This window comes from Notothenia coriiceps, unplaced genomic scaffold (assembly GCF_000735185.1).
Source record: "Notothenia coriiceps isolate Sejong01 unplaced genomic scaffold, NC01 NC01_scaffold00037246, whole genome shotgun sequence".
NCBI lineage: Eukaryota > Metazoa > Chordata > Actinopteri > Perciformes > Nototheniidae > Notothenia > Notothenia coriiceps.
This window is the reverse complement of record NW_011369947.1, coordinates 817316-888672: the sequence shown is the minus strand read 5'-3', so window position 1 is coordinate 888672 and position 71357 is coordinate 817316. Positions and strand designations below refer to the sequence as shown.

At 39.4% G+C, this 71357-nt stretch overlaps 4 protein-coding genes and 1 long non-coding RNA gene across 9 annotated transcripts; 3 read left to right on the top strand and 2 right to left on the bottom strand.

The window, feature by feature from the left end:
• The first annotated feature begins 10095 nt into the window (after positions 1 to 10095).
• LOC104965528 (cytochrome c) lies at positions 10096 to 11935 on the top strand. 2 transcript variants are annotated; one of them, XM_010794491.1, is made up of 3 exons: positions 10096 to 10367; positions 11089 to 11265; positions 11354 to 11935. In XM_010794491.1, the coding sequence occupies exons 2-3, from the start codon at positions 11094 to 11096 to the stop codon at positions 11497 to 11499; spliced, it is 318 nt and encodes a 105-aa protein (XP_010792793.1). In that variant the 5' UTR covers positions 10096 to 10367; positions 11089 to 11093; the 3' UTR covers positions 11500 to 11935. The 2 variants fall into 2 exon arrangements, with proteins under 2 accessions (XP_010792793.1, XP_010792794.1); XM_010794492.1 differs by having other exon boundaries at positions 10246 to 10382.
• A 1494-nt stretch (positions 11936 to 13429) lies between these two features.
• On the top strand, positions 13430 to 37023 carry LOC104965527 (dual 3',5'-cyclic-AMP and -GMP phosphodiesterase 11A). Its single transcript, XM_010794490.1, has 13 exons — positions 13430 to 14203; positions 15092 to 15250; positions 22917 to 23006; positions 23582 to 23722; positions 23881 to 23945; positions 25331 to 25466; positions 26765 to 26840; positions 30638 to 30705; positions 30806 to 30898; positions 32367 to 32417; positions 34660 to 34806; positions 34935 to 35042; positions 36910 to 37023. The coding sequence occupies exons 1-13, from the start codon at positions 13430 to 13432 to the stop codon at positions 37021 to 37023; spliced, it is 2022 nt and encodes a 673-aa protein (XP_010792792.1).
• Positions 17193 to 18830, bottom strand: LOC104965526 (uncharacterized). The gene is made up of 4 exons (XR_800535.1): positions 18784 to 18830; positions 18589 to 18685; positions 17444 to 17491; positions 17193 to 17229 (listed from the first exon to the last, which is right to left on the bottom strand). It is a non-coding gene; the product is annotated as an uncharacterized lncRNA (long non-coding RNA).
• A 6334-nt stretch (positions 37024 to 43357) lies between the features above and the next one.
• On the top strand, positions 43358 to 58685 carry osbpl6 (oxysterol binding protein-like 6). 4 transcript variants are annotated; one of them, XM_010794486.1, is made up of 21 exons: positions 43358 to 43476; positions 43885 to 43938; positions 44876 to 44989; positions 45073 to 45231; positions 46724 to 46862; positions 47262 to 47365; positions 47678 to 47770; positions 48957 to 49125; positions 49608 to 49738; positions 51790 to 51897; positions 52317 to 52448; positions 53326 to 53413; positions 54195 to 54448; positions 54798 to 54935; positions 55260 to 55323; positions 55502 to 55580; positions 56842 to 56986; positions 57064 to 57208; positions 57349 to 57475; positions 57762 to 57884; positions 58431 to 58685. In XM_010794486.1, the coding sequence occupies exons 1-21, from the start codon at positions 43435 to 43437 to the stop codon at positions 58540 to 58542; spliced, it is 2520 nt and encodes an 839-aa protein (XP_010792788.1). In that variant the 5' UTR covers positions 43358 to 43434; the 3' UTR covers positions 58543 to 58685. The 4 variants fall into 4 exon arrangements, with proteins under 4 accessions (XP_010792788.1, XP_010792787.1, XP_010792789.1 ...); XM_010794485.1 differs by having other exon boundaries at positions 45073 to 45246; XM_010794487.1 differs by lacking the exon at positions 47678 to 47770 and having other exon boundaries at positions 45073 to 45246.
• A 3666-nt stretch (positions 58686 to 62351) lies between these two features.
• prkra (protein kinase, interferon-inducible double stranded RNA dependent activator) lies at positions 62352 to 69102 on the bottom strand. Its single transcript, XM_010794484.1, has 8 exons — positions 68885 to 69102; positions 67624 to 67799; positions 66812 to 66893; positions 66398 to 66476; positions 65286 to 65403; positions 65114 to 65208; positions 64842 to 65004; positions 62352 to 63738 (listed from the first exon to the last, which is right to left on the bottom strand). Exons 1-8 carry the CDS (start codon positions 68935 to 68937, stop codon positions 63581 to 63583), a joined length of 924 nt encoding a protein of 307 aa, XP_010792786.1. The 5' UTR covers positions 68938 to 69102; the 3' UTR covers positions 62352 to 63580.
• Positions 69103 to 71357: the final 2255 nt, after the last annotated feature.

Here is a 71357-nt window from a genome sequence, read left to right as displayed (position 1 = left end):
TGTTTTTGTTTCACCCACTAACAATCCCACTTCCTGGCAGTTCCCTTCCACCCGTCTGTTTTTCTGTTCCATAAACGGCCTGTCAAGAGGACTCCACTGACATAACACTGCAACAGCCAAAATAACTTTCACTCCTCGGCTCAAGTTACATTCATTTAAAAGTGCTTCTATCTTGAGAAACTATATCCATATGGATTCCTGATGAAGCCTGGGAATTACCTGCCGGCTGTCGCGCTGGGAAGAAGAAGAGGAGGAGGCGCTCTTGTGGACCGGCGTGGCGGTTTTGTGGACCGGCGTGAAGCTCCGGTCCTCAGAGCTCATGGTGCGGCCCTGGTTGCCTCGATGGTAGTGCTGGAGGTGAGACATGATGGGCACCAGTTGGCTCTGCAGATCTCCCTCAGATCAAGAGCATCCTCTGACACTTCCTCACTGCTTGCTGTTCATCTGAAAAACAAAAAGGTCAGGAAGTCACAATCATTGCATCTACGCCTTCCTCATTCTCACACAGTGCTGTTGTTTACACCGGCAGACACGAGCCAGGCTGTCATTCATCAAACAACTCGTGGTCTAGTAGGTTTCTCCTTGTAGAGAACTATCCGCCATCAATTGTTATTACCCACAGAAGCTCAGTCGAGAGTGAGATGCCCTGAGCTATTCTTTGAAGCATGGGGTTAGAGATTCTCCTCATTACATTACTTTGTGTTTGCTATGAGATGGGTGCAGATCTTCCAAACTATGATAATACCTGAGATATTGTAGTTATAAGTTTAACAAATCAAGCAATACTTATTAGTGTCATCTCAAACCTATATTGACCAATGCCTTACTTAGAGTAGAGTTGTTGTTTAACAGCAAATACAATGGCCACTACTAAGAAATGTAAGTGCTTTTGTAAGTAGAATTAATGAAACTTTCTTTGATTCAACTTCTTAAATGGGAGAATTGGATGTTTTTTCTCAGTCTTACAGTACAGTACATCATAGTCAATGTAATATTTGTTGGATGTTGCTCAAACAAAAAAAGCTGTTTGATCTATCAAAATGTTCTGATGTTTTACAGACCAAAGTTATAACGTTTTAATTGGCAGATTAATGGATATTTTAAAAATAAATAGCGGTTCCTACATCAATCTTTGTACAGCTACAAAACTCTGTTTACATCGGGACATGTGAAAGGTCTGTCGGTCCATTTGACTGTAGTCACCCTGCCTCCACTGCAGAACGTTCCTGCAGGAATGTGTCTGCAACATAAATCCTCAAACATCTAATTACAACTATGATACTGATGGTAATTAGATGAGGAAACAAATCGATAACGCATCTCCAGCTTACTGTTTAGTCACAAACCAGTGATAACCAGCCTATTCTCACGACATGAGCCAATGCTTATTTATATTTGTGGTATATGTGGAGTAACTATGCCAGGTCCAAAATGTCTGACTAACCTTCTGTTCCGATAGCTACTGGGAGTGCTAGTTTTCTGTCATCAGTCATTGGTCGGTGTTTCTCCATGCTGACACACATAATACTGCCTGCAGTGGTGCGGTGTAATTGTCTAAGCTCTCAGGAGGTCTTGGCGCTGATAAAATATACATCGATTGCAATAGAGGAAAACAAACAGATAAACAAAACCTGTTTGATTTAGAAACTGAGGCATTTGGTGAGATACTTAGGATACTATTGGACCTGCACAAGGACAAATAGCCCAATGTTTTTGATGGAATGCCTCAATGTTTATATTGACGCTGCTGGGGATAACATTCAGAAGATGTAGTGCAACACACCAGAACTGGTTGGGAAGAACATAAATATAATGTGGGTAATATAAACAAACGTTTATTGTTTATTTTCACAATGAACCTCAGGTCCACAATAAATCCCGTATGGTGGAAAGCATGTTGCAATGGTTTGGTTTATTAAGTGTTTAACCTGAATGTAGAATGTGTAGCCTGTGTGTAGCTACTCTGCAATACAATATCATGCTATTATCTGGAACAATTTGTTGATTAAATTGAAACCATCATATATTCTAAAAAATATTATTTTATTTTAGGATAATAATGCAAAAAATATCCCCGTCTTTTTCTAAAGTGACATCAATATCTTTGGGTTTTGGAAGTCAAATAAAAAGTCCAATTGGATGACATTACCTGGCTTAGGTCATAGGAACTTATGATTTATATTTTTGATGTGTTTTATATTGTTTAAGATTAAGAAAATAATCATAAGCTATATTATGGCATAAATGTAAATTCAACATAACATTTGATTATATTTTGTATTACATTATTATTATTTCTGGTAATATTATGGCAACTATGCGACGGCAAAGATTAAATCTTAGACTGACACGGACTGGAGCAGTGCAGGTTAACATCAGGCAGCGATACACAGTGTGTGTTCCCAGGCGGTGCATACAGCTCTGGAGCTCCCTGTGGTTTCAACTACAGGATGCGTCGGTTCTTCTAGGCTCTCCCATTTGTCAGGGAAACTCCCTGAGTCCACTGAGCAGCTCTCTCTTCAGCACTATGCACTCTCACATGCAACTGTGCGGTAAACTCACACACTATAATCTATAATTCAGATCCTTTGAAAACATCATCATCGCTGCACTGTTTTAAGCCAACTGGGATCGAAGCTACAGTACTGCAAGTCAATCTGGATAGAGTAGTTAACTATTTAGTAGATCCACTCACCCTGAACTTATAAGGAAGCTGAAGGGAGGAGTACTTTAGGTGAAAGTTCACAATTTAATAAATTGTCTAGTTTTCAAGCTTGAATTTAGATGGAAATCTGTCGAGAAAATAAATAGCTGCAGAAAGTAAAAGAGAAATCTTGTAAGCAAGGCTGTTGGCTTATGCAGAATCCAGTACATAACTTGATCACCATAAACACAAGTTACATGTTTTTACACTAGACATGCATAAACACTAACAGAATCTAAACCATTACTTAGGGTAAGCATGTGATCTATAAAACAAAAAATATTTCAAGTGTTCACTCTTTTTGGTTGAAAAATTACAAATGATTAGGAAATCATCAAAAAAACTCTAATTTAGTCAAAACAAATTGCCCATAATTCCTCATGTTACGGCTAATTGATGTGAACAAAACCGATATTTGGTAGTATAAACCAGCAGTAGGGCTGCTCGATTATGGCAAAAATCATAATCTCGATTATTTGGGTCAATAATTGATATCACGATTATTAAAAACGATTATCCATTTACTTTGAAAACATCAATTTATTGAAAAGAACAAGTGTAGTATGTTTTTAACAGTTGATTACCCTGAACTTTAAGTATAATTCAATAGAAAAACCAATAGAAAAAATAATATATATATATTTTTTAAATAAAAAATAAATAAAAAAAGTTATCGTTTTATTTCGATTATGTTGTTTTCATAATCGTTGCAAGCCAAAATCGTAATTGAGATTAAAATACGATTAATTTAGCAGCCCTAACCAGCAGTGCCAAGCATAGCAAGCCATAGTAAACAGTGGCTAAACAATATACAGTAGGTGTTTGTTTGACTGCTATCCAGATGGACCGTGTCGCCCCTATTCAAATACAGGTACCGTGTTGGGGAACCTCTAATCAGTATCTGATTAGTCATGAGCTTAATCGTCTAAATCCAGTCACAATGATTACGGTCCCTTAAGCACAGCAGGTGATGCCATGTGGACGCAACATCAACACTTCTTAAGCGCCAGGTCAGGACCTCAAGAGTCCGAATAAACACTACTGACATCACAGATCTGGGATTGTGTAAGTGTGTGAGATTGTGTCCTTGTTACATACTGTACTGCCTTGGTTTTTTTAAACATGCAAAACAACCCGATGGACAATAGTTCTAAGATCTGGAATTAAAACCACTAGCAGGGACGGCATAATGGTTCTATTTCAAAAATGTTAATCGTTTTAAGAATGCAGCTGTGTGTATAATATATGTTGCAAAAAATCACAAACAATAGTTAGAACATAAATGTACTATTATTTATTGATAATAATGATACCTTTCTGTATTTAGTTTAGTGATGGAAGGAAGAGTCTGTGGTAATGTGTCTAAGTGACACAAGCAAAATAAGCCATGTGGTACAGGGAAGACAGAAGGACTCCATGGGGAACTTTTTTGAGTCATATTATATGTTTAAAAAAAATTATGTTTATGTAAAGAGGAGTAGAGTCATGCACATAACCATGGAATATTTTTCTATTGGTACACTTTATGCTTAAACTCCTATTCTGAAAGTCTGAGTCTGAGGTTAAGGTGAATAGGTGCAGATGTGGTTGGGATGTTTCTAGATCCTTCTGGACAAAAGGGAGCCTTCAGTCACATACAGTTACAATAGCACCAGTATGCAGCACTCTGGGGAAAAGACCCTTCTCCCCTCATTCTTTCAATGCCTCAAGTAAGAGTAAAATGTCACAAAACCTCAAAAACCTTCCCACATGCACTACCACAATGAGGCTTAAAATGTCATGCCATTACCCATCAGAACCAGAATATAATGTCCTCGATAAAGCACCATTTTTATTTTAAGTTACAATGACCCTTAAAGGAATGGGGATCCCAATTATAAAAGAAACAGAATTATGAACCTGATTTTTTTTAATTGCTAGAAACCATAATATGCCAACATGTTTATATGTACAAATATGATATGTAAGCAGCGCCAATTAACTCCTCCTAATACTGTGATGCCGGTATACTGTACCTATTACTAACACTATTCTGTCTATGGAACCAACCTGAGGGCAGGATTACAACAGAAGAAGTAGAAGGAAACCAATGACTGGTATTGCAACAAAAAATTGTGATTAGAAATGTCCAAGTCTCCCTGTTTCAGAACATCAACGGAGCAAATGAAAAACGTTGTAGCAGTACTGCATATTGTTATGTACTACTTTAGCAAGGAATGTGAAATAGACCATACAAATATAATTACTAGCTCATTATAAAGTTGTCTTTTAAAACACAACGTTCAGGGAACTACATGATAATGATGTTCTTTTTTGAGAAAACTAGTTTCTATATTCGGATTTGTGAGTACTTTCTATGGCCCAATGAGCAACTAGCAAACACAGTGCCTGTGATCATGGGAAAAACATAGGTGATTTTTTCTTACTTTAACAGATGAAAAGTTGTGAGGACCTTTATGAAGTTTGATCGGGGGGGGGGTTGAAACAACCACCGTCACCTGCAATAACAACAATCTGCTCTACTGTCTTTGATCATTGTCATCATGCTGCATTCCTGCAGGCTTCAGAGATGTCTTAACTGAAAATGTGCTGTGACCTTAGGGGTTGGCAGGCGGGAAGTCACATTTCTCCAGCAGGGATCAATAGAGAGCATCACAAATAAAACTGTAACTATTATCCATCCTGGCGTAGGTCAAGCCAGGGAGAGCAACGCAGAGCTTTCTAGAGTAGTTTAGACTAGGTCCGCAGTAATCCAGATATCTGTGTGCCCTGCTCTGTGATATCTGAGGGATGAGGAAAATACAATTGAGTTTTAGACACACATTATGTCAAGCAGAACTACAAGAACCCAAGCAAACCGATGAAAAATAACAACCAGACATTTCTTTTTCCAGTTTATCTGAAAGCGTGCTGCTGTTACTGCACATTCAGCTTAAAGCCACTCAAATAATAATGGCATCAGTCATCAGTAACATGCAAGAGGATGCAGATGGTGATGATAGTGCCCTAATTGGGTTGAAATACATTCATGTTTGGGTTGTCACCACATCCAAGCTGCCCACAATATCACATTATCGACCAGCACTCTACAGCGGACCAAGTTTGTTGGTCTCCCCTCTCTGTTGCATAATTAAAGTAGCCAACAAAACCAGACTCAGCCGTGTCCCAGGGTTATATTACAGGGTCTTTGAGGACAGCTCTTTGGCTGAATTTACAAACAGCTAATAATGCGTATCGATCAGCAGAGCAGTGTTTTTACCATTTACCTGGGTGTACGATAGCAGGGTGAAGGGATATAGATCATGTGTGGCATATGGAAGCACTGAGCAGCAATTCCCTTTAATAGAATAGCCGAAGCCTTTTTTTAAACAAATCTAACTGGACAGAGCCAGTTTATCCTGCTGCACACATTACATCATCTAGGTAGAGCTGGGTATCACACTGTAAGTTCCAAGTACTGACAGAGTTGTGCCCATATTGGGAACTGTTAGGAAGAACTGAGAGTTGGCCCTGAATTCCTGTTCAGATCCTGTCAGGTGCTGCCTTGTGTATACCATGCTTTGTTAACTTTGCTGTATCTTATTTTGTCATTGAACAGTTTTACAAATGAAACATTCAAATTTCATAACAGTGTTACATGCATTTTAGATGTTTGGCTTCGTTTATAAATGACTAAAAACCTGTTTATACTCATCATATAATTATATAACAGCAGAAAGTATCACTGTTCATTTAGTATTGATCTTCCAATGAAATATTTCCATAAAAGATGAATGGTGCTTACTCCCAAAAATAAAATATATTAGCCAAAAACATTACACGGAAATTAACAAGATAATCAAGAACCAATCATTAAAGCTAATCAAAGGAACAGCTATACACGAGCCATAGGCCTTAATGCTATGCTTCCATTTGCAATGAACTTTGTACTTGAAAGTGTCAGCTAATTAAAAGAGCAAGAAGAAGCAATTATCTGATTTACTCCCTACTGTCAGTATTAATGACAGGTGGCAAAAAGACTATCTGAATCCAATATGTTGGGCATCACAGTGAGGCTGGCACTCTGCTTCATCTTCTCTCGCTACATCAAGGGATAAGGCACATAAAGCTCTGCAAAGATTGCATTTAAATGGGACAGGGAGACCTTCAGGAGGATTCTTCAGGCCGAGCCAAGAAATATATCAGAAAATCAATCAGCACTGCTGATCAAAGCAACATCTATTCAAGAAAGCATGCCAGTGACAAACTACAAATTGCATCCAGCTTTCCAGCCCCCTCTGCTGTTCTTTAATTTATATGATTCGTGGCTATTTTAAACAACTGCAAAGTCACTGGCTGACCTTCATTGAAAAATGAGGCAGAGTGATATTGTGGAGAAATCCTGTAAGTGACAGAAGTTGGCTAACTTTCAATTAGTTGGCATCTCACCTTTGACAACATATATGAGTGAAATATAAAGGATTAAAAAGGGAGACCATGTTCATCAATTATACTGTAATATGTGATGGGCAGCTGTCTGATGGCACGTCAGGGGAAGCCATGAAGCTCGGTTAAAAAGGTGAACATGTCAGTGACGCATTACGTCTACATCATTTAAGTCAGTAACAGAGTTGGCTGCCTTGATGTTTTATAACTCCACCACAGCATCCATGTTTAAGGGGTGCTTAATCGTTATAATGCACCTGTTATGTTGGGACACGCATGTTACAAAACACGGTCGTTTCATCCTGTTAGCAGCAGCTAGTCAGCGGTAGCTAGGTAGTAATGTCTGACTGGTCCTCGGTGATTCACTCGGGATGCAAATACAAAAGGATGAGATGCTGAGGTAAATGCCTGAGCGCCTGGATAAGCACACATAAAGGACATTGCACCTTAATTCGACATAGCGTTGTTATGACTAGTAATTGCAGTAGTACTATTGCAAATGCATTAAAAAGGGGAAGAGAAAAGCCTTACCACAGATGCAGTGTAATGACCATGTCTTTACAGTTCTTGGCGCAGGAAACAATTGGGGGGGTCTCCCTTCACTGATTCCCAGCTCTTCAAAGACACACGGCCTCCATTAGGGTCCGATCCGAATATGTATTTATTCTTAATGGAGAGGTGGGCTGTACGCAGACTAGAACATTAGGAAAGTCAAAAAGTGCTGTGTTTGCCCGTTTCCTTGAATGCGGGATGTGATGCTCAGCCTCAGCTCGGCTGCACTCTCAGGTCGCTCCTCCCTGCAGCAAGATCGGCTTTGGGCGGGAAGAAATCACCGGCATGGATCAGACACTGGAGGACAGGGGCCGTGTGCAAAACATGGCGACGGATTCCAAAACACGGATCCGGAGTAGCTAGTTATGTGACCGAGGACACCCCATCTAGCTTGATGTAGTAATGCTTGTTATATAATTTTCCTGATTAGATAATATAAAGGAGTACAATAATGAACTCACTTAAGAAACGTAGCCAGAGGTCAGAGAATATAACGTTACTGGATTGCTCATGTTTGTACTACTAGTTTTTTTTTTTAAATGTTTTTAGATGTGGTGGTAGGGGGTACTTTTAGAGATGTGTCTGTTGTCTGTGTTTCATAATCGGTCTGTTTTAATTGCAAATCAAATCTACCTTTTGGTACAAATAAATAAACTGAAACCTGAAAGGCAAAGTGCCACATGAATATAGGGTGCAGTTTTCCATTTGAACAATACAAAAATATTAATTAAATATGAATGATTACTGAAACTAAAAGGAAAAGATCACCCAGCCGCTTTCATCTTTTCATTTTGCTCAACTCTATTCAATCTTATCAGTTACATACTTGCTTATGAAATATGCAATTAAACCAAATAACAGAGTATTGTATAATGTATTGTTGTAATATATTCTGGTTGTAACATCTATATCACTGTCAACATTAGCTTTTTTTTTATACTGAATATTCTGTAAAGTGAAATGTATATAGATTGTTCATACGTAATTCTTTGCAGCATATTTCAGCCTCTCCACATCAATATTGTTCACAATTAACCAAAAAAAATCTGATGTATAGATATTGTATGTAGTTGTCCTTAGCTGATTACTACTGGTGTGGTATGGTTATGAATATATCATTTATACCTCTTTTGTTATCTTCTTTCACGTTCTTCTGATGCTTATGGGCTGTGACCATGACCAGCCCACCTATAGCTAATGCAGTCAGGCGGCTGTATGTTGAACACATTGAGTTGCCGAACTTGCCGTGTGCCTGACAATTACTTACCACTTGAGCAGAAGTCTAGCTGAAAAATAATGAATCTACAGTTCAAATAGATAGCTAAATGAAAGTAATGGATGATTCAAGTAATCTTTTTATTATGATGCTATGTCTTTTGGCTCAAATGTGTCATCTGTCAGCCAATACAGAAACCGCCACGTATAGAAACACACCCTGCTGATGTCAGAATTCAGACAAGGTGACCCTAGTATCAGCATAATACACATACAGGGCCTGGAGCAGATTGTGATTGTTTGGTTCGCTTTAATGTGTGCACTTCTGCATGGTATCCTGGAAACCTCCACTCCTGGGCTTTTCCCACACAGTGGGGAATACTTTGTTTACAAATGTAACATGAGAGGGGGGCTTTATGGAGAATATTTTAGGTACAAAAGTAACTTGATAGGCAGTCCATGGGAAAGGGTAACCAACTCTTTCATCTGTCTTTGTCTGTCCCAAATATGGTTGGGTAACATATTTCCTGTCATGCTTATCCAACCTGAAAATGCTCCAGTTTAAGCTCTTCCTCATTCACATAACTTGCTCTGTATGGGCAGAAACTGGTGAAAATGTAAATTAATATCTGTTTCTTGATTTGAGAATATAGAGAAACATTCTTAATGTCTACTTGTTGTGCAAAAGGAAGAAATTATTTGGTTTTCACATGCAAAATGTTTTATTAAAAATAGTTTTAAAAAGTCACTTAATTTAGAAGAGAATCTACTGACTTTCTCCTCTGGTCTGTAACAACATAGTTTATATGGGCCAAATATGATTTAGCCTGACATGGTGATCATCTCTAACTTTTACTTTGGCAAAACAACTTCTAAGTATAACCTTATTTTCAAAAATGTGCTGCATTCATGATTCACATATCATCTTCAGAATCTTGTCTGACATATATAAAAAAATTAAACAATATTGCTGTAATTCACTTGAGCCAGAACTGTTGAAACAACCTAATTAAGCCTTGATGACATGATGATCCACACCCTGCGTTTAGCCCTATTATAAAAAAAGTATTCACTTCAGGGAGTCAAACGTCAATGTCAAGGCATATTCATTCCTAAGAAAAATAATGATTAAGCCAACTTTGTTAATAATTAAGCAAGAACTACAAAAGAAAATCGTACTGACAGTTAACTACCCTCAATGAAACACGTCACGTTGTGGTTTTACGTTGTGTAATTTGATAACAGAGGAATTTGAACAGCTGTCCTTCCTAAGGTCGTAACCTAACCAGCGCTGGTCGTAACGTAAGGACGTAAGGAGTATGATGAAACTGGTCACATGACTGATGACGTTTCAGCGGGAGTAACTCTGGTGATGCACGTTTGTGAATCACTTGTGACTGAGAGAGCCGGTAGAGGAGAACAAAAAGAGAGGAATTAAGTCTCACTTAGACGACTGAACACAACCAGAAAGGTACGAAGCATATTGGTAAACTCTTTAACTGTTCTGCCTTTTATTTAACATTAGTATATTCGTATAGGATGTACATTTGTCTTTGCCGGTAACTGTCTTGTGTAACGTGGTCTACTGCCGGTGTTAACGCTGTTTCCGGAGAGACGCCTACAGTTAGTTTTTATTCAGCAATCCTCTTTATATTTTTACTTTAATAGTGTTTATATGAACCTTTAGATAACATTTGTTTGTACATATTGCAGTCAGTGTTTAACCTAATGTTGGTATGTGAGACGATTTGACACTAGGCCTGTGAAAGTAGGATACCGTATTCAGGAGCCTCATTTCACAACCTATAATACTTTTTTGGGATGAAATTCATTACTGATATTTCAGTCGAATATAGTTAATGATGTATTTATTCAAACAAAGACTCTGGTGTTTCGGTAACCACCTAAGTCCGTTTTGTAACAATGACAAGGACACATCAGTTACGCAACTTTGAAGTGAGCGCCCCCTTGTGGCTAAATGAGGACACAGCGCTTTATTTCTTATGACACTGAATCAGAATACCTTTATTCGTCCTACAGAGGGGACATTTACAATCAAAATGAAAAGCAACCATGGATAATGTCAAAACAATTGCATTACAATGGAAATAATTCAGCATTAATTGGTTATTTCTGACAATAATGTTAAGAAATTGAGTCCTAATTGTGTGTATTTGTGTTACCTTTTGTAGAAACCATGCCTGCAGATATTGCCAAAGGAAAGAAGGCGTTTGTCCAGAAGTGTGCCCAGTGCCATAGTGTGGAGAATGGTGGAAAGCACAAGGTCGGGCCTAACCTTTGGGGTCTGTTTGGACGCAAAACAGGCCAGGCAGCTGGCTACTCCTATACTGATGCCAACAAAAGCAAAGGTAAATACAGTACATGTATTTTAAACTAACTGAATATTCTAAGGAATAATGCTGTATGCCTTACACATTATCTATTCTTTGATTTCAGGCATTGTCTGGGATGACGACACCCTGATGATCTATTTGGAAAATCCCAAGAAATACATTCCAGGAACAAAGATGATCTTTGCTGGCATCAAGAAGAAGGGAGAACGCACGGATGTTGTAGCATATCTCAAGTCTGCAACTTCATAAAGAACATTTCATATGTGCAGCTTTCTATTATTTTGTGCCCTGACAAATGGGTAAAGAGGAACTCACGCCGTTCTTTCAAAACCAGGCACAACGACAAACAAGTTCTTAATGGAATTGGCATGACAGTTCACCATCTTTGTCACAGCTGTACCTCTGTTTCTGACATGATCCACGTGTGGTGGAACAAGCAATGCGTAAATCCCCTGGTTTTAACAGGTTTCATTTTTCTATCATAAATTATTAAACCATATACTGTATGTTCAGAATGTAGGGACTGAAAGCTGAATTTTGTTTTGTCATTGTCATCCTGGTTTTCTTGATTTATTATGAAGTTGTCTTAATAATTGTTGCATGCCTTATCTGCTTCCAATTTTATGATGCCTTTTTAATGCCTTTTCTGAATTTGCAAGGTTAATAAAATTGACACTAAACGTTATTTTGTCATTTGTTTCACTTTTTGTAACTACTACTAAGTGGTCTGTATTGGGTTTCTGAAAAAGTGTGGATTATCATTTCAGGTCTCAATTATTCTTGTTTCAACAGAGTTGGCTCAGAAATTAGAGCAATATTCTCTGTATTTTGAAATGGGCCATGAGGAGAAGACTGTATTTGAAAGAAAGTTGAAGATCATGTTGGGTTACAGATGTTGACTGACAGTTGAGTGTGTCTGGGGCACTGCAGGTTGGCAAAATCTGCTATAGTAATAAAGTGATTTGGCTTGATGTCATTAACTAGCAAGTATTTATGCAATCCAATGTTTTCTTTTTTTTAATTAAGACTCATTGTCATGACTCTTACATGTTTTCGACATTTCTTGGGAAATCTTTAATTTAAATGTATTATTAAAAGGGATACATTGTTGTACATCCAGTCTATGCTGTGGAGTATAGCTCCCTCTAGCGTTCACATGTCACACCTGCACACAGATTAACCAACAATTCTGTATAAAGGAATTACATTTTCTGACATCCCTTCCTGTCAACAAAATGTTACATAATGAAATTGTATAGATCATCCATTGCTGATCCCACATCTCCAAAGTGTGTGGCGGCTTGTGAAATAGATGTATTAACGAGTTGCAGTATCTGTTATATAATGTATACATGCTATGATACACATTGTTCTTCGGGCGACAGTCATTCAACTTGATTACTTCTGGCAGCCAGCAGTGCCATCACCAACGCCTTGTCTTGACTGCATAGAAATCCATTATGTTGAAGCATAATTTCATTAAATTATAATCCACCCACAACTTGGGGCTCTTCTACCTCAAATAAGCCTTATAAATTTGGTGGAGTATTGAATTATTGCTGAAGCACATTTTAATCAATGAGCATACATCCAGCACTGTAATCTACAATTTTTACAACTTCATAAAGCCTTCACAATATGCTTCATACATTATGCATGATAGAAGAATGCATCCTAATTGTAATCATCATCACCATCAAACACTTTGAAGGAGGGCAGGCGGTTCAGATGGCCAGAGGACTGAGTGACTGCTGGAGCAACGCTCCTCTCTGTGACGAAGTTAGCGTCAGCGGCATCGAGCCAACCACAGCCAGCGTCATCTGCGCACAAGAAGACCCATACGACGGTGTTGCTCGCTCGTTGGTGGCTCTCTGTGAGATTTCCAATGCATGTGGTTATCTAAATTTCCCTTCCTTATCTTCTTTATTGTTTTTAAATTAAGTGAGCGGCGTGGAGATGCTGTGGAGGAATATGCTGGTGCGCAAAGGGAGTCTCCATCCACTATCAGTGGAAACTGGATTATGTGGCAGGGCTCCGGGGTTGTTCCCAGCACAATGCATCTTGGAAGTTATGGTATTGTAACGATTCTCTACTTTAACTCTCAGTAAAACTTCATAGATGATATTTTTCTGCGCGTCTTCATGGATTTGGTTCTCTGAGGACCCTCTGAAGAACAGACATGGCAGTGTCAACTATGGTGTTCTCTGACGTGGAAAGTTTTCTGGACTCGCATCCCGAGTTATTCGAAGACTATCTGAACAGAAAGGGGAAACATAGCATGGTGGAGAAATGGCTCAAGAATCACAAGGCGTCTAAAAGTGCTGCACCTGCCGCCGAGCCCAGAGAGGAGAAAAGTAAGGACAGCTGGGCGAGCAAATGTGATGGTCTGCAGAGGAGAACCTCGCAGAGGGAGCTGCGCAAAACTTTCGCCAGATCAAAAGCCATCAATGTGAACAGGACATACGACGAACATGTGAACACCAGGGCCCAGGAGCCCCTGACCAGCATGAGGAGGAGAGCTCTGCTGAGGAAGGCGAGCTCTCTGCCCCCCACCACTGCGCACATCCTGAGCGCGCTGCTGGAGTCCAGAGTCAACATCCCCCAGTACCCGTCCACAGCCGTGGATTTTAAATATTACCTCAAAGAACACAACGAGAGAGAGTTTTTCCTGGAGCTTGTAAAAGACATATCTAACGACTTGGATCTTACGAGTCTCAGCTACAAAATACTTGTGTTTGTTTGTATTATGGTGGATGCAGACCGCTGCTCCTTGTTTTTAGTGGAGGGCACAGGCAACAAGAAGACACTGGTGTCCAAATTCTTTGACGTGCACGCGGGTACAAAAGTGTTACCCTCAATTAATTCAGATGAAGTTCAAGTGCCGTGGGGGAAAGGAATCATTGGATATGTGGCTGAACACGGAGAGACAGTGAACATTTCTGACGCTTATCAGGTGCCTGCTCCTCTTTGTGCATGCATGCATGTGTGCATTTGCATGAGTCACAGAAAGAAAGAGAGACAGAGAGAGAGAGAGAGAGGAATAAACTCAGACAGGGAGACAGGTTATTTGCTTTCACCCTGTCATCTTATCAGACCCCATTAATTGATCATCAATCAAACTGGGTTACAGTGCTGAGAGCATGGAGACCAACAGCCTGATTGTTTGTCAAACAACTGATTCACAAGAACATATCGTAGGAAAATAAATAACTAAATAAAGGAGGGGAGAAATGATCTCTCTGTGGTTTTTAAAAACGTAGCTTTGTCTACTTAAGAAAGTGAGACATTACTAGATTACATTAAAGTAGGAGGCTTTTTTTTAAGACAATACCGTTACTTGGTACCAAATGTGTACCAGTAGAAATGAGTATACAAATGTGAACTAACATTGCTTTAATGTCCTTAAACAGTCAGGCTGCCCCCTCTCAGTTAACTAGTGGACAAATGTCTCATGCTGACGTTATTTTCAATAAAGTTAAAGGACACCTCTGGTAAACACAAGATTAAATGTGGTGGTTTTACATGGTTGTTTATTACACATCTGTTGAATAAGTCCAGTAATCGATTAGTCCACAAACTGGCATCAGTGTTAGTCAACTAATAATTTATTTAGTCCAGGAAGGCCCTAATAAACACATACACAACCTCTTCAAGCCAGACATGTTATAAATCATATTGCCTTTCTAGTATGTTTTTGGTGTGTGAGACATGGAGTCCTGATGAGTTGTACATTTTGCTGCACAGTCAGCTGAAGGTAAAAAGGGAAAAAGTGCTTTTTGGGGGGGGCAAAACATTGTGCTTACATTGTGTCTTAATTTTGCACTGTCCCTATGGATTGCAGGATCGTCGGTTCAGTGATGAAATTGACAAGCTGACAGGGTACAAAACCAGGTCACTCCTGTGCATGCCCATATGCAACAGTGATGGAGATATTATTGGAGTTGCTCAGGCCATCAACAAAACTTCAATTGGAGAACTCTTCAATGAAGATGATGAGAAGGTAATTACAGTAAAAATTATATAAATGCTGATGTTTGTGCGCTTATTTATTTGAATAAATGTATGAAATGATGGGGGAACAATTATGGAATGCTCATTTACCAGTGATTTATATGAGGTAACCAATAACTATATCTCCTCATGGTTCTGTGGCAAAGTTGTAGCTTCTTTACAATTAGTGTCACATTTGCTAACCTGCGCAAGGGATAACAATTGCAATAGTTGGTCCACAGAGCAAAGACATTTTTTACAGACATCCTACCCAGAAGATATATGATTCATGATGATGTGAATTGTCCTCTAGCGCCACCAGTAAAATGTTTTGACATCTGTTGGATGAATTGCAATGAAATCTGGAACAGACATTAAAGATGGGGTAGGTACGTTTGAGAAACCGGCTTGAGATACACTTTTTGTTATATTCCATGGAATGCTCTTAACATGCCGATAGCAATGAATATCTTAAGTGCTTTGACAACAAATCCATAAAAAAATGTAACCTGTGGAAGCCGTAGTAGGCTACTGTTAAAAGCACGACCAATAATTTTAGCCGGCCTGGCTAAAATAACTGGATGGCCTACCTGCCTGTCAGCCTGTGCACAAACTTATCTTGTGCCCTGATTGGTCATGTGCGCGTTCGTGTGTGTTGGAGGAGGGGCTCTGTCCTCTGTAACGAAGTGGCAGATTTTTTCCGGCTGTGTATTTTCCTATACAGTCTATGGTATTTTCAAATTCTAGCGCACTCGAGCTGGTTTCTCCAAAATGACCAACCCCACCTTTAAGTTTCCCCTCTGGAAAGCTTTTCTTTAGCACCATCAACAAGTTTAATTAATCCAATATTTTGGCTTATACTGTAAGTAAATATCTGATATATGTACAGGCTAACGTGCATGCTTTGCTTACACACTAAAGTAAGACTGTGAACGGTAAACATGACAATCTGCACGGTAACATTTTCATTGTGATGTTGTCATGTTGACGCGAGCAGAGCTGCTAGCATGGCCTTAGTTTTGTTTACTATTGCAGCACAGAGAAGTCTAGTGCAGAGGGAAAATGTTCAGACTTCATGATTCATGTGTTGTGTTTCAAGGATGTTTCTCAGGGTTATTTTTAGGCAAATACTGTTATGTAGGGTTTGTTGTGCAGAAGCAAAGCAGCGTTTTTATTTTGATGGATGGATTTTTCCGAAGTTAAAAGGGGGTTTTCTCACAATTTGTATGTTAGGATTTGCCGTTTGATCTGCGAGTGTTTCTTTGATTGGGGCATTGATCTATAGGACTTTTTTGTGACGGATGCTCAGACTGACCATTTCGTTTTTACTTAATTAGAATTGTGAAAATCTGAGATGAACATCACAATATCATCTTCAGAATTTGATCAGAGCTCACTCTTTGCGCTACATTTGTCTTTTCCTCTTGCATCCTGTCTTAAGAAACACTAACTACAGCCGCTGTCTGATAAACAGACATTAATGTTCACCCTTTATTTATTTGTTTCTGTGTCTTGGCTGAACATAACTCATATTTATTATTTCATTAATTCCTACAGCTCAGTCTGACTTGTAGCATATTGGCCCTGAGTCTCAGTGCTCAGTTTGTAGCTAGGTCATAGCTTGTCTCTCAGCATCATCACATTTTCCTCAGGCAGTTTCTTCCAAAGGGCCAGGGCGCTGTTGAAGTGTCACCCAGAATAACATCTTTATATAAGCTGTTCAGAATGTCCAATTGGTTGGGGCTTCACTTTAGTGCGACAGCCAAGGTGTCGGGCTTTCATTTAGTGTGACCATTTAGATTTCACAACCACTCATGCGATTTTGACGCATTAACACCAGCAAAAAGGACATACTGTTTGTATGGAGCAGCTTAATGCCGAATACACCACATGATTTGTCTTCAAGATGTGTGTACAGGATACAAATGTATATGAATTGTTAATGATTTATTGGTTGATTCAAGACGTCTGAAGCGTGCTCTTGGATAACTGAAAACAAGATGAGATAGGACTTTATTTATCCCGAATGAAATTGTTGTGCAAGAGTTACAAATATACAATAAACATAGCAGCATAATAATAAAATTGTACACTAACAGTGCAGTAAAAAGAGCAATGAAATAACATAGAAAGTCAAATAATGAATGAAAAACACTGTACAGTGACGAGCAGTATTGAGTAATGCAACAATTCACTGTTTTACCTTTTTGTGAATCAACTCAGTCTGAAAAGAGATCAGCCATGTTGGCAGCTGCAAAACAAAGACACAAATGTTAGTGAATGAATGCAGTGTATACAGTATATGTCAAAGCAGTAGGTGGGGGTGTTACATCTCTCGGGTTGGTCCTGATAGATCTTTTTCTGAATGAATGTTTATTTGACTTATTGCCATCATCAGAGAGGCACGCGGAGCCGAGTGTGTTTAGTCCATCAGCACACATGAATGGATGTTACAGAGAGGCGGAGACAAGCCAACACACTGGCTTCTCTTATTGCAGCTGTGAGGGGAGAAGAGATGAAACATAAAAGCAAAGAGCTAGCTGTGCCTTTTCTGTTTTAGGGCTATGTTTCACTGCAGAAGAGTTTTTTATTCTAATGTTTTTGTCGCCATTGGAGCTCTACTGTCAAAATGACATCCATTGTTCATAGTATATGCAGATTAGAAATGATTTTTTTCTTTTCTTTCTGATGTTTTGAGTTCATCTCACATTACATTAACGTCACACTAATGCTCGGGATGGCTACAGCTGAATTAGTAATGAAATGCAATGGTAGCGTCAGAGAACACAGTAAGCTCTCTGCTCAGCACAGCTGCAGCCCTGCTTTTATACAAGACCTAGTAATAAGAGAATGTATCACAATTTCCAAAGCAAGAGATGATATTGCAATAGCAGATGTCATTAGAAATCTTAGCGTCCCTTTATTACAATGGATGTCGTTGTCTGAAAGCTTATAGGATATTTAAACACATTATAGGGCTGCTTTTAAATCCCACGCTGCCTTAATTGTGTTGTGTTCATACGCTGCAGGATGGGAGTCCTTTGGGGAGCCTGGATAATGGTTCAACCCGTGTATAATTGCATTGTCTCATTATCTTCTGTACAGGAATATAGCAATTGGCTTAATGTAAGTGTTTAAGCTGATCTTGCTTTCTCTACATCTTGCGTTATAATCTTGATTTGGCTTTTCCTTCACTTTGCATGCCTTTTCATACATTTGAGCTAATACATTAGACATGAAATGAACTACCCAGGTCGACATTTTCATGAATTTTCTAGTTCTGCCACATACAGTAGTTCCCATTTGCCAATATGTCGCTGTGAGTGGATTGTCAAACAGAATTCTCACCTCAGCGCTGTGCTCCCTCTGGCTGCCAAACTCCCAATTGGCTCGAAGACACACTGTCATAACCACTTTTACAAAATGTCCCAATGTAGATCTTCAGCTAAAGAGGAGAGAACACAATTTCTGCTCTGAGACACATGTTTTTTTTTAAAATGATTCCTGCATGATGTAGGATCAAGTGTAGTAAGTTCATCATACCAAACTGGTTCCTGACATTCTTCTCTGTATTTCAGCAAAATGTCCCCCTAAAAAATGAAAAATGACAATGACATTCGCAACATGTAAATAATGCAAAAGGATGACATACTTTAGAGTGGGGACCCAAGCAGACCTGCTGTCTTGCATCTGAAATGGGAAACAGATAGAGGGATGAAGATGGGGATCAAGGGCTTCAATTAAACTCAGTGCTGGCTAAGTGAGCTAAATGAACTTCAATATTGACTCCTTGTCTATTATCCTGTTTCTGATATTGCATTCTTTTAATAAATGGAAGAGGTAGTTGTATGACTCTTTGGATTCTTTGATTTGGAGCAAGTGCACAACCAGTATGCATTGTAACGGTGTAGATTTACTAGGGCTGTTTGCAATCCGATGCAACTGTCGTTGTTGATTTCCATATAAGAGATAGAGGACATTTTGTTTCATGTGAAAAGAATAAGAGGAACAACCAATTTACGTTGGTTAAATGCCAAAAAATTATGTTTTAAACTACAATGCCATTTCTGACTGGACAACTATCAAAACAAGCAAACACTAACCGATACAGAGCAAAGCAGACACGCAGATATACTGTAGGTTACTGGATGCCTATCTATTTCTCACAGATGTTTGGTAATTTCATTTAACAAAATGGTGTCCAACAGATCAAATGTGTATCACAACTTCATAATAAAAGAGTGTGATTTGGCGCAGTGATTTGGAATTATAGCTCAACAGCAATGTCCTTATTTCCACACTGATGAAGGTCTGATATTTATACAGAGGTACAACCCATTTACATCTCATCAAATTAAAACAGCAACCTTTGACTCACTTAGATCTGATCACTACCGTGTTGTGTAAAGACATCTTTCAATTTAGCAAGAGCTGGGTGTGATTGTGGCAATGTTTGTGGAGAAATCACCAGGTTTAGTCCCTGCTGTAATCTCTGAAGTAAAGCCTGACAGATGGAGTATATTATAATTCTAAAGCCACATTTTACAGGCATTTCAATGTAGATACTGAATATTAAGACTTTGTTGTGAGTTGTTGAATAGAAGCATGTCAGGCTTTGTTTGTATGCTCTTGTCACGGTTTATCTTTTAAAATAAAGGGCAACATTTCTCTTTAGGTTTTGTGTGCACTTCTTTACAAGAACAAGAAATCATCTGAAAGCCACTGTAGTTTGAAAGGTTTCATATTTCTAGTTTTACTCATTTATTATGTCCCCATAATATTCGTCCGAGGAGCAATAAGTGTTTGCAGAGACTTGATCTATCTTGATGTAACGCGCTGATGCAACAGCCGCCGCTTCGTTGTTGTGACCTCGCTTTGCTCCTGGCGTTTTTCCATATGCCAGCTATGTGTAGAACAATTTAATTATTTATGGTTATTAATAATAATTGAGCGGCACTCTTAGCGTGGTACAGTGTTTATTAGCTTTGCTGTATTAGTGCCCTTAAATTACAGTCAGCCAGTACTGTATATTTGATGTAGTTTTAATTTGTACTTGTTAAAGTGGCATAAAGGCAGGACACATAATGCTCTTTTATTACATGGTATTCATTTTAATATTAATGTAGATAATAATGATTTATAACAGTGACTTGGTTTGTAAAATGTATTGGAGTATAGATTCCTGTTGCATAAATATTTGATACCTCTAAAAGAAGCAATCATTGCTAAGTGTGTTTGTAAAGCTGCTGTGCACTCTGCTGACACAAGCCAGGGAGTCCCATATGAGATCAGAGAAAATAAAGAGCTTCATTTTTATTCCCGAGAACAATTCTTGGCAAAACAACAATGGCTTCGCTTTACCGTACATGCAGTGCAACTAGTAGTTGTTATGGAGAAAGAAAGTGCTGTCTATGTCATTTCCCTCCGCTTGCCTCATATGAATTTCCAGTTGTGGAAGTAGAAGTCATTGAGGTTAGAGGAACTGACTGTCCCTGAGGCCTCGGCCAGTTAGCTTCGTTATTAAACCACTCTTTACTAGTCAGTCCACAGGTCTCTAGGCAAAAACGTCTTGTTTGTAATGCAACCTTGTATAATGGCCTGCCTGACAGAATGTAATTAGAGAGCGCGCTGCTTTTCTTGGGTTTGCCTGTAGATCCATAGCCAGATCCCCAAAGTCCTGCTCGCTAATGAATCTGCTCCTGCCGGGGCTATTGACGGCCACTGCCTTTCTGGGAAGATCATTATCAGAGAATTCCAGCTGAAATGGCATTATGTATGAGCTTTTTACTCGGCATCATCTGTTTTCCGTGTCTGACCACAATTGCATGAGGTGCTTGATTATGTATAATGACTAAATGAAGTGCATAAAGTTAATGCACTCATTAGCAATGACAGAGTGATATTTCATACCAAATTATGATTACAATTGGTTTTCATTTAGTGATTTAATTTGCACTTAGCATAAAAGGGTATCATAATATGAGCTTCGGCGTGACATTCCAGAGCAGGAGAATTCTTCTTTTTCATGCTTTTGATTTATCAAATTTAAAATAACCCTCACCTTAACCCCTATCATTAGTAATGCCAAAAGTGTGATCCCCCAAAATACAAACACACATTCATTCAACACAAGACTGACAAAGCTTGTATGTTTTAAGCGCTTACAGTATATAACACATGTTTGACAAGGATTTGAAGCGTGATTTATTAGTTTAAAGGTAATGTATGCTTTCCCAATCAACCATTGTATGTTCCCCATACAATGGTTGTCTCTCTTAACTTATAAAATGAGATATTTAAGATCCAGCTAACCCAGGAGACCTGTTTGATTGTAAAGAGAAATTGTAGCAATTAGAGCAGAGTTTCTCAACCTTTTCTCGACTTGCGACGCCATCTTTAAGTCTACAATTATCATGACCCCAGCAATTAGAGCTGACAAGTTGTCATGTGATCAAACCAAAGAGCACTGAAGAAGATCCAAGTGTAATGTAAGGATATATGTTTTAAATATTTTAAGTATATCAAAACATACAAACCGCCAATATCAATGCATTTATTTCTTGCACATCCATCTACATGTGACATCTCTCCACTAACTCCAGGTTGCTGACTACCTAAAAAAAGCTTTTTAAATAGGCACAAGCGCCCCAGTTATCAACACAGTGCTATACGCTCCTGTTCTTTACATGTTCATTTGTGGCTGACGAGTAACTGATGCTTTATTCTCTCTGAAAGGTGAGAGAGATATCCCTGTATCAGCGGCCACAGCTGAGTAACTTCCCATTCATGTATTGTTGTAGTGTCCCTACCCTCAGGTCACACTGAAGGATGGTAAATATTAGTGGGTTTGTTGTACCGATTGTGTTGTTGACACAGCATCCAGATGCTGAAGATAGATAGCTAAACACAGAGGTAGAGTAAGGAAGCACACAACCTAAATCCTATTGATTCCATGTTACGGGAGCTGAGTGTCTCTCAGATAAGGCTAATTGTAGTCGTATAGAAGTCAACCCGTGTATTCATATCCAAGAACAGCCACCTCTCTGCCTCATTCCTGCTCTTCTTTATGAATCAACAGCGGTGAGGAGGGAAATAATGTAGTTCAATTCCACACTGAATCAATCATTCGATTTCAGGATACTTATTAAATACAGTCATTAGGCCACATGAAGTGATTGCATTATTTATGTGAAGGAAATATGAGGGAAATAAGGAATTCATGTTATCAGCCCAGGGCATAGTAAGTCCGACTATTCAGTCAAATGGTAAAATGTCAGATGAATTTATGTATTTGTCCTGGCAACTAGCAAGTAATGTTGCCAATAAAAGGCAATTTTTTATGCGTTCGAATTTGAAAGCTACGTTTTTCTTGAATGGAAATATTATTTACTCGTTTTTGTTGTGTTTCCTTTCGATAAATAGCTTCAATTTTAGAGCCAGTTCTAAAAATGGCTACAGCATAAAACATACCCTGCAGAGTTTTCTAACAAAATGAAAGGCAGGCTACACTCAGTGTTTCTCTCATGTTGCTACCTTTTTATTTTACTTTAAAAACATCTTTGCCTTGTAGGTTTTTCGGCCTCTCAACCATTTATGTTGGCATATAATAGCAGTCATTTTGTGACATTAGGGATGCTGTTTGGTAAATAACAAAAGTCTGTTTATTATGTCAACAGGTGCTGCATATGTACCTTCCTTTCTGTGGAATTGCGATCACCAATGCCCAACTTTTCGCCGCCTCAAGGAAGGAGTATGACAGGAGTCGGGTAAGGTTAATAAACCCCCCCCATCCCTGGGATCAGCCAAACTTGCCCCCCTCCCCTAATGCTGACATTGAGGCTGAGTATTGATCAGCAGCAGCCCAGTTGCTGCCACTGCAGTGGGGATCACAGAGCAGCATGCAGCCCTGCATGGACACTTTCTCTGGATCTTGGGGGAGGGGCCTGTATGCAGACCGGGGCCTGATCCATGATCTAAATCTCCCAGGGAATGTTAAGAGATGCACTAATTCATGTCACACATTGATTTGTGATGGAAGAGAACATAATGAGAACACAGCGCTCAGTGAATGGAGGGGAGCTCCTTTCACACCATATGATTTGTATGAATTGGATTGACACTGCCTTCAATAAAAAGGGCCTAATTTACTTTTATTGGGAATACTGATCATGGTATTTCCTCCTATTGGTTCATGGTTTAAGGATTATCATAATAAATATAATAATAAGTAGTCTGAAAGCTGATTGAGGCAAAGCATCTTTATCTAAAATGGGTTTTAAAACAGCATGTTGTTTAAATTGTTGGGAATAATGGCAGTGTTTTTCCTGTTGATGGTTTTCAGGCCCTCTTGGAGGTCGTCAATGACCTGTTTGAGGAGCAGACTGACCTGGAGAAGATTGTCAGAAAGATCATGCATCGTGCCCAGACATTGCTAAAGTGTGAGCGCTGCTCTGTTCAGTTGCTGGAGGACATTGAGTCACCGGTACGGTTATTTTTTACTGCTGTTTTCTACTGTGTGTCTACCAGTCTGTACATTTGAACTAGTACATCTCTGCATCAATTTTTGTCAATGAATACTGTGTTCCTCCACACACTATTTCCAAGAGATTAAGTGATTTTATTTCCTTTTAAATCTTTCAGGTGGTCAAGTTCACCAAGTCTTTTGAGCTACTGTCCCCCAAGTGTAGTGCAGACACTGAAATCAGGTATGTTTGGTGCTTCAGTGGGAAAATCTACTCCACAGTAACATCCGGCTGAAAAAACAACATGGCGTATGCTTTCTTTTCCACATTTCTAATACAATAAACCTTTTTACCTCAACAGTCATATTTGCCTTAATTAAATTTGTAAAGCATCCATGTAGGAAAGAAATAAGAGAAATATAAACATAGAATATTTTTCAGTGCTGTGAGAGTAATATGCTGATGCTGAATAGAAGGTATACTGTAAATATACAGTAGGAGCCCCACTTAATTGGGTTTTGCTGCTTTTCTCCACTGCTAGGGATGGAGAAAGAGAGGCTTGAAATTGTGTGGGATATTGTGTGGGTTATTCCCCAAGTCTTGCACTTACCATTACTGATTGGTTACTTCAAGGAAGCAATGAACTGCAACAACAACAATAAAAAAAAAATGAACACCAGAAATTCCAATAGTTAGACATTATTAGTAATTTAATAAACATCAGTCTTCTTTCTGACTAATCACACTCCCTGTTTCTGGGGTCGTATATTAAATAAACAAACAGATTGTGATTCCTAGTAATGAAACGCCACATTACAAACTAAGCTGAAATGACAGGAATGCAGTGTCTCTGTGATGACACTACTCTTCCTAAAGGTTCACATCTGAATAACAAGGGCGTCTGTGCAAGATCCATGTGTGTAATTAAATGAACATATTTGGTGTCAGATGGTGAGAGTACTGTGGGATTTATAATGCCCTGCCATCCCCATGGTGAGGGTAACGCTGAGCGAATGCACCGTGCTGCTAGTGGGTCTGTGGCAGTTAAAAGACAAACACACATTGTCGCATACACAGCTGTATCACTAGATCAAAGGGATTCAAAAGATCTGACATCAGTGTCTTTATTCTAGGCTAGGAAGACAAAATGAGCAACACTAAACGTTTATTTTGTTGCGTTTGGAAGTTAAAAGTCAGCGACACAGCCCACTGCAGTAAATGTGAATGGGAAGTCTGTGCAGGGGTGCAGGTGTTTCTGTCTGTGGCAGAGTGTGGGGGTGTTAGGCAATCACACAATTAACTTTTCATTACTTCATAAGCTACAGGAGAAGCTCACTGATATCTACTGTATGAGAAAGTCATTAAATGCAAGTCAACGTTAAAGACGGTCCTTAAGGAGGAATAAGAATGGCCTTTTGCAAGCTTGCAGTTTAATCAGTACCATCTCTTTACGTTATACTGAAGGAGAACGGACTTTTATACTCTTTTAGTAATACTATGTTGTTTTTGTGTTAACAAATTAACACCATATAAATTATATTACAATTTTTTTTTATGTTTGCCTCAGCACAATTCTTTGGTTTTGTTGTGTCCATTTTTCATCGTCCTTTCTTATGTTCTGTCCCTAGCCCCTTCAAAGACAGTATGGAGAAATCGTCTTACTCAGACTGGCTCATTAACAACAGCATTGCAGAGCTGGTGGCGTCTACAGGACTCCCCGTGAACATCAGTGATGCCTATCAGGACCCTCGCTTTGATGCCGAGGTAAACACACAATAACAGTGTTCATCTCAACCAACATGACAAACAAACAAATATTGGATATCACTTAGGTCATAGTTTTTAAAAGAGCTCAATAAAAGACAGATGCAGATGTTTCAACACACATCCAAGAGGCACCTTCAGTTCCACTAACGAGTGTGCAGACCTGGCAATGTTATCCTCCATAGGATGTTCACACGCCAATGAGGTCACATGGGATTTAATCATTATGGGCAGTGAATCCCCTTGGTGAGCTAAATTGGGATGGCTATGTACGGACGCATTTTGACGAGAAGACAGATGGCTTGAAACAAAAAGGAAGGGTCAAAACCATGCATGTCAAACCGTACCATTCATCCAGTTTATCGGTTTACATCTTAATATTTCGTTCATGGTTCTGTGACGATTCACATGTTCATTAATTGGACTGTGATCTCTCATGTGACTGTCGTGTGACCTTAACAACTCACACATGACTTTAAGGATGTGTCCAGGTGTGAAGATAAAAATAGATGCAGGTAGAGCAGCTGGAGTCTGTTGGAAGTGCCTTCACAACCAGTTCAGCTCATTTGGCTTCACTTTTCTTTTCTTGTTTTACTGGCACCTCATGGTGAGACGTTACACCCTGCCTAGTTTTCCATTTTGTCAGCTGTAAATTGATCTCAGTAGGATAAAGGAGGAAGTGTCAACCGCAGAGGCTGGTGTTGATAGATTCCAACAGAATCCCACCGCAACCAGCAAAGCAGTCCGCTCTGCGTCCAGCTGCACGCAGCAAAAGTTTGATATGTTCTACCTTAAGCAGCAGTGACAGAAATATGTGTACTTGGTTGGTACTATACCTTCATGTTGCCTTGCTCTTCTACTAAAGGTACATGCATACGTTCAAATCGGCTGTTGAAAATATAATGCAAGACGAGATGCGTGATGGGTGAATATTTGAACACAAGTGCCAAAATTATATTTGAGTCCACACCCTACTTTTTAAGAATATAAACTTCTTTATTTGTATTATGTCTCAAATGCAGCAGTGTGTAATGCTGTAGTAGCAGTTGGAAGCAGTTTGCTGTAAAATAAATACTGGTTAAACTTAGTCACATTTTATTTAAATAAGAAATATCAGATTAAAGAGTATATAAATACATTGATTAATTTGCCTGTTTTTTTCATTGATTTTTTGGGGTAATCAGAGAGTTTTGAGGTATGAATAACAACTCTTAGTTATGCTTAAAACTAAATGCCTTGGAGAAAAGTGCAAAGATAAATACAGATGGATGATAATACATTTTTTCCCACTCTTTCAGGCGGACCAGTTCTCAGACTTCCACATTCGCTCCGTGCTTTGTGTTCCCATATGGAACAGCAACCACCAAATCATTGGTAAGTTCACAAATGGAGCTTCATTTTCTCTTATAGTTATTTGATATTTTTACACTACTTCAAAGTGTTTTATTTAATTCAAGCTTTTAAACACTTACCCTGCTTGGATGGTTTTCAATGAGAGCATTAGTGAGCTCAGGCTGTGGGACGGTGAGGCCTGGCTTTGTGTTGGCGTTTACGTTATCATAAAGAGTGATGGAAGTCGGTTAAGTGCGGGCGTGCAATGTTAAGTGGAGCATTGTCATGTCCAAACTTAGCAACAACCTCCAGGTCTGAAAAGTGAAGCCAAAACGGAGTTTCCTTAAACTTGCATTCTTTTAAATGACTACCATGTGACACAAATAAGTCCAATTGCATAGAATCCTATGAGAAAATGATGCTTCTTTTTCCTACTTGATTTATTACCCGAGTATAGATTTTCAAGACAACTTTCTGGTATCAAACTCTATTTATAAGTCTTTATCAAAACTGAATGATGTACATTTTTTGAAACTATGGTCAAATAAACAAAATAGACGACGAGAAATAGAATAAAGCAAAAATAGACTATAAAGCAAGGTATGCTTTAAGAAGTCGCTTCAACAGTGTTTCCCAGTTTGGGTGTTGTCTGAAAAGTGTGTGTTCATGAAAGTTAATTGCAACATTTGTTTGCCTAAAATTACATTTTTTAGCATGAAGATGTACTTTGTTCCACGCTCTCGGTCACATTATTGTTCCAAAACAGCAAGACTGCAACGGGCAAATGCAAAACTCTAGGCTTTAAGTCCAGGTCCACAAAACAATGGGTGATGTCACATTGAGTATGTCCACGTCTTTTATACAGTCTAAGATTCAAACAAGAAAGTGCCATAACCAAATTGTTTCCATAATGTCGTAAGCAAACAATGATCTAAAAATATCCTGAGGAAGCATTAGTATTTACCCTAATCTGAAAGAATTGGACTAGCTAAAAAAATAACAGCTCCAAAGCTAAAGAAAGAGGTGTCCACATACTTTAAGGTCATAAAGTGTATATATGATGCAGATACATTATCAGCACTAACATTGCAGGTCTCCCTTGAAAAAGAGATCATTGATCTCAATGGGATTTTACCTGGATAAATAAAGGTTGTGAATTTGAATTGTGTAGCACTCACAATGTAGGTTTCAAATGTGTTTTTGCTGTAGTAGACATAAAGGGAGAGGGGAGCTTGTGCTCAGCTCAGGCTGCATGCGTGTGATTAGATCCACGCTGCACCATCACTACACACTTGGAGTTCCCTTCTTCTCGCTGTGTGCTTTGTGTTTGTGAATCAGCCCCAGGCCAACACCACACTGACACGCTGATAAATCATTGATCTCTCGTCTGGTTTTGTTGCTGGATATTGCAGGTAGGAGCAATGATAGCAGCTCCTTTCGGTCCACTGAGATCTGATGCAGTAGGTCATTCGTTATATCTGAGTGCAAAGTGATCAGCAAATCTGCCGCGGATGGTTGGTTAAAACCTGTGTGTGTGTGTTTTTTTTCTCTTTTTGCGTAGTGCATGTGTCGGAGAGGGTAGAGGGAAGCGTAAGAAGGACGGAAAGAGAGTGAGGGGGAGAAAGAAATGCGGTTTGTGTGGGTGGCACCTGAGGATCTTGAGTGAAAAAAACGTTATACAAACAAAGCGGCAGGAGATGAAATTCTCAAGCCAAGGATACATTCAGTTAGAAAGTGAATGTCCTTGTGTAACCACCAGGAATACGCATAATAAATACTGTTACTATGACGTGTCATGTTACATTTCATATGTGCGTGTAGTGTACAAATGACAAATTCAAAAGCTTTTATTGTCATTGTACAGAATACAACGATATTTATAGTCACTGCTCCAGCGAGTGCTTTGAAAACAGATATATTAAAACACAGATTAAAAGGTCTGACAGTTTCGACCAGCAAGTAGTGCACACAGCTTCGATTAATAAATAAATGAATAAAATAGAATTATGATAAAATATATATGATAAATATTACAGCGTATACATAGAGACAGATCATGATTATTGCACAGTGGGGATATGGGGAGTTATTTTTGTGTGTTTAATGTCCTAATGGCCCATGGGAAGAAACTGTTTGTGAATCTGGAGCATTAGCATTATGCCACCCATGATGGCTACTTTTCTAAAAGGTAGTGATGATTCTTTTTAAATTTCAGTTACCTGAGAATATAAAACATATTGGTTCTGCTAACCCGAGATTATTGGGATAATTGGTCTTATAGGTGAGCTTGTACAGTAGTGTATAGAGTCAGGATCCAGGTTTCTCACCTTGACTGTGGACTGTGTAGTGGAATTTGGACTTAATGTTTGATCTATTAGTTTGAGCGTAATAATGAGAGCCCTGCGATCGACCAAGTCATACTACGGCTTACAGGGTTTTAAATGAATGGATGAAAGGTCAGTAGGAGAAACCGGGCTGCAGTTGTCTTTTTGTGATCATAATCCGTATAAATCAATCAAATATGTGACCCTGAGCCTCTTACAGTTGATTATAGTTTCGAACATACTCTTTTAAACAAACCAGGGTGTTTTAAACCTATACAAAGTATTTTACCCCCTTAATCCTCCAAGGTCTTACAACATTACTGACCATTACTGATCAATAGACAAAACGTCTATTTTTCTTTGCAAAACAGCTCAAGATCTGCCAGGTTGCAATGAGATTGTGAGTGAACTGCGTTTCTAAAGTCCAGCTACAAATTCTCAAACTCTATGAGACCTGGACAAATCCACTGCGGGACATTAACATTTCTGTTTGTAGGACACGAGGAGCTTGTAAAATGATGAGTGTCCCTTGAAGACAGAAACTGACACATCTTTAGTTCAACTTAAGGCACCATTTGAGTCCACTCATTAGACAATCTGCACGTCCCATTATGATTAACAGCTACTGTATTACTTTAGTAGATAAAGCCTGGTTGTTTGGTTTATTTCCTTGTGAGTTAACAAAGTCAAGTCAGTCCTTTTTCTCCATTCAACACCCCTAGTGATCAAACTGTGCATTGAACAGTCACAAAAACAAGAAAATGCAATTTATGTCAAAACTCAAAATGGAGCTCATTTAAATATGTCTGGTATTGTTTGTGATAATGAAACACATGTGGCACTAGGAATAGTTAAAGATAATGTGGTGGCCACAGGGCTCTAAGCAGTCATTTAGCTCAGTTATGCTTTGGACCTCCTATTCTGCAACTTATTACACATTACACGCTCATTACAGATTGAGCAATAATAGACCCGAGAACAAAACCAGCCCTGTCTTTTTAAAAATGTAATGACACCATTAAATAAATTGTTCTTAGCTACAGCACTAATCCCATTTCTCCTCTGTGGATTTCCAGCTATATATTGATATTAAAATGTCACTTTGGCAGGTTGGTTTGACCTCATAGAGATAAATAAAAATGGTAATGTATTGTGTAATTAGTTTTTAGCATAATTTCTCAGGGACAATAAAAGATGGTGCTTTATCAACAAAGCCTTGTAATTAGATGATGAGGGAAGCCATCTTAACAGGGAATTCTGCTGCAGAATAGTGCTCAATAACTGGACGTCTTGTCAAAGATAACATTAATTGAAAACCATTTTCACCAGAGCCACAGTGATGTCATTTTGTGTAACCGTGTATGTGTTGTGCCTCTCCTCAATATCCATTAATAATGCATGTTAGTCAATGAGTGTGTGGGTTTGATCCTCTTTTAATTAGAGGCAGGTTATATGCACTGGAGTCAGTCTTTCCAATATCACTGTGAAGTTCTGACTGTATGGTTTGTGTAACAGGTGTCGCCCAAGTGCTGAACCTGCTTGATGGGCAACCATTTGATGACGCAGACCAGCGTCTCTTTGAAGTATTACACTTGTTTCTACATCTTTTTAAACATACAGCAGCTTGTGGATATATCAGAAACTGTTGTTACTGAGTTTTTCTGCTCTCTGTGCTTTTCACAGGCGTTTGTGATCTTCTGTGGACTGGGCATCAACAACACCATCATGTACGACCAGGTGAAGAAGTCCTGGGCCAAGCAGTCCGTGGCTTTGGATGTAAGAACATCTCATTCGATTGCCTGCCTCACATCACAGTATTGAAACACAAATATGTAATTTAGTTGTGTTAGAAAGTAAATCTATTCGTCTACTTACATTTGCAAAGAATAATTATTAACAGAGACATTTTAGATAAGGAAACCCTGCAATAAGTACCTTTCTGGTATCTGTTTCACGTGGATTTCGCCACTGCCATGTTACTTCTAGAGACGAATGGCAGTTTGAGTCTAGTAACTTCAATGGGAGAAGAACATTTGAACACAAATTATGACCGTTTCTTCGCCACATATCTTCCAAATATTCTGGCATTAAAGTTATATTTTTTTACCGGTTAATCAGAAGCAAATGTACTTTGTTTGAGACCAATTTGTATGATTTGTCAGTCTTTCAGAGATCTGGCAGCAAAGCGCATTAACGTTAGTCAAACTGTGTCAAAGTTCAAATAAACTAAAATTCCCTTGGAAACTTCTTCCCATAATGCTAAACATGTTTGTTAGCTGTGTTAATGTATCTTAGCAAAAGTTAAATAAATTAGGATGTGTATACCATAATATAACATTGGCGCCAATCGGAATTATCTATCGTTACTTAGAACATCTTATGCTTAGCAAATTGTTCTGTGACTTGAGAGAAGTTATTCCTTGCTGCTGCTGATTGTGTTAATTTTAGCTTCATGCCCTCTCTCAGATGATATTTCTCTGTGCATCCTATCTGTTCTTGTTCTCCATTAGCCATAATGTTTTTTTTCATTTTCCTTTCCCGTCATTGTATGCTCTGTGCTAAAACCTTTACCCACAAGTCTTTGGAAACAACGTCTGCTGGCTAATATATAAACCTCTTCTTAGTAATTCTCTCTCAGGGGTCTTGGTGCTCGGCTCCTTTTTTTAAGTCTCATATTTCCGCAAGATTGTACGCATGAATAAAAGTGCTGATATCTCTTCGTAGATAACCTTCTCACAAAGGTTTTATTGAAAATTAATGAGCGGCAGTGAAAAGCAATCCCTCATCTGCCCTGCAGTATGCGGGCATCCAGCACTACTCAGCCTTTACGGTACGTCCTTACATTACAATAGGGAGCTTTCAGGTGCATTGTGGTCGTTTTCAGCACCCGCTTTCAAGACAGGAGAAGCACCGAATGAGAGATAGAGCATTTAAAAGGAGAGGCACACAGTGAACTAATATGTAGATGCATTGCTCCTGGCAGCACTGAATAAACATGAGCGTTTATGATCAAATAAGCAACTGGAGGTCTGTGCGAGGTATTTCTCACAGGATATGAAGGGAACATGGCGATGTGATCAGGGCTGACATCGCTGCTCTTGTAAACTGTTCCAGAGGCGAGCGTTAACTTCCTCATCTGGAAGATCCACTGAAATTATGTAACGCCAGTGTGCCCTTATGGTTATCTTAATTATAAAACAAATAACACATTGAGTGAAACCGTGTCATTATTTTTTTTTTACAGGTTCTGTCTTACCATGCCACTTGCTCCAAGACTGAAGTTGACAAATTCAAGGTAACTGATATTCATCATTACATTTGTCTGAGTGAACCCATCTCTTTCCCCTAATACTGACTGCTGTACTCAGTTATTTATAAATCTGAGCTCAAGACAGATATTAAAAGGGACAGGTTACCCCTAACATATTTATTGTATCACCTATAGAGCTATTTATCAATGTAGATTGTTTTGGTCTGATATGCCGATTGTTAAAGATATTGGTCGTAGAGATAGTAAGCTTTCTAAGAAATATAGTCAAACCAAATATCACTTTGATTGTGATGTTCAAAGAAAATACAAAAAGAGTAAGGTTTCTATCCAGAAATCATGACCCGGTTACTCGGGATAATCCACAGACTTGTAGAGAGCAGTTTCATGTAGGAACACTTTTCTTTGTACAGCATCACTGTGCAGAAGGAACCGTACATCATCTCATGGACGAGAGGCTCATGCTCGTGACAGCGTGAGATGTAAACATTAATAGCGTCCTCCTCGGCTCAGCTGAGCTCAGGAGAGCCTCTGTCCTTGAGTAGATGCATGCATACGTTCAACGAGCATATTGCTGTATAGTTTGCAAAGCTATTCATAAACAGAATGGGATTATTCATAAATGTTCTCAACATTGGAGGCAACTGAGGCCATTACAAACAAAACACTTGTTATGTTGAACTACCTGGTATCATATATTGCTCTTATTGTGGACACAAAGTAGAGGACGAGGGATGATGTGGAATCATTTCTTAACCCCCTGTTACCACCAATAATTAAGTCCTAATAACTCAATGACCAAATAAGTTGTTTGTCATTTATTTCCAAAGGGACCCATGTGAATGTTATGTGATCTGATGTTTTCTGGTGAGGACAGTCTGCCTGTATATATATAAATATTGCAGTGTATACACACTCTTGGTGTCGATTACAATGTTTGATCATCAGGTTTGCTCTGGTGGTGCAGGTAATTGCCTTTATATAATTTCATTGTTTTCCTACTTATGTAGTCATGATCCTTAATGTCTCTGCTTTTTATTGAGTTCAATTAAGACAAATGAAAAAGAACAATATTAAAGGGTCTATTGTGGTTCTGCAAAAACCTGTTAACAAAAATATGATTCAAGAAATCAGCAGTAAAACACATTTGGATTTCTCTGATGGCTTTAAACTGTTGTTTACAAGAAGGTGAAGGCTTGGAAATGTAGCTCATGATGCATTTATTTTTGTTATGGGCTCTTTAATTAGGATATCTTGTTTCTAATTCAATAACAACCTGTCATTCATTTAATAGGAAAGAAAAATCTAATGCAACAGACGAATTATTGGCAGCCTGTCTTTTAGACTTCCTTTTCCATTTCCTCCAGAACTTCAGTAGCATGCGAGCAAAAATATGGGCCTGGAATTCCCCAATGAAAATAGGATAATTGTGGTATTTGAATGTATTACATCAATCAGTAGAAAATCATTGTCCATGCATTACTTATAAAGAGTAAAAGAAATGAAAATATCTGCATTTTTTATTGGCATGACACTTCTGAAATATAGATATGACCTATTTTCCAGCACTTTCTTGTGTAAGATGTTCCCCTGTGGCCATCACGGCAAAGTAGGAACCCCGCTTCTCCGTGAGCTCGTGTGATCTCTCAGCCCCCTCATCCACGCTCTGCTTCCTCCCTTTCCCCCCCCCCACTGTCTTTCATAACTGCTCTACATATTGAGCCTCACGGAGCACACTAGACTGGGCTTCCACCAAAGTGCAAATGGAAAACAAACCTGGCTGACATTTGGCAACCCAGGGTTGTGAATTGAGAGAAAAGGGAATACCTGCTGACCCGTCAGGCAAACATTTGATAAGGAAACATGGTGGCTGTTAGAGGGGAGACACAGGAAGAGAAAAATGGCGGATAAGAAATATCTGCTCATTAAACCACATCCAAGACAGCAGACATGGGTGCTTCAGTGTGAATATGGTTAATTGGAATCACGTATGTGTTGGGAGATTTTGTTTTTGTTTGAATAATAATGGAAGCTGTTGATGATTACTACTGCACCGCTACGTTCGTCAATGAGCTCTGAAAGTAAACAACGGTGAACACCTCCGCTAAAGCTCCCTCATTAATCTTAACCCTCACCAAATGAGTGTTCGGAGTCTTAATTAGCATTTCTTCATATTTCCATGTATCATCTGAAAGTGGCACAGCACCCTCTGACCTCTCCATGCTCTTGTGCTCTCTGAACTCTTTTCCTCTCTTTCTCAATGAAACAGGCGGCCAACATTCCCCTGGTTTTCGAGCTGGGCATCGATAAGCTGTACTTTGATGATTTCTCCCTGGACATGGATGCCATGATAACGGCCTCTCTGAGGATGTTTATGGAGTTGGGAATGGTGCAGAAATTTAAGATTGACTATGAGGTGAGACAACTTCATCTATTTCCTTTGAATTCTTGACAGATTTTGCCCAGAACACTTTTCCTTCACCAACGTGTCTTCTTGATAACTGCTGTCTCATGTGCTCATCCCTCTCTCTGTGTTTCTCTCAGACGCTGTGCAGGTGGCTGCTGACGGTCAGAAAAAACTACAGAATGGTTCTCTATCACAACTGGAGACATGCCTTCAACGTCTGCCAGTGCATGTTTGCCATGCTAACGGTAAAAGACACTTGTACTAGGGAATTTAAAGCAGATGTTTATAAAACTATTGTTTAAGGAAAAACATAACAATTTCCTTGCTGAACTGGTATCTTTAGAGCAGGGGTGTCAAACTCAATTTCATCCCGGGCCACATCAGCATTATGGTGGCACTCAAAGGGCCGGTTGTAATTTTAATTATATATAAATATATACATATGTAAATATATAATATATATTAAATAATGTATTATATTACATTGTTGGCCCTGCATTGGATTATTATCAGTTCTGGTAATATCTTCCTAAATAACTACGTCTGAAAGCAGAAGTCTAGGGCAAATAATTGAAAGTGAATATTCAACAATTACACCAATTGCATTGTATATTATATTCTTTGCAAGCTCTTGCGGGCCACATAAAATTAGGTCGCGGGCCGGATTTGGCCCCCGGGCCATGAGTTTGACGCCCCTGCTTTAGAGAAACTCATGAGCATCTTTATCTCAATTGGCATGAGTCCGTCCATTTGCTTTCATTTAGAGAGCTCCCAAAAGCTTGCAAATAGTAAAATAAGAAAAGGTACTGAAGTACCACGTTCAATTTAGTAAGCTTACAGGTTAGCTTCTTCACTTAAGAGAGATTTCGGCTCTGTACCTCTCTTTTATAAAAAACGTATGAGGGTCAAATAAGTAAAATCATTCAACATTTAAAAAGAAGACAATAAAACAAAATAAGGAAAACTTGGTGTTTTCTTTACTAACTTCTCAGATCAGTCAAAACAGAACATATAAATAGTACTTGGAAATTGTTGCATTGGTTCACACACACACACACACACACACACACACACACACACACACACACACACACACACACACACACACACACACACACACACACACACACACACACACACAAATTATGTAATCAAACACAGCATTAATGCATGGCGTCCCATCTGAATTGATTATTGGCAGAGGTAGATGAAGTAGTAGTGTGTAAGCTAAGCCTCTCTCTCCTGCCAAGTGTTTTAATGAGTGGGCTGAGGGCCGTGCGATCTGCGCCGCTATCCCCAAAATGACCCTGAGTGACTCACTCAGCCTCCAGGGATCATCCATCCCAGCCGTTAAACTCCCAGAGTGACTGTCTACTGCTGGCTATCTAGGGAGATACAGACTTATACAGATGCTGCTACTGTTGAAGGGTTTTTCCTTTTTATTTAATGAAGAACTCACAGTTTCGTATAATAAGACAATGAGGCTGGGTTCCATTAACGATTAATTTAATGTTGGAACATTTCTAGTTAGAGTATAGCAAATCTACATTTGAAATAAGTAAATCCAGAGTCAAAATGAACCACAGTAATCAATAAGGAGATGATTGCTCATCCAAATAATTAGAACAAAATAAGTAAATAATAAGAAGATGGGTTGGTGTCTCAGCCATAGAGGAAGGAATTGTTGTGTGCTCTTGAAAAATTAGGAAAAAAAGGATAAACAGGGAGGCTAAGTTAATATTTTATTGCTTTTCTGAAGTAATTGTTTTTAGGTGATTGTGCTCTGCCGTTATTTTTGCTCAAAACATCTTAAAACAGCAGACATTTTATAAGGTAAACCTCCTGAAATGTAAGTTTAAAGTTGATACTAATTTGTAGTTCATAAATGTTGGTGCAACAAAGTTACACTTAATGTACTGTAGGTTTATAGTAAAACATAAAGCGACATTTTATATTGGGTTTGAATGTTAACTTTCTCAATTTTTGTTACAACATGATTTCGAGTTTAACCATGATCTAATCGGGTTTCAATGTGATTCCTTGTTGCTGAAACCAGCCGACTGCAGCTCTTATTTGTGTGTTCTGTTTTCTCCTCTCCTCGGTAACATTCAGACGGCGGGCTTCCAGGAGACTCTGACCGAGGTGGAGACCTTAGCGCTTATTGTAGGTTGTGTGTGCCATGACTTGGACCACAGGGGCACCAACAACGCTTTTCAGGCCAAGTAATGTTCCCACTTTAACTCTCTGTCCCTTCCACACAAACACACTCCCTCCTACACACCGTTTATAGTGTTTTACCACCTGCAGCCGTCTGCAGCACTCAAGACCAGATCAGCAAGAGTCAAGTGGCAAGTTGTATAAAGCTTATGTAAGAGTCTGCTTAATGAAGAGACTGTAAACACTGCTGACTCTGATCTGCAGCTATTAAACTGATATTGAATTGCTCAGTGTTCTCTGCCTGCACAAAGGTTATCATAGTAAACGGCATCTGTAACCAAGATGGGGAAAGAGTTGGAGTGTCGACATTATCATGAGCTAAATGAAATCTTAACTTTTCTTGATAACCCATTTTTGTATAATCTAATCAGGGTCATCAGATCAAATGTCTTAAATTGTTTGTTTTATATACATTTGTTAGTTGTAGCTACGATAGTGCTAAAGTTTAGGGTGACAATCAAAAAACAGGTAAAGAAGCTTTTGTATCCAATGAGTCAGATTTGACAGTGGCATTTCACAATTGGAAACATTGTTCTTTCTCCATAATAAATGATGATCATTTACAATGTTTCAAGTAGGATTTTCAGCTGCTTTTATTATTGAGCCATAAGTTGGCGACAGAGTACAGAGAGAATTGCTGAGGGAATTACAAAAGACTCTGTATTATTTCTTATTTCTCAGTATGTGTTGAATGCTTATTGTGTTATCTCTCTTGTTGATCCCTGTGTGTGTGTGTGTGTGTGTGTGTGTGTGTGTGTGTGTGTGTGTGTGTGTGTGTGTGTGTGTGTGTGTGTGTGTGTGTGTGTGTGTGTGTGTGTGTGTGTGTGTGTGTGTGTGTGTGTGTGTGTGTGTGTGTGTGTGTGTGTGTGTGTGTGTCGTGTGTCGTCGTCGTCGTCGTCGTCGTCGTACGTACGTCGTCGTCGTACGTACGTCGTACGTACGTACGTACGTACGTACGTACGTACGTACGTACGTACGTACGTACGTACGTACGTACGTACGTACGTACGTACGTACGTACGTACGTACGTACGTACGTACGTACGTACGTACGTAGTAGTAGTACGTACGTACGTACGTACGTACGTACGTACTAGTAGTACGTATATACGTACTACGTACGTAGTAGTATANAGTTGCGGTTCCCAACCCTACAAACATGCCTCTGAAGTGTTTGGCTCCAAAGGGCTGAAACAGAGGGGTTTATGGGATGCTGCAATGATCCGTTTGGTATTTGGAGCCAAACACTTCAGAGGCATGTTTGTAGGGTTGGGAACCGCAACTCGGTTCCAGATGAGAACCGATAAGAAAATGCCGGGTACCGGGTACCCATACAAAATACACAATTTTTGTTCTGCTTAACGGTTCCTAAACGCGGTAGACCCTGTATTCCACCGGGTCCGTCTGCGCCGCGGTGACCCGGTGGAATACAGGGGCGGACTGGCCATCTGTGTGTTCTGGAGAATCACAGAACGGCCGCCCATACATTTTTTAAACGGCATCATGTAAGTTGCGCTGACAGGCGGCAGAGGTCCACAGTTTCCCCGCAGCGAGGCTCCCCCCGCCCTCCCGTAGACGGTTCACGAGCTCAGTCACTTCATAACACCAAAGATGGTTCGCGGTAAACGCTCTAAAGTGAGGCTCCACTACACTAAAAAATAAAAAGAAAAGGCACAGTGTAATGCCTGTGGCAAGCTATTAACTTGCCACAGGCATTACACTGTGCCTTGTCTTTTTCTGTTGAGCATAGCTCAGTTAAAATAAAGCACAGCTATTGTGTAATACATTTGTATTGCATGTATTTTTTTTTATTTGTAAAAATGTCAGTTAAAGCTTAAAAGAATAAAGATATTTTTGTTATCTAAACGTTTGACCTCTTTCTTTTATAATTTTGGAATCGAAACGGGAAATCGATAAGAACCGGAATCGATAAGCAGAATCGGAATCGATAAATTTCAGGTGATACCCATCCCTACATGTTTGTATATGTCTAAGACCTATAATATATTGATGAAACACAGTATAATAGGGGACCTTTAAGATGAGTGAGGGTCAACCTAAGCAACAAGAGAATATTAGGACCTACATCCCTTTAAACATTCATAGATTATACTCTCCACTACCTTTAGCTGCCATCCCTCACCCCACCCATCCACTATCACCCTCATAGCCTATATACGTTTTTATTTGATCAGGTAATCTCATTTAGGAGAGCCTCTTCCAAGAGAGACCTGATACAGCAGAGGGAAATAAAAGAAAGCAGCACCAGACAGAAATGCAAATACCTGCAAGGAAATAGCCAGACATAAACAAAGTGCATGCAGAAACAGACAATCACAGACGTCACTAAATAGATTTGAAGTGAATGGTTTAAAATGTAGCTGTCGGACGAGACATTCAAGTTTTAAATCATTTGTAATTATTTATATTTTTAAATTGTAAAGTAATAATGGAGGGCAGTTTTTCCAAGATCTGCATTTGTTTATAATTGAACTAGAGTCAAACAGTCCTCCTGATATGCTAAAGCAAACTCTCAGATTGAGGTACTCAGCTTTATTTAACTAAAATATAGTTAATAATAATGGCTGCTCGTGGTTGCTTTTTAGAGAGCCATTGAAAGGTCATCAAGGGTTCTTCATAGAGTGTGTACTTAATGTTTGTGTCGTGGTTAGTTGTTGCTGAAACTGAAGATACTGTTTCAGCCTTATATAAATAAAAACTGTAGATGAGTGAGTCTCGTCTGAGTCTCGTCTGAGTCTCGCCTGGGGAGGAAGCTAAGAACAGATGAAGTTACAATAGTTTTATACTTCTGTGATGTTGAAATCACAACTTAATTGTTTAGCTAACAAAGTTGCTTTTTTGCAATCAGGGCTACAACTAACGGTTGTTTTAAGCCATCAATACATCGACTGATTACTTTCTTGATTACTTAATACATCTTTTGCTCCATGACATGTCAGAAAACTGGGAGAAACAGTCTTAACACTTCTCCAGATTCCAATGTCTCTTGTTGTTTGACCACAGTAAGAGACCTAAAGTAAACATATCCCAACCAATCCTCACATTTAATAAACCTTTTTGTTAAAACGTAGTCACCAGAACATTAGTAGATTATCAAAATCGTTGCCTATATTCATTTTCTGCCAAATTGTTGCAGCTCTACTGGCAACACTGTACATATCTTTAAAAAACAATAGGTTCTTTTCATAAGATCATAGAAAAACTTGTTATTTTGAGAAAAAAAGCGAGACATTTATTTTGCTAAGTCAAGAAAAGAATATGGCGCTATCAACACCTAATTATCCCGAGATAATTTTTTTTAAACTTGGCATCTCGAGTTAACAAAATGAATGACTAAACATTAATCTGTTTCATTATTTTATCACTCTGTTATTAGATCATTATCTTGTATTGCCTTCTGAGGACACTAACATAAAGAAGTAAAAGAGAATTAGACTGAAATAACTTGGTGATTATGTTGAGTTCATGAGGTGCAGCTCTTCACACAGTATATCAGCAGTCAGAATCAGAATAAATGGTTTCTCTGCATGTAGATCCATATCTTTCAGAGAGTCAGTTGTATAAAAGGACCTAGACTTCATCAGAAGTGGGCTGTACTGATATTTATAGTCCTGATTTAGCCTAAGGTGTCCCCAAGGAGTGTTTGCCCTTTCTCCTGCAAAGGGAGACCTTAACTGTAATACTGTGATTCATTGCAGCATTAAAGAGTCCACTGTGCTACAGAGTCACTGCAGATGGCAGACACCACGAGACCCACACAGAATGATTCAGTTGATGATTGGGATCTAACATATTATTTTTGCTATTCTCGCCCGCCTGGGTGAGAGAATCAAATTCTACAATATTTTAGTGAAAAACATAATATTGATATTGTAGGGTTGATAATTGGGGCTTTCACAAAATATTTTCTTTGTAAGATAATAGAAAAGTCTGGAAAGTTCCAAAAAGTTAATCTAAATGTTCTCATGCAGCGATATCACAATAACCAAAATGTTCTACAGTATTTAGCCTCATATCATGATATCTGTATAATATGGATATGTTGTTCAGCCCTAGTTCTGGCAACTACTGTAACTCTGATATGAGTCTTTTTAAAGACTTGGAAAAGAAGAGAGAAAGGCAAAATAATCTGTCAAAGTTATCAAAATATCAAACAACAAGCTCATGGGGCTAACCTTTTGAAATGTTGACGTAGAAAGGCAGACAGCCTCTTACGGAGTCTGACACAACATCCTTCATTAAAGGGGAAAACTCACCATTCAGATTTAAATCATTCTGCAGCGAGATCAATGAACGGAGTGGAGTGCAGGAAATCACTTTAGCTCAATTGAGTTTCTTTTTCAGGGTCAAATAACAAAAGCAAACCCTCCGACTGTAGCGGCAATTTCCATATAAACCAATAGTTGGCATATACTTTGTCATTTAACGGGAGCTTGACTGCTCTTCCTGAAGATTGTGTTGATTGATGTCGGTAATGGTTCGGCTCTTAAAGCAATGCCCGGGAAAGTGCGTTGAATGGCAATGGTGGCGGCCATTCTTTATTTAGTGCAGTATTGATTTATCAATTTAGAGTCATTTGAAAGTCTGTTTGTAATGCCACCGGTAACACACAGGAAATCTGTCTTAAGGGTTTCTGTTAGATTGCTGCTTGTTATTGCCTCTTAGTGGGGGTGCTCCTCACGTGTTGGGCTGTTATGGTCTCAACACAGCAGCGTGGAAGCGGTAATCGCTTACATTATACAGTACAGTTGAGTCGTTCAACGGGTAATGACCTTTTTGCTTTGGTCATAATGAGTACGGCGCTACCGTTTATGATATGATTGCTTTGAATGGTGATGTACATTTTGCAAATGCAGTTGAGCTCCTTCTCCTCCTCAGTAGCACAGGGACACTCAGAGAGGGAGGGGCCGTCCTTGCCGGAGAAACATGACCTCATTACCAAGCAGATATGTTCGCCCGGCCATTAGTTTAAACAAGCTGTTGTCTCCTTTTGTTAAATGTCCTGCGAGACAAGGTTGGGTGTCACCCAACGAGCTGTCTTGAAGATCGCAGCATCGCACCGAGCAGTGAAGAGCCACAGGGTTTCATCTGGTTTTCTGGAGATGCTTCTTTCGTGTTAACTTGTGGGTTTTGCCTCAGAGGCTGATTCAAGTCTAAAATTAAATATCTGACCTACTTCACCAATATTACATTATGATGCATTCCAGTTCATTAATATCCTACTTAATCTGATGGATAACTGCCAGAAAACGGAGGACTACATGTCATGTCATATCAATGTTGACGCTGTTCACAACAGCACTTTCTGACCATTAGTTTATTTTATACTCTTGATTCTACATCAATACCACGGTTGCTTTCTGAAATGTCACGTTGAACACAGCTATATCGAGTTACATGCCTTGCAATCATGCTTTGCGTAAAGCCACTGAAAAAAATCTGTTAGATTTAATATCAATCAAATAAGCAAAAATCAAAAGGAAAGTTTGAGGGGGAAGGAAATCAAAATTGTTATTTTTTAAGAGTTTACCACTCTATAATTGATTTAGTTTCCCTCTTTGGACTGTCCTGTAATATGTGTTCCATACGTTTTTTGTCAAAACTGAACACAATACAAAACATGATATTCTACCAAGTCCATTCAAGAGAAGATCATTAGCAAATGAATACCAATGGAAAAAAAGCGATTTCTAGCTGATTGACCATACAAACACGTATTTATAGCAAATGAATATCATACAATATTATTTGTTATCGAAGATTGAAAAAACGAAATTGATAGTGAATGGATAACTTAAAATAACCAATAAGCTTGACCAGCAATACGTTGAATAATTGATAATGATGGGACAGCCCTGTTAAAAAAGGAAATGGAAGAAAAGGGTACAGTAACAGTAAGCCTGAAAATTAATAAAACATCAAACTGTAACTTCTGAAGACGCTGAGTGGATCATGACCCCCACCACCGGGACAACGTGTGTTTCACCTGTCCCTGCCTGACTTTGCTGTCTCTCTGCTCCACAAACATCACTTTGATTTACAGACCCACCAGGAAGAGCCCAGTCAGGGCAAAGCTAATGGGGTGGAAATGCTGAGAGAGCAGGGGGAATCTGAAACGGGCAGTATTCTTTAGAATTTGTAGTTTAGTGGAAGAAGAATACGTTTTAAGTGTATTCCTGTGATTTGCCTTTTTCACTCTGTGGGCCTGACAGGGGTATTTTTCCTTTGGTACCAGCAAGTGTATCACCTCTTTTCTTATTCCAGAGGAGTGAGTGCGTTATTTATAAAATGGTATTGTTCTTTTTTCTTTTTTTCTAGGAGGCAGACAGCTGGGAAATCATTGAGGGGCTGAAAATCGGCCAGAGCAACGTCCAGAGGCCCGATAAACACGAGGGGTTCATGTTAAAGAAGCGGAAATGGCCCCTGAAAGGCTGGCACAAGGTAAGCTCCTCAGGCACAGCCAGACACAAAAGCTTTTGTTGATGGAAAAACACTTTCACACACAGGCGCTCCTTGAATGTTAAGCAGTTTGCTGTCTAGTAAGAAATAGGTTCCCCTTTCCTGACCCTCGCTTCGTGCTCTGGGCCTCTTCCAAGCCCTGTTTCCTTTTGAAGTTTCAGAATTAGCGTTACTGTTGTTTTCGCAAAACACTTGAATAACAGTGGAAACCAGTCCCTGTCGTCAGCATGTTTGTACTAACAACACCACAGAACACACAGAGCCTACAGCTAATCGGGAGAAAATATATATTTATATTGAAACCACAACAACAAGTACAATGTGATCCATTTTCTACGTTTGCCCTTCCTGTTATTTAACACATTGTTTTTGTGCTTATATTCTCTGCAGCGTTTTTTTGTTCTGGACAATGGTATCCTGAAGTACTCCAAGACCCCTATTGATGTAAGTAACCCTGACTATTACCCCCGGGCAGGGCAGCCTGGTCTGACATCAGCTCGGCAATGAGTCAGCAGAAACATCTGCAACACGGTCACGATGTTCAGTGTTTTCAGAAAACTTTGCATGTAATGTACAATTTTACTGACAGAATGAAAATACAACACACAACGGAAGAAACCAAAGCATCACACAAACTGCTGTTTGACTTTATTTACAATGTTTTAGTGTTTAGAAACCCTTGTTTCCTGTCTACGTCTTGAAACTATCCAATAAAGGGGAAAACAGCAAAGAGAAAATCCTAAATCCATGTCCAAATGAAAGACACTCTTGAATATTTTGTTCAACCAACAATATAACTCAACCATAACATATGATTTAAATATGATATATGTATAAGAGAGTGCTAAGCATTACGTCTTTACAGCTCGTTGGGCAGAATCTGTGAATGATTGGCATTTCTACTTAATTGTCATAACATGTATAATCATATTTGTACTTACATTTAAAGGTATTTCAAGTTATCCTACGTTTCAATTTACATTGTTTTTTTGTTTTAGTTAAATTATAGTATATATTTATATATATATCTATATTTTTCGAATGAGACGAGACACTGCTGTTACATTAAGCCCTTAATGTCGACAATTCATTGATTATCAAAAATGTTGTCATCAAAGTTTCTGTTGATCAAATAATCAATTGAATCATTTAAGGTTTCTTTTTTATAAGCCTTTTGAATTTTTTATTGAATTTATCTGAAGAGTCAAACATTGATGAAGTGAATACAAGTGATCTACAGCAGGGAGGATCTTTGAGTTTCCTTCAGACTTATAGTGTTGGTATTTGGTAATAGCTGGATATCCCTTTTGTACAAAATGTACTAATTATTTGACTAACTGAGTAAACACAAAAAAAAAATGTGTGTCTTTGCCCGTTTTAGATCCAAAAAGGCAAGCTTCATGGCAGCATTGACGTCGGCCTCTCAGTCATGTCCATCAAGAAGAGAGCCCGACGCATCGACCTGGACACGGAGGAGCACATCTACCACCTGAAGGTAACACTGAGTCAATACTGTCCTGTCAATAAAGATAAACAGGAGGTCATCCGAGCAGAGATTCAAGCTGTCTTCCTCTCCAGGTCAAATCTCAAGACATCTTTGATGCTTGGGTTTCCAAGTTGCGTCATCACCGGCTTTACCGACAGAACGAGATTGTGCGATCTCCCCGAGAGGCCACCATGCGGACGTTCCCTCCCCCACCCGCTGCCATGGAGTCCCCCCAACCGGCCTCCAGTGTGGTAAGCGAAGCCAAGGTGAGACCTCCCAACAATGAACTGTAGGATTATTTCCTCAACTAATCAATTAATCATCTGGGCCGAAAATGTGACTTCTTGTAAAAATGTGGCACAAACATAGATTTGGACTCAAGTTGTTGGCCTTTATCCAGGATAGCTGTGATAATTATGACAATTTCATACAAATAGGTTCAAATTATGAAGCAAGTGTATTTGGAGCCGACATGGATGAAAACTGCATACGATCAGGAAAGTTGTAATTTCAGTTCATACTCCTCCTGAGTATCAAGCTTAAAAGCAGTTTCTCTGAGCAAAGTGCAATTATTCAAACGGGGTATGTCATGGGGAAGGAGAGACTGCCTAGTTCTGTTTTATTATAAACTGCGATAGTGAACCAAAATACCAGAAGAGAGGAAGTTCAACTCACTGAACATTCACAGTAGTGACAGGAAGACATAACAGTCAATGTTGTCCTTTCAATGACCCCAATCTAACATGTCTACATTTAGGTTTTATATGTCACTGTTTTACATAAATGATCTCAACACATGTTCCACATTGTTGTCACAACAAGGACCCTGTGGGACTAAGGGCTGGGGCTGTGTAGACTGATATCTGCCTAATGCAGTAACCTTGATTGGAAAGGTAATTTTACACTCTTCATTAGGATAATGAACCTGGTTGTTTTATCCAGACTCCACTTAGTGTAAACCCCTAGTCTTTGCTGGCATGTCTGAACGTGAGGTAAATGTGAGGATGCCGCCAGAGCAGGATCTCCTGGGAGTGTATCTCGGTGCGGCCATTAGAGGTGATCAGTAGGATCTGGATTCAGAGCAGCTGGCTGCAGCCTGATGAGGTCTCCCTGAAGAAAAGCTAAATAAGAGACTCCAATCCAAGAGTCAGAATTAGTTCTTGGAGGGAGGACTATCAACATCTCTTGCAAATACAAATAAATCCTTATAAACGAAGCTTTCAACATGCTCTTAATAGATGATAATACAGCCCATTATATCTGTCATTATTTTCTTCTTAGCCCTGCTGTATGTCAAAGGGTTTCTCATTTTCTAGCTAGGCACATTTGCACAGTTATCTACTGTGGCTGCTGCAGGTAGGTGAAGTGAGTAGGTCAACAGCACAGATCCTTCATATAGGATGGTAAAAGAGATCCATTTTAATAGCAGTGATCTACCCTGAAATTGAGTCACTTGAAAGAAAATGTAATTACTAGAAGTGTGCTTAATATGCTGCTGCTAGATTCTCTCATGCGATGATTTGTTCTAAATCCGACCACACAAGGAATTTAAATCCATCATTTTGACGGATAATTCTCCCTATTTTCTGGCATCTTATTCAGAGATTCTCTAACTCAAGAATCCAGAACATTCCTTTTTCCACATTGTCAAACCCTATAAGTAACTAACGTATGATTCAAACCAGTTGAACCAGTTCGTAGGTGTACAGTGATCTGAGTGTCTGTCCCCATGTCGCCTCCCAGCAGGCCAAGCCGAGCAGCTTGCCGTGGCAGCCGGTTGCCCCGAGCAGCAACAGCAGCCTGCCGGCCTCCTACAGCAACGGCCAGAGCAAGGTGGTTGCTTGGCTGCAGGAGTCAGAGGAGATGTACAAGTGCTCAGAGGGTGGGTGTCATCTTCTTCCTCGTGCTGGGATCAACTGTACATTAAAAACATGCCTTTTGGATTCCATTTGGACACTTCATCCGTTATACATTATTTAAATGTATTTATTTTAAGATGTAGAATTGATTCTGTTTGATTAATGAATGATATAGAAATGCTAAATTAGGGTTGGGGTTATGTTGGAGAAGAAACATTGTCTATTCTGTAATTGGAATTTATTGAATTTTTGTATTGACTTTAAATAACAATAAAGAAGACCTGCCACAAAAGATAAAACATTCCTCAGGCCTTATGGTAGACTCTTCTCTGAACCATAAGAAGAGGATTCATGACCATTTCATGACACATAACACTGTGTTTGTACATGTGTGTGTGTGTGGGTGTGAATTTTATTTTCAGAGCTCTCGCGATGCCAGTCCAACCTGACCGAACTGAGCCGGCTCCTGCAGAGTTTGGAGATTCTTCAAAGGACACAGTCAGCACCCAACTTCACAGAAATGCAGGTAAAAAAACTAATACATAAAGAGACATGCATGCACACATGCAAAATCAGGGGAACACTTTTAGTATACTAGTGCATCTCTAACTGATCAGCATCTTTTACATTTTTATTAACTATACTTTTTGGCTGACACTTTTTATTTTTAACAACACACATCTACCTCAGTGTTTTGTTTTGCAACTCATCTGTGGGAATGCAGTCTTGATTTTGCCATTTCACTGCAATCAATTTGTGTGTGGGCTTGTGTTTTATTTGTGACTTGTTTGTCCTATTAACCACATTTTGCATATTTTGATCCACGTGTGCCACAAAGAGCAATTGTGTAGAATTGTCAAAGAAAGAAAAGCGCTTGAACAGAAGATGGAGAACAAAAAGTGTCGGCAAAGACGCAAAATTCCAGCTTCAGGTACCTCTCAGATTTACAGTTCTGCCTCATAAGACACACACACATACACACACACACACACACACACACACACACACACACACTCACTCACTCACTCACTCACTCACTCACTCACTCACTCACTCACTCACACACACACACTCTAACTGATGCTATTATTCCGTTTCCTCTGATTATGGTTCCATATATCAACATGTTTTTTTCATTTATTAATAACACAATATATGCATATATTAAATGTAATATATATAAAAACATGTATTGTATTTTACTTGATTTTGATTTGAATAAACATACATTTTACACACAAGCACAGTGCAGTCACTTTCGGGGTTAGGGTTAGGTAAGGGTTATGTAACTGTCAGGGATTTAACTCCTGTATGAGCCTGTATGTCCAGTTAAAGTGTTATTGGGAAAGAGTCAAATGTAAAATGTACTCCCACTCTTTTTCCTGCTCTTTTTACCATTTTCGAGAGGGGAGGCTGTTGCATCACACCTACACAATCCAGCATTTTCAGCCTATTTTTCTTAATCTTTTTTTGTTCTTTAATCAGTCCCCACAGCAACAGGCTCTCATTATTGTGGTGCGCCGTGGCCTGAGTAAAGATTTTTCCATCTCTGCTAATTGTGCTTTATTCTGCCTAATATATGAATCTATGCTTCACAAAAAGATTAAATGTTCTTTTATACACTGTTGCTTTTTTATTTAATCAACCAATTATAAAAGAGATTGTCCTTTAATGAACAGATTTGCCCTCACAAAATTCAAAAGCTTCTCAATAATCTATAGATTTCTAGACAGTTCTAGATTTAGCAGCTCAAAGACATCTGGATTAAAAAAACAAAGGAATGCAGCTTCTGTCCCATCTTTAGTTTCGAACAGCATGTCCATCTTCTTTTTGATTTATTCGTTTTTGATATCTAATGACCGTCATGACCCGGATTCTTTATACAGTAGTGCAGTAGTTACAGAATTATGAGGAAGCAGGACATATATTTTGGTATTTTCCTGCATGTTTAGGACCGTTATGAGAAAAGCCTGACACTCCTCTCTCTTGAAATGCAGATACTTGGACAGAATAATGAGTAACATTTGACTGTGCCTTATAGGACCAGGGTCCTAGACACACAACACATTACTGTGCCTCTCAGCTGATTGACAGCCGTCCTCTGGGCCTGTTTCCAGGTCCCTCTGTCTGCCAGTATGTCCCCCGTCCGCCTCCACTCCTCCAACCCCAACTTGTGTGCCGAGCTGGTGGACTTTCAAGCCCCTGCCTCCCGGCTGACGGACAGCGTAGAGTCTGCCAGTGACTACATCAAACTTCAGGAGGAATTCTGCACCATCGCCCAGAAAGGTAGACAGGCAGCGTTATCAGTGAGAAAGGTCCCGGTGGTTTCTTTTCATATGTAAATCTTAAAGCATTTTTCTCTTTTCTAACAACCTGAGTCAAATGTTCATACAGTACAGTAGTTTTGGCTTTGCTTCTCTTATAAAAATAATTGCTTCTGTGACAATCAAACAAGTTTTAAATGAAGTCCCAGGTCGTTTTACTGTTAAGTTAATTATTTTAACACAATGCGTTATTGAGTAAATTCAATATAGCTATGCTTATTATAAAAGTATGTTTTATTTATAAAGCAAGATAATCACTTATGTTAAGACACTTTACAGATGAATTTAAATAACCTAGAAAACTCTTACAGAAGCTACGTGGCACAGGATCTTTGTAATCAAACATTTGAATTGTTTCAGAACTCTCTGCGAAAAGAAATGCATGTACAATGTCATTCATGCGGGGATTGTGAACAAATCTTCCTTCCATCCCTCTCTCTGCAGTCCACTCGCTGCTGAAGTCGGCCTTCAACACGGTGGCCATCGAGAAAGAAAAGATCAAACAGATTCTGTCTGACCAGGAGCAGACGGACCAGTCGGCCCAGATCAACTCTCTCAGGAAGTCTCTGTCACAGGTAATGAGCCGCCCACTACCATTACCCATAATGCCTCTGTCCCTCCACTATTAATTAAGGGTAGTTCAACAGAGCTGTTTGTAAGAAATACGTCCCCTTCCTAATGCTAAGTATGATGCTGTTTTAACTTGTAATTCCCCAGAGTGATCAAGACATCCCGGGGAAATGACTGCAATGATTTGAGCGATGTGTCTTGGGTGTGTTTACTCAAACCCTTTGTAGTTGTCATGTTGTTAGACACGCTCACGATGACAGGCTGTCAGATGAAACACTCAAACTACTGATCATTCCAAGCAGTCACTGTAATCACATTTGAGAAAGATGAGGTGTGGAGAGGAGAGAGCAGGCAAGTGAAAGTTCAATCATCTCTCCCGTATTAATTGGTGAGAGAAAAATGTGTTGTGCGCTTCATTAACTCGGCTCCTTAGGGCTGTCTCTCTACCCCAGTCATTTAATTGGACTTCCTCTGCTAACAGTCAACATCATTTTTAGACAAATGTTTCTGCTGCTGCGTCCCGCTTTGTTCCTAATTGGATGCTCGTGTCACAATGTTGTTTTAGGCTGAGGGTCAGGTCTTTAAGGCAAAGCTCTGTAGGAAGCTGATAATCAGGATTCATGGTTGTTTCAGCTGCTGATGCTTTACACATATTTAGGTAAAGTGTGCATGTCAAATCACATCACTACTTGTTCATGAAAGGTCTGGTATTTGAAGATGAACCCACCGCCTGATTCTACGTTTGACCTCAGCTCTACTGAGCTTTATAGCATGCTCATTTTTGGGGGGTTTTAAGTTGTGCAACTGTTTTGGTTTTGGTTTGCTCTCTCTGCTCTTATTAGTGCTAAGCTTTGTGGATGCAGTGAGCAGCTGTTTTCAGTGAAAAACACCTCTCATAAATCCACAGTACACTACCTGCTCAGCACCAAGAGAGCAGAAAAGGTTATCGGCTGGCTGGTGAAACGTGGAGTGAAGCGTTTAGCCACTAATGAGCCAGATGTTTTCGCAGTAAAAATGTAAGACTAAAAGTTACATTCAAAGTGCAGATTTATTCCTGTTTTAGTGCCATTTAGCTTGGTTTTGGTCAGCAGTGGTCAGATATATTCAGAAAACAAAACTCCGATGAACCCACTGTGCTCTACCTGACCAAAACAACGAGCATTGGGAGCAGCTGGCTGATGGACAGAGTGACGCATTGAGCAGCTAAACAGTTACCTTCAGGAATTGGTGAAAACTAAAAACAGAGCTTACTATAGACTGAATATCAGAGTTTCATTCATCAGGTGGACAGAAACACAACTTCAAATAAATGATAATGTTGCTCCCAATCTGACAGATGTGTAAATAGGCATCTGTTCTCCATTTGACAGTTAAAAGAAGTCAAGTCCATCTTAAAACAAAATGACATGCCCATATGCATGTCGCGAAACGTATCTGTTGTTGTGATCATTCCTCCTGCCCAAATCAACCGTGAAGAGACTCTCCAAAATATGGCAGACAATAAAAGCGGTCTTGAGTTAGTCGTAGGAGTGGTATCTTCATCCAACCAAGAACACGCTGTCCATGGACTCACAAAGAGATCCTTTCATACTGAAATGACTGTAGCTTTGGGAGATACTCACTTGGCTAACCCTTCTGACACCATATCGTCTGCAGGTGACCTGTAAGGACTGGGGCTTGTTCTGACGCCATGTTTTTACAGTAAAGGGGTCTCACCACAGCCTGAATGGAGAGGAGGAATTGCAGCAACAAACATGTGGGATTATTTTTTCTTATAAGCAGGGAATGAAATGAGTACTTGCACCCTGCCAAATACAGGCTCAATATTCCACATTTCTAATGTACGATAACACGAATTCAGTGTTCTATGCGTTCCACATAAATATCAGAAATGGCAGATACAAAAAGAAAACATAATTTCAGACCCTGATTATAAACCTTTCAAATGATCTACACCCAGTGCATCAACGATTAAAACTTCCCTCAAACCCCTGCCCAACAAAAACAGATAAACCACAAAGCATTTGGAAAGTAAACCACACTTTTTATTGTTCAGGCCCTGTCCCAAAACGCAGAACTTCGAACCCGACTCAACCGCATCCACTCTGAGTCTGTCCTGACTGAACAAGTTGTCAGTGTGAACATCGTCTCCACGCCTGACGAGGTAGGTCGCTGTGGTCAGTGTGTCACTGACGGAGCTCATGTCTGACTCTTACACTGTTGAAGCAACACGGCTACGAGGGCTGACCCGGGTAGCTGTAGTGTTTGCATCATGCATTTGTCAGTTGCATTATTGATCTCTGTCTCTAAAGATAGATGTTTTTTTCCGGTTCACCCTGGCAGGTAAGCTTAAAGGATCATTATTTGATGCAGAGCCTGACATCAAGGTTAATGGAAAAAATGACTAATTAGAAACGGATGGGAGCTTGCCCTCTGGGAAGGATACACATGCTGCAAAATGAACCCTGTGTTGTCTTCGCATGGTGTTTATCCAGGTCTGTTTCGGTTCTTCAACGTGTCATCATTATGCAGCAAGGGGCAGTGAGCATCATGTGTGTTCGCAATGTGTGTTTTTTCCTGCAGGCTGGAGAACAGATTGGGATCCCTCTGACTCAGCAGGCCTCTAATGAGAGTCGACTCTCCATGTCGGAGTCTGTCTCCGAATTCTTTGATGCCCAGGAAGTTCTTCTGTCAGCCAGCTCGTCGGAGAATGAGGTAAAACGGAGGACAGCTGCGTGATAAAGAAAATACGTCAGTGTGGTCCTGTGGTCCATGAGGGGGGGGGGGGGGGTTGTGGAGGAAGGAAGGCGTTACACTAGCCCTGCTGCTGGGGAGATAAAACGCCACTTTGATGGAGCTGGAGTCAGTCAGCAAATAATGAGAGCAGCATGAAACGCAGAGATAGCATATAATAGAAACTCAAACAAATGGGAGGACTTATTTTCAATTTGCCTCAAGCCTTCATCCCTCAGTTGAGTCTCAGAATCCTAACACGCCTCTTCGGTCTATTCCTCTTGATTTGTAGCGACTTGTTTTTTTCGCCATCACTTGAAACTCACTGCCTTCTCCCCTTCTAACACCCAGCTCCCAATACAAGTGGTCTCTGAAGAGCCATTAAGCATTGTAGCTCCCCAAGCATGCATTGAGCCTTGTTGAAGGATTACTCAACAAGGAAATTAATCAAGGCCCCCCCACCCCTCCCCCCATTCTCCATCCAGCAGCAGCACATTAGACCTGTGTTTCACTGTTGGTTAAACCACCACCAGCATATAGAGGCTGCTACAACTAGTTGCTTCAATATGTTCCACTTTGGCGGCGTCACTGGCCTCATTGCGTCCGCTATAAAAAATATGAAAATGCTGCAGTGTCTCATCTTATGATTACTGCAGCGGGACAGATAGCCGACGACTGCTGCATTTTGTTAGCCACTGGCAAGCCGCTGTGTGTGTGTGTGTGTGTGTGTGTGTGTGTGTGTGTGTGTGTGTGTGTGTGTGTGTGTGTGTGTGTGTGTGTGTGTGTGTGGTTGGGATCAGAGTTGGTGTTGTACTCCGCTGGACTGACTCACTCTGCTTTGTACCTGTTCCGCTCGCAGGGCTCAGACGATGAGTCATATGTCAGCGATGTGAGCGATAACATTTCCGAGGACAACGCCAGTGTGACCGATAACGTCTCCAGACAAAGTAAGTCCAATCCTGCGACATGATTGGCCGTTCAAAAAGCATCCATGTGCTCCCTATTAGCACGTATGACCATTACTAACGGACACGGACACTTCTGGCAAGATCATCTGTCAGCGCGGCCGAGGCAGTTGACTTTGCAGGGTTGCTCCGTGCCAAGGGCTCCTCTTTGAAAGCTATCTGTGAGAGGGATGGCATCGCTCTCCTCCATCTTTGTCACATAACACACAGTCAAATATACTACCTCATGATGATGAAAATGATGAGGCTGGGAAAATATCTGGGTGTGGTAATATTCTTTCAGGGTGATTTAAAGGTTGGGATGCTTTAAGTGGGGTTTTACGAGGAACTCATCCATAATCAGTTTTTTTTTTAATAAAATCAGCATTTCAGTTCAACTGTATGCTGATTTATAAATATTTTCACTGCTTTATCCCTAAGTCAGACAGCTGTTTCCGACGGGTAAATGAAGCCGTAATCGATGCTCTCTTTAAAGCCACTAGACTCCAATAACATGACCAGTAATTCAACCTGCTGGCCTACCCCTGCAGTGTTCATCAGTTTGTTAGTGTTTTTGTGTGAGTGTGGTTTGATAGCAATGGTTTGGATTCACCAAAGCCACACAACAGTAAAAAAAAAAAATCCCTCTGTGCAACATCACAGATTTTCAATGACAACATCAACAATATATTCTGTGCAGCCCTGGAGCAGAGACTGTCATAGATAATGATGTGCAATGAGTATGTCTCTAAACAGCTCGTCTTTCTCTTCTTCCTCTTCCCAGTGGCCAATGGAGACTTTGCTGGCAGTGCCTTCCGTAACGGGCGGCGCAGCTGCCTGCCATCGCCGTGCCCCGACACCAGCAACATCAACCTCTGGAACATCTTGAGAAACAACATCGGCAAAGACTTGTCCAAAGTGTCCATGCCGGTGGAGCTCAACGAGCCGCTCAACACCCTGCAGCGCATGTGTGAGGAGCTGGAGTACAGCGAGCTGCTGGACAAAGCTGCTGAGACCGAGGACCCCTTTGAACGCATGGTAAGGAAGGAAGTTAAATGAGAAAAACATCATGGTTGCTCATTGCTATTCATAATGCAGTTTTCTGTGGACTCCTACAGTGTGTTGTGTCTAGTCATACCTGTATTTGTTTATCTACTGTAAAAGATCGACACCACAACCAATAGAAAAAGTCCCAGTCAGAGTCACGACTCTCGCTACGCTTCGATGCAGCTGTCGACCTTGGATCCGCTTATTTGTATCGCTCCTCTGTCCTTTTGATAGCGCCCAATGCATGCTAATGTCGGGATTATTCCTGACAAAGCCTTTAAATATGAAGCAAGTAATCCCTTCCTGTTTATAATGGCTGTTTGGTTTTGACTCTCGGCAGGTTCTCGTTGCTGCTTTTGCCGTCTCCGGCTACTCATCCACCTACTACAGAGCAGGAAGTAAGCCATTCAACCCGCTGCTCGGGGAGAGTTATGAATGTATTCGGGAAGACAAGGGCTTCTGCTTTTTCTCCGAACAGGTATGATATCAACCAAAAAGGTCCGGAACATTTTAATTATTGAGTCATTTACAAAATAAGCAGAAAGTAAAGGAAAAATCTTGACATCTCTGAAACTGGAAATTGGAAAATTCTCTTGATTTTTGCTTACAAAATCAGAAAAGATGAATTCATACATCTTTAGAGAATCAACAAAAATATGTATTATATTGATTATTTATAATTGTTTCAGCTCTCTAATACATTCCTAGTGTGTAAACGTGTTTGGAGACTAGTAGAAATGTACATGATGCATAATGTCAACAACAGCAGCTGTCAGACTGTTTGTTTGATCTGGTCTCGCAGGTGAGCCACCACCCCCCCATCTCCGCCTGCCACTGTGAGTCCAAGAATTTCACCTTCTGGCAAGGTAGGCACAGACCTGATTAGTGAGGGGTCTCCTCATGGGACAGTCTCATTTAGGTTCTCTGATATCCAGCTTAACATTGAATGATTATTCTTTATTATATATATTGAGAAGAAATGCAAGGATTTGAGTGAGTATGTTATATTTAAGATGTGATGTTTTTCACTTTCTCCCTTACCAGATGTGAGATGGAAAAACAAGTTCTGGGGAAAGTCTATGGAGGTTTTGCCGATCGGGACCGTGAACCTCATGATTCCCAGGTAACTTTGTATACTGATTAACCCTAAAGCCACAGATGTCCTCAGACCTTAAAGCAGGGGTGGGGAACCTTTTTCCTCTCAAGGGCCATTTCAATTTTTACAACATCCTTCGAGGGCCGTACAAATTATTGAACTCAACGTCTGCTTAAAAAACTCAAATCACAGCCCATTCATTTTGCGTTTCTTTCATGCTGTGCAAAGAAAAAGCAACAGCAACCTCTTAATCCAGATATTTATTTTACAAATCACTTCCCTTTCAAACTGTATTCTTGTTTATTAATAACAAGTTTTTTTTTTACTGTCATATAGTATTGTATACCTGTTTACTTTATTCTCTTATTTTTCTATAACTATAATGATCATATAAAGATGTGCCTTTACCTCACTGGTTGGAGAAAAAGCTTCTTATATTCGTTAGCATAGCTAGCTAACCAGACGTTATTTACTGTCTGATCAGTATGACAGATGAACAGATCGCCACTGGGCTTACAACTAAAGACACAGCCACGCAAAAACTGCGGCATGTGTACGGCTCCTTATGGGTATTGCAATTTGTGAAGTCCCGGCCCGGAGCCGCGTTCTGGTGCTCTCCGTTAGAACTACACTCCTGTCAGACGAGACATATACCACGTGATGACACGTTAGGCTCGTGTTGTGTTCAAGGACCCTGACCTTGGCCAGGAAAAACAAGCTTGTTTAATTATTTTGCGGTCTAGATTTCTTGAATTTTTTTCTTTTTTGCGTGTGTTTATAAATTACCTCGAGGGCCGTACCAAATGGTCTCACGGGCCGTATACGGCCCGGAGGCCGGAGGTTCCCCACCCCTGCCTTAAAGGGACAGTTCAGACTTTTTGAAAAGGGGCATTGTATTATCCATAGTCAGTTAACTACAGTAGATGGAGGTCTGCACGCCGCCAGCTTTAAGGAACAGACAGCACTTGCAAAGAAGCTACTCAATGTGTTTTATGGGGAGTAGTTAAAGATGTTTTAGCCCCTAAAACAACTATATCATTTTAGGGGAATTCTTTATTTAGAGTGCTTTCCCCCTAAGGGCATCCCTTTGGGTTGTCTGAGTGCACACAGGTCTCAAAATATGTGAATCTTTCTCATCTCTAAATCTAATGTTTACTTCTTGGGCTATCTTTGGTCAACACTTTAATATGAAATATCTATTATGACAGATTCATTACTTACCTTCATGGGCTTATGTCATTCCTGCAGCACACCAGCCAATCTGCTGATCTCGTGTATTTTCATTTAGGTTTGGAGATCAATATGAATGGAACAAAGTCACCACCTGTGTGCACAACATCCTCAGTGGCCGACGGTGGATCGAACACTACGGGGAGATCACCATCAGAAACACAAAGAGCAGCGCGTGCCTCTGCAAACTCACCTTTGTTAAGGTAAAACTCCTCCAGCAGTGAGGATGGGATTCAAATCCACTGCATTCTAATAAAGAAACCCACTGTTTGTGTTACAGGGAAACTACTGGAGTTCTAATGTGAATGAGGTGCAAGGGTTTGTGATGGATCAAGAAGGGAAAGTCATCCACAGGCTTTTTGGGAAATGGCATGAGGGTATTTACTGTGGTGTCCCACCTTCTGCCAAATGCGTCTGGAGGCCAGGTATGTGCTGGTTTACTGGCCATACATTGTTTTAATCAGAAAATGTTCCTGATGCATTCCAGAGGACGGGCTGTGCGGAACTAAAGTTATCAACTGAGACGATTTAATTTTTTGTTAACATTGTTTCCTCTGCTCGTCAGGCTCCATGCCCACAGACTATGAGCTGTACTACGGCTTCACCAGGTTCGCCATCGAGCTGAACGAGCTTTGCCCCGAGCTGAAGGATGCTCTGCCTCGTACAGACGCCCGCTTCAGGCCCGATCAAAGGTGCAGCGTCACATCTCCTGCTCCCAATACACTGCTGCCACAAAGTGCAAATACTGTACCACTCTGTACTCTGCTTGTTATGTTGCTTGTTGTCTGATGAGTGCAGACAGAGATGACCTTTATAAAGTGTCCATACTCTCACTTTTACTTATCATTCAAAGTTGGCTTTTTCAACTTTCAGAAGCCAAGATAATATTTAGGTTTTGTAAATTCACATGCTGTTGCTGTTCTTGTTCAGCATCTCACTTACATCTGATAAACTGAAATATGATGTTTGGTCACGCAGGCATCTGGAGGAGGGGAACCTGGAGATGGCCTCTTCAGATAAGCAGCGCATTGAGGACCTGCAGAGAGTCAGGAGGAAGTGGAACGAGGAGAACAATATCAAAATGGAGCCACGCTTCTTCAAGTAAGCACAGAGATTAGATGTGTATTGCTCTGTGTATGCACAAAGACAGAAATGCACATATTCATTATTTCTATCCAATTTATCAAGCGGTGTATAGAAATGGCTCATTCTTTTTTGCATATTATGTCACAGGTCATTTCATAAAATGCAAACTAAATCATCATCCGGAAGTCATAGTAAAGTATGTTTAACAAAGTAATAAACTATCATATTAATATATCATTAAAACATAAAAACTTGTATAAAATTCAATTCAAAATATCATATTATTCCGTCTATTCTCTACGAATTTCCCTTCTTTTTTAAATGTAATAAATAAGAGAATACTTAACATTTTCATGTTTCGTCATCATTTTCCTTTTAAATCTCATAGAATATGCTTTTTTATGTTTCTGATCAAATTAAGACTTAAATCACAGAAATTCTTAGTTTTCCTCTGAAGTATTACCCCTCTTCCCACGGCTGCGTACATATTTTGTAACCTTTAATGCCCCTTCTATTCTGTCGTAGTTTTACATTAACATGTGTCCCTTCTCCGTCTTCCAGGAAAGTGGTTGATTCCAACCACAGGGAGCGGTGGGTCTCCAACAACACGTACTGGGAGCTGCGCAAAAACCCCGGCTTCATCAACATGGAGTCTACGGTGAACCTATGGTAGCACACGGAGAAACATGCGTCCGTCATATCGTCATCGCAGGCACGACAGCCGTAACCTATGCACAATGAGGTGTTGAGAGGGACATGTTGAGAGAGACATGTTGAGAGAGACATGTTGAGAGGGACATGTTGAGTGAGACATGTTGAGAGGGACATGTTGAGAGAGACATGTTGAGAGAGACATGTTGAGAGGGACATGTTGAGAGAGACATGTTGAGAGGGACATGTTGAGAGAGACATGTTGAGAGAGACATGTTGAGAGGGACATGTTGAGAGAGACATGTTGAGAGGGACATGTTGAGTGAGACATGTTGAGAGGGACATGTTGAGAGAGACATGTTGAGAGGGACATGTTGAGAGGGACATGTTGAAACGTCCGTGTGCAGGGAGACGAGCGGCCGCAGAGCTGAGGGACGTCCTGATGCGCAGAGACCCTGCGGAGGTCCTGCTGCCACACGGCCATCCATCCCTGGAAACATCCGGAAGAATCACCTTCATTGTGCTTATGGACGCTGAGTTGTCACGGCAACAATCGTACCACTCCCATGTAGATCTCTCCTCGGCTCCTTTGACTTCTGAATATGTCCTTGCCTTAAAAAGACACACGATTAAGCGCTTTATCGTCGAAGCCATTTAATTTCTGACAGCAGTTCGGGTTAGACTAATCTATGAAGTAGACCTTTTGATTACCTACGATACCTACGTGCATGTTTAGAGAGCAGCTTTCACTGGCATAAAGCCGCATTTACTGTATCAATTATCGTAGAAAAAAGGTATTTTTATAAAATATCTTGGACTCAGAAGTTAGTGAAATATCATCATGTGAATTGGCAGATTTCATTTATTTTTGCCTTTTTTTAATACTGTTGAATCTGTGTGATAGCAGTACTCTCTCTCGGGAAACAACTCATTCAAAAAGAATCTGCAGTGGAGGAGAAGTATGGCGTCCATTGATGGAGTAACAGCGGCTCTCAAAGAAGTGGATTTTAAAATGTAAATCCTATTCCGGTGTTTTGGACATGTGGCGCAGGATACTACTACCTTTAAGGATGTTTTCTTTTTTTAAAAGGTCAACACACATCTGTCATGGAGTCCGTGTAAATAGAGGGACCACCCCTCTTGTCTAACTTTAAACATTGCTACTTGAAACCAACCTCTTAACCATGTGGTTACACAAATACAGACATACTGTAACTCCCTCCATATATACAGTAGTAGGTGCACCCTATATTACCGTACTCACAAACGTCAAACACTTTCCCCATTCAGAGGTCTCAGGAAAGATGGTGTAGGCCTTCAGAGACACTCGTGATTTTGAGCTTTATAAATAGACTGGACAGTGAAACATGAGGAAAACAGATACATATTTCCAGCACGAGGCATGACTCTCATCTACATCCAGCTATAGAAGTCGTACAGTTATTTTTAAATGTTCAAAAAGTTGTTAACTAACAAATTATTCATTTTCTGAAAAAAAAAGACTACAAATTCCCATCCCAGTTTACCAAAGCAATGCCTTTAATTTACATCCTCGTTCTGACTAACAACCAAAAACTTCAAATGATACGAAACAAAGAAGAAAAAAAGTAACCAGCAGCTGTTTTGGTGTTTTTCTTACTTAATTGCTTCCATTATGAATCAACCATTAAATAAGAATTCATTTTTCTTTTGATAAGTTACACAATTATGTTAGCACTCCCATGACGAAACATACAGTTGAAACACCAGAGCCACCTGCAGGCCGTCCCATGAACATACAGTTTCATTGGGTCAACAAAATAAATATGTACTGAAATGTTTAAGATTTGAAAGCCGAGCCAGTTGTGTACGGGAACAAAAACACTGTGGAAGAATCTCTGCGTGTGATTCCCCAGAGACTCTACTGCTATGGTTTGTGCAAAGCACCAGTTTGCATTGTGTGTATTTATTGCAAAGCAGCTTTAATGTTTTAACGAGTGTCCCCCCTTTTGAGTTACAGAGGAACACACTATAACACACACAAGTAGCGTCACATTGTGTAGGAGCTATTTAAGTGGATTCCCCTCGCTTAGGGTGGCGCCACAACAGGAAGAAGTGAATATAAATATGAAGAGTGAAAACTATGTGAAGCAAATCCATCTTGTGTGCGGGCACTGTCCATACGGTACTGTAGATCACACACCAAAAGAGAAGTACTGCTTTGCTCTTTTTTTTTTTTTTAATGTAATTTAAATTCTATCACAAACTCAATGATACAATTTGTTGTCGTCGGTTTCACTTGCTGTGCCTTAATGCATTTATTAATGCCTCACAAACACTACTGATAGGAAGCCCCATGGCAAGAAGGTATTCCGTTAACAAACTCCACACATTACCCAGGCTCATCGAATGAAAACATGAACTTAGGATAGAGGTGATGTCTAAAGTCTTAAAGGGAGATGACTTTGACTTGGAAGAAAGAAAAAAAAGGAGGGACTGTAAAAACGCTTTGCAGAGGCTAAAAGATCGGGTGCACTGCTCTGCTTCTCCAACATGTAACCAAATCATTTTTGGTGATCACTGTAAATACGGCACATTTAGAAGATGGGTCACGACTGCAGAAGCTGATTCCTCTATCCTCCTACAGATTTTTTTTTTAAGAACAAAACTGAATCCCAGCAGTTGTGTGTGGATGTAGGAGAAAAGCTTTGCATAGTATTTGGCATCATAGTCAGACGGTAGTAAAAAAAAAAAAAAAAAGGAAATCATGAAAACCTCTTCATCACGATTCTACCTGCATGTCTAGACAACTTAGCCTGCCAATGAATGTTGCAGATGCCTTACTAAAAGATGTTTTTAGTTTGACCAATTAGACTCATTGTTTGTGTTTAGTTTTGGACTGACATTTATCACAAAACACTGTCAGCTCAGTTCCTTTCAAATCTATTTCCTGATGGGTACCTTCAAAAGTGCAATTTTAACAAAGTACATATCTTTCCATGAACACTGTACACTGCTGCTACATAGTGCTTGTTCTAATAAAACTGTAAAACTCAGAAGATGGCGAGTGTGGTTTATCATAGATCGCATGGAAGTCAATTCATTTTAATGTTAGCTTATAAAGCTGTTGTGAGGCGGCCAACATTATTAGGGTTACATATCATTGTCAAACACACTTTCCAACAATTTGTCGTAAAAGGGCCAACTAAGCATCTGTTATCAATGAATGTAACGCCACTTTTGAATGTTGGGATTATTTTTGATTGGCGTCAAATACATTACAAATATTGTACCAATGTGTTTTCTAAATTGGTCAATGTTTCTATAGAAAACTGGGCAAGTCCAGAATTGTCTTTAAAAGAAACCAGACTTAAAGGTCCCCTATTAACTATTTTTCAACAATATATTATAGATCTCAGATATATAAAAAACATGTCTCTGAAGTGTTTGGCTCCAAATACCAAGCAGATCACCCATTGTAGCGTCCCATAATCCCCTCTGTTTCAGCCCTGTTTCAAAAGTGCTGATTATGTGTCTGTCGCTTTAAATGCAAATGAGCTGCTGCTGCTGGCCACGCCCCTCTGTGAAGTGTTTGGTTAAATAAATACACAACGGTGCTCTAGGAGGAGATTCAAGTGATGGTTGAATATTGTGACATCACAAAGTGGCCAAAATCTGATCAGCTCATTTTCAGACAGGTTTTTATATAAATGGATCAGGGAAAAAAGAGAGAATCTTTTTTCCTGAAACTTTCCGAATCTCTTAACACAGAGAGTATATGAATGAAATAAGACGTGAAAAAGTGGATATTGCATAATAGGTGACCATTAAAAATCACTCCGCTGACTCTTGTTAACATTTAGTGTTTGGGTTTATTTTCTGTTTTCATGATGTTGCTGCTCCGCACCAGGGATACTTCCATACAAGTCAGTAAATGCATTTAATATATCACAAACACTTTGAGGCACACTGCAAAACATGGCAACAGGATGGTAATATGAAGTAATGTGTTATATCCATTTAAGAGTTAACCAGATACAGACAGCGAGGCTTGCACTGTAGATTGCATACTGACAGCGGAGTGTAAGTAGGAAATAAAAAACATTTGTAAACCAAAATGAACACCCTTTTTTTTTTTTAATATAACACAAGTTAAAATAATCTCAATTCGTCTTCATGTTTGAGTTTAACAAAAAGGCAAATATCTCTGAAGCAATATGAATGTCTGAGATCTTCTATTGGCTCAATACAGATCAATATATTGCTACAGGGAAAAACTGTAATAAAAAAAATAATTTAAGACAAATGCAACGTAAATATATCTGCATCCTCACAAACAACGAGGCAAAAACAACACAGCTTGATAATTACAGCTTGAAAACAGGATAGTTTGCCCCAAAATCAAAAACACATAGTTTTCATCTTAACTGAAGCGCCATCTGCAGAAGGAAGCGTACTGTGATGTCAGCAGGAGCAGTCAGTACAAAATACAACTACTCACAACAGAGTCTGGAGAAATCGGTGCTGTGGAGTCTTCCAAATATATTTATTATAACAATCTTTAACTCACACCACAAAGACGTTCTAGATTGATAAATAAGTTGATAAGCGTCTTTGGGTTCAAGAAAAGCGCTATTGAAATAAAATGTATTATTATTATAAATAGCACAGTCCGAGGTAAAAAGTGCATCTTTGATTTTGGGGTGAACTGCCACTTACAACTCAACAAAAAGTTAAAAAACAAGTGCTTTATATTATTCACGCTTCCTACTTAAGTAACACGTGTACATTATCCTAAATACAGTACGTTAGACATCTCAAGTGAAACATGAAACTCTTCAACCTGAAGACAACATTTGATTTGTGTTTGTTTCTTAATGTTGATCCCATTTGTCTCCTCACAAACACTGCTCTACCGGATTCAAGTCTGAACGTCCAGGTACTCGTCTCCCGATCTGCTTTGTGATACACATAATTATAAAAATATAGCTTGACTTCATCCACGGCAGGAAGACTAGTGTGAAGGATGATGGATGATCAGCTGATGTGTGACAGGTGAAGCAGGTGCAGACGTGGAGGTGTTACTTGCTGGTGGCCATGATCTTGATGTACTGCAGGGCGCTGTGTGCGGCGTCGTTGTGAGCATTGCTACAGGAGATGCCGGTGCCGTGGCACACGGTGACCGGGGAGGTGGAGATCTCTGCTAGACACTGGTACTGCCCGTTCACCGTCAGCTCATCTGAGGAATACACCAACAGGCTTTACAACATAACGACCTAAAGACTAAATACAGTGTGTGGACGCTTTCCATTCAGCTCATTCCACTTCCTCCAGCCCAGAGAGGGCTTTATGATATTACTTACAGTGGGGGAAATAAGTATTAGTCAGCCACCAAATACTTATTTTCCACCATAATTTGCAAATAAATTCTTTAAAAATCAGACAATGTGATTTTCTGGATTTTCTTTTCTCATTTTGTCTCTCATAGTTGAGGTATACCTAGGATGAAAATTACAGGCCTCTCATCTTTTTAAGAGGGAGAACTTGCACAATTGGTGGATGACTAAATACTTTGTTGCCCCACTGTATGTTCAGCAACACCCACTATTTATAATCCTTATGTTATCTTTCTATAGTTGTTAAGATTATCAGTGCGTTGTTATCCAAAACAGTTTATCTCATTTGTTACAGCATCAGTGTCCACTCTCACAGCAGGGTATCAGAGCTGTGATAGGTTATTGCTTATTTGATCCCAACATTCCCAGCAGCGTCACATTAAAAGCAAAGGCCCCGTCAAAAAAGGAATGTCTTTGTATCAAAATGTCTGCAAAGAAATTGAAAAAGCTTAAGTCAAAACTGGGTCTTTTTGCTTTATACTTAAAGTGAACAGACAAGGCATTATCTGTAATTCATCTATATCAAAATCTAAATTCTGCATGTCACGCTGCATTGTTTTGTAAAGCAGGCTCACACACTCTTTCTATTTTAGTTGAACATTTGGGGTATTTGGGAGATCCCTACATGTTCTCCACAGCATTGGTTAAAATAAATCCTACTATATCTTCCTGTACCTGAAAAGACCAGACTCACCGGCTGCCTTTTAAAAATAAATTGATAGATCTTATTTACAGGATGTATAGCTGTTTATAATTCCTCATATCTGTTCTAGTTTCAGTCATAAGCTCATTTCAACAGTCTACTGGTGTTTTACTATCAGCAGATCTATAACAATAACTAGAGCCGCAGTCAAACGGCGTCCAGTGTTTTCTTTAGTAAGAGGAGCTTAGAGGAAGGCCCTCTGTATCTTAGCAACCCCAGCAACACTACTTTGTGTTTTCTTACCAATGTCAAAGTATGTGACCTCAAAGCCCTGCTCCTTGGACAGCTCCAGCATCAGCTGAATATAATCTGTGTTGGGAATGCTCAGCGGGTTTCTCCTCAGTGAAGTTATGTTCTCCGCCGACGAGTTCCTTAAGTTCTCAAATCGGACGCTTGGTTTAGGAGTCTGGAAAATAAAATATAACACAAATTAACGACAATTATCACCAAGAAGATTTGCTAAGAAAAGTTGCCTCCAGAGGTCACTTTGCAAAGGGGAGAAATATCTGACATACCCATGTGATTTCAGAACAGCCCGACAGACCTTGAAGCTTTGACACCATTTTCTCTGCAGCCGTCTTTTTCGCCACCTTTTTTGAATTCCCTACAGCTGTCGAAACACGAGACAAGGTTAGATTATGAACAACAACAACACAAAATGTTGAAATGTTGAAAAGACACCCCTACCTTTCTCTGACAGGGACTCCATTCGACACGTAACAGTGAACTCTCTCTTGTGTGGCGGGCCAGCCTCCATTAACACGGTGTAATCAGGAAGACGCCATCCTCTCTGCAGCGCCAACTCCTGAAGGAAGACACATGTAATGACGAGAGGGAAATCTGAGTTAGTGTTTATATAATGGATTGGTTTTTTACATTTAACTTACCGTAATTTTCGGACTATAAGGCGCACCTGAATATAAGCCGCAGCAGCTAAATTGAATGATGTGTACATATATAAGCCGCACTGGACTATAAGCCGCAGTGCAATAGTAGCTACAGAACATGTGCTGTGCTGTGTAAACTGTACTGTATCACATAGCGTTTCAGACACACAAACTTTTCAACTTTCAAACTTAAACGGTGCGCTCCCAGCGCACGTACCGGCAGTGATCTACAGCAGTGGTTTTCAACCAGTGGTACGGGGACAAACTGTCTCGCTCTCGTAATGTCTGTCTGTCTTGCTCTCGTTCTGTCTCTCGTACCACTCTCGGTTCCACTTTTACTTTTGCACGCTACCTGTCTCACTCTTTTCCGGCCTCCAGCTTTTCCTGCTGGAAGCCCGCCGCTTAAAGGTGGGGGGCGCGGACCGGCCATAGAGCCCATAGAGTTAAAGGTGGTGGACTGTAACCTGTAAAATCCATAGATTTAGGAGGTGCCCTAGTGGCCGTTAGCTGTAAAAATCCATAGATTAGCCGCACCGTTATATAAGCCGCAGGGTCGAAAAATGGGGAAAAAGGCGCGGCTTATAGTCTGAAAATTACGGTAATCGGTTGTTTTGTAGCAATAGAGGTGACTTCTAGGATGTGTGTTATGAAATATATTGCTATTGCTGCATGCCACTTTCACTTACAGTTTAATAAACAAACAAGATATTTAATCTCTGGAAGTAAATACGTTTATGAAGCTACTTTTGTTTTTTACTATTCAACCTGGAAATAAGTATACACACTCATTTGCAAATTGCAATAACCACACACACACACACACACACACACACACACACACACACACACACACACACACACACACACACACACACACACACACACACACACACACACACACACACACACTACCTGTAGTATCCCCACTGAGTTGGGGTGGTTGTTGGTTTCTGATACGACACCGTTACTCTCAGACTTCACGTGAACCTTCCTGTTTGAAAAATGACGTCAAAGTGATTCCCACAGCGGTTACAGATTAACAGGATGTCAGTTAAACAATTGTATTTATTTAGTTCAGTTCAAATGTTAGCATAATGTTATTTTCATTAAATCTCCTACCACTAATTATTTTATTATCAACTGATATAATACATTATTTAAGTCTAACTCCAACTCATAAAAGAATGAATGCAGTTTACTACCATAGACGACACATTCATTCATTCATTTGACAGAAATTGTATTTCAAAAACGGCTTTAAGTATTAATCGATCAATATTCGCTGCTAATCAGTTTTATTTCTGTAACACTTCCAGCACTACTCACACTGCCCCAGCGTCTATCTGCAGAATATTGAGAGCCGCCTCTGCCGCCTGGTGTTTAGCAGCCTTTTTACTGGGACCTTGACCTGAAACAAAATACAATTACAAAAACATAAACACAAAAGTAAGTATGGTGTCCTGTAATACAGACAGTAAAGGTTAACCTGGGAGGCTACTGGAGAGGACATATGGGACTAGAGGGACAAAAATGTCCCATTTCAAAAGCATACTGTTTTTTGAAGAAGTCGATTAAAAACTGGATTATTTCTCATCACCTCTGATAGCTTTGGAATTGTTTCTCATCCTCTCTCTTAACCTGCTCTGTTCTTTCCCTGAAGTCAAATACCTTAGTTTTAAAACAAACAAGGTAAATAGAAGATTTATTTTAAAGAATACTGCAGCAACCAGCCTGTAAACAAAGATAACGCATTGCTGGAGTGCTCTTTCTGAATTTTAGTCATAGGATTTTTAACTGAAATAAAAACACATTGCCCAAATGCATGTTCCTTTTCTTAGCTTCAACTATATTTCAAGACTTTTATTTTGTTAAAAAACTGTCAATCATTGTTTACTTCATTATAATTACTAAGTTGTTTCACTTGAAGATTCTTGAATAATAATCCTGCATCTTTCTGTCATTCATTTCGTATCTGAATGCACGTGAATCTGTGTTTGTTCTTTTGGGTAAATGATGAGGAGCAGTAACAATAGCCAGTGTGTGTTGTATGTTTATTCTTCCTTGGCTGCTGTCACTTGAGACTTGAAGAAGGCTCAGGTGACAGGCAGCTTGAAGCCCAGCAGGAGGCGGGACAGTACCTGTGCATAACACATCTCCAATCTTCACGCTGAAGACGAAGCTGGGCTGGTGAGCCTCTCCTTCAGCCTTCTCCATCACGTACACAGGGAGGTTGCCACTCTTGGTGCCATATTCATGCAGGATCTGAATAGGCGTTTTCTTGGGGTTGGTCCTCTGCGATTCATCTGAATTCAAGCTGTTGAACAAGCATCCACAAACAGTGTTAGAAAAATATCACTCGTCACCGGCTTGAGATTCAATATCAGGCAGGCTACATGTATTTATTATCCTTGCGAGGGAAAAATGTCAATTATATTGATATTTAAAATGCTAACTTTAACTGTCAGCTAGTTAGTGAAACCATATATAGCTAAGCCAATACCAATAGCTAAGGCTGGAACATTATGCCATATTTCTCTGCCTAACCAGGGTCTTTAAATTTCAAAAACTCGACATGTTAAGGTTAAGGTTAGTTAATTTATAAAGAACATTTCAGACAAAAAGGCAATTCAAAGTGCTTTAAATAGGTATTAACCAATAAGTATTAAAAAACGAAATATATTGAACAAAAAGACAATTCATAAAGGAGATAGAAATGAGTTAAAACATAGACTTTGTAAATACACATATAATGCTGCAAGAAGTTCTGAATTGCAATGATAAAACATAGTTAAATGACCACATGTGAGTGTGTTGGCTAACAATTTAATAGTAACTGGATAAGAGGGTTTGTCCATCACACATACGTTAGCGAGCTAGTCTCATCAGTGAGGACGTAGAGGCAAAATGCCCGGATGTGTTGCTCTCTTTTGTAACGTTAGCTCTCAGACGTTGACGCAGTTAGGTCCTGTCATTCATTTAAACATATTTTTTATCTGATGCTTACAGAGTCTCTAAAGGACACATTTGGAGCTTTAAATATACAAAATATAATTAAAGAATGGCTGCCTTTTTGATGAACAGAAAAGCATTAAGACCTCTAGTCGTAACCAAGATACCCTTCAAAATACAGCTAACTTTAACAACTCTTCTGCTAAAAACAGCTTGCAACATGTGTTTCAGTTGTCCAAAAATGTGTGTCGAGTTTTATTGGTAATGTTAGGTCAATATTTCACTGTGACTGAGAAACTTGACAGCGTTCATTCAATCATTACTAGCTAATGTTGTGTATCATTATTACAATACTTTGCGTCAGTAGAACCGGTTGACGGTAACATTGCCAGCATTGTGTCATTATGTAAAGCAAACGTTAAACAATTAGTAATTAATAAATCAACAAACCTCGTGTCTGCGCTGGTTATCCCTGCTGGTGATGTATATCCTTCTTGTGACATGTTTATAAATGTCTGTCTTTGTGTGTGAGAAAAAGAATAAAGTCTCAGACACGAATTTGAGATGTTTTTCAGGGCATCAATTTGTGTTATTATGAAGAATATGAGGTGAAGATGCTAGCAGTTCTTCATGGTAGCCGGGTAAAATCATCATGTCAACATCCGGGTCACCAGTGGGTCACCTGACACCAATGAGAGGAGAGAGATGTTCAGCGCCCCATGCTGGTGATGGTGCCTAAGTGTCTTTGCAATAGAACATCATTCTTAATTAATGGTTACAAAAGTTCAGCTATATTTTACTGGATTAAAGTAAATGTTTCAGAAAAAGTGGGTTTCTTATTAGTATAAAAGGTGATTCAAGCATTCTCTCTGTTTGTCTCTCTCCCTCCATTTTATGTTTTACTTCTACAAACGTTCGGTTCAGAAAAATGTCTCCATTTTAAACCAGTATATTTCATTTTTTCTATATTTGTATATTGTTGGAATATCATTTTATATATTTTTGAAAATTTATAATATAAGTGAATTGGAGAAATATAGAAAACCTACTTTCTTCAACAAACATTAGGTATTTAAACTCAAAGGGGTCTCAAAGCAATTATAGGCCTACGATTTCCATTCAAATAACTTTAGCAACAGAAACCATTCAAATGTGGCATGTGAACATTATTCTGATGTTGCTGTTTTCTTCATTCAGTATGTATTCTTACACCCTCCCAGTATTACTGTTTAGTTTACAGTTGTATACCAATACTGTACATTTGAGCTCTTAACTTCTCAAAATATTACATTTCAGATTTCAATTTTGACAGTTTTTTATTTCCACTTCCAGGTTCATGTGCAGTGCAGAGCAATGAATTCGGGCTTCAATGCTCTGCTTACTCCCATTCATTGATAAAAAAAACCTAATGTTTAAATAAATTTTTGAGCAGGGCTGCAGATAACACTTTTCCTAAATGTATTACTAATTAATTTGTATTTTGTTTTAATAATAAGTAGTAGTAATAATAAGTATTTTAACATTATGAGAAATACCCATCACAATGTCTTAGAGTTTGAGAAAACATACACACAAAATAAGTAAATATATGGTATTTTTGTTTGATTGCTGGAAATTAATCAGTTTATCAGAAACATAATATGTTTTGGTTTAGTTCAGTGCATATGAGAACAGTAAGAATGAACTGAAATAAAAAATACATTTTATTTTATTTCACATTACAATGCATTTTCTCATTGGTATAACATCTCTGTTAGAACACCACAATGTGTCCTGTACTTCTGATGATTGATTGATAACTGCACTTATGTCTAAAGTAAAATGAAGCATATATAAAGTTGTATTAAGTGACAATAGCAAAAATAGAACAATTACATTTGGGAGATCATCTTGTGTATGGGGCAAGAAAACGCCTTTTAATAATCCTGCAACATTTAAATTAGCATTTAAAGAGCTGGATGTTGCATAGATTGCTAGTGCATGATTAGCTCAAATAATTTATTGAAGTTCTACACTATATGCTCTCTCAGTTTTCCAAGATCCTTGAAAAGCTTTTTACAAAAAGACTTGACAGTTTCATGGAACACATCAGCTTTTGGACGACAGTCAATATGGATTCAGGAAAGATAGATCAACATCTATGGCACTAATGGAATTAAGTGAGAAAATAGCAAACTGCATGGACAATAAAAAACAAGCAGTGGGAATATTTATAGACTTACAAAAAGCATTTGACACCATAGATCACAATATTATACTGATAAAACTGGAACGGTATGGCATCAGAGGGGTGGGATTAAACTGGGTGAGAGATTATTTAAGCAACAGACAACAATTTCTTGAAATTGGTGAACATAAATCAGAATACATGAACATAACTTGTGGAGTACCTCAGGGGTCCGTGTTGGGTCCAAAGCTGTTCATAATATACATCAACGACATTTGCAGAATTTATTTTATTTGCAGATGACACTAATATTTTTTGTTCCGGTGACAATTTGAAAGAGCTAATGGACGTGATAACAGCAGAAATGATTAAAGTAAAACATTGGTTTGACACAAACAAATTATCATTAAATATAAGCAAAACAAAGATTATGTTATTTGGAAAACATAAAACAAATCCACAGTTGCAATTAATAACTAGATAACATAAAACATAGAAAGCGTATATGAAATTACCGTAAGTTCCTTGGTGTGGTTTGAGACCACAAAATCAGCTGGAAACCTCATATCACTCATGTAAAAGCAAAACTGGCTCGCAATATTGGGAAAAAGCCAGATACATTCTGGACTATAACTCATTGTATACTCTATATAACACACTAATATTGCCATATCTGATTTACTGTGTGGAGATTTGGGGAAACACGTACAAAACCAACCTACAGCCGTTATGCACATTACAAAAAAGGGCTATAAG

What these genes read in the sequence shown, in the direction of transcription:
- LOC104965528 (XM_010794491.1), top strand. Translation starts at nt 11,094, where the DNA reads ATGCCTGCAGATATTGCCAAAGGAAAGAAGGCGTTTGTCCAGAAGTGT. An exon ending in TGATGCCAACAAAAGCAAAG is followed by an intron (nt 11,266 to 11,353) that starts GTAAATACAGTA and finishes CTTTGATTTCAG; the next exon opens with GCATTGTCTGGGATGACGAC.
- LOC104965527 (XM_010794490.1), top strand. Translation starts at nt 13,430, where the DNA reads ATGGCAGTGTCAACTATGGTGTTCTCTGACGTGGAAAGTTTTCTGGAC. An exon ending in ACATTTCTGACGCTTATCAG is followed by an intron (nt 14,204 to 15,091) that starts GTGCCTGCTCCT and finishes TATGGATTGCAG; the next exon opens with GATCGTCGGTTCAGTGATGA. An exon ending in AGCAGTCCGTGGCTTTGGAT is followed by an intron (nt 30,899 to 32,366) that starts GTAAGAACATCT and finishes TTTTTTTTACAG; the next exon opens with GTTCTGTCTTACCATGCCAC.
- osbpl6 (XM_010794485.1), top strand. Translation starts at nt 43,435, where the DNA reads ATGTTAAAGAAGCGGAAATGGCCCCTGAAAGGCTGGCACAAG. An exon ending in ACTCCAAGACCCCTATTGAT is followed by an intron (nt 43,939 to 44,875) that starts GTAAGTAACCCT and finishes TGCCCGTTTTAG; the next exon opens with ATCCAAAAAGGCAAGCTTCA. An exon ending in AGCACATCTACCACCTGAAG is followed by an intron (nt 44,990 to 45,072) that starts GTAACACTGAGT and finishes CTTCCTCTCCAG; the next exon opens with GTCAAATCTCAAGACATCTT.
- prkra (XM_010794484.1), bottom strand. Translation starts at nt 68,937, where the DNA reads ATGTCACAAGAAGGATATACATCACCAGCAGGGATAACCAGCGCAGAC. An exon ending in GGAGTCCCTGTCAGAGAAAG is followed by an intron (nt 65,209 to 65,285) that starts GTAGGGGTGTCT and finishes GTGTTTCGACAG; the next exon opens with CTGTAGGGAATTCAAAAAAG. An exon ending in GGTCACATACTTTGACATTG is followed by an intron (nt 63,739 to 64,841) that starts GTAAGAAAACAC and finishes TGTATTCCTCAG; the next exon opens with ATGAGCTGACGGTGAACGGG.